The sequence below is a fragment of the Cryptomeria japonica genome, chromosome 3 (genome assembly GCF_030272615.1).
Source record: "Cryptomeria japonica chromosome 3, Sugi_1.0, whole genome shotgun sequence".
NCBI classification, from domain to species: Eukaryota; Viridiplantae; Streptophyta; class Pinopsida; order Cupressales; family Cupressaceae; genus Cryptomeria; species Cryptomeria japonica.
The window spans coordinates 309,908,606-309,980,694 of record NC_081407.1 but is presented as its reverse complement, the minus strand read 5'-3'; the positions used below and the strand labels follow the sequence as shown (position 1 = coordinate 309,980,694).

Below are 72,089 nucleotides of genomic sequence, written 5' to 3'. Positions count from 1 at the left end.
TATGTCGTGGTCCTAGATGCACCTGTCCCTGTCTGAGGCCCTAGTGGAGGCAGAACATCAGATTTCCTCCTTTGAGTGAGTTGCCTACCACCATTTGCATCACCCTCCATCCCTCCCACAACAGCTAACACTGCACCTATCCCTACACCCCCACCCACACCAAGCATGAGACCACCTTTGCCACCTCCACCTTTGTCGCCTCCACCATCCCCTCCACCACCTCCTCCATCCCCCCCCTCTCCCTCATCCTCATCTCTCTGCCTCTACACACCTCGCCTATGTGGCCGCTCCTCCTCCTCATCATCGAACGTCGGTAATGACTCTACTAGATCCGATATCTATGCCACCACATGTACCACGAAGTACAACGAGAACTCCTCTGTCATACCAACATCTACTACCCTGACCCCATAATCCCATATCTGCCCTACCAGGCTCACATACTCTGCTATTGTTGCTGCACTATCTAGGGTCGTTCCCCACTTCGACACATCCTACCACCGACGAGCATACAAACAGGCTCCCTATGGCATCCCCTGCTATCTCTCGTACTGTCTATGGACATGACTATGCCAGAACCTCTCAATAATAAAGGGCGTCCACCCAATCAGATACTTGGTCATGTACACAGGGCATCTCTAACCCATCCTCAACCCACACCTTGCAATCTTTGTACAGTCTCCAGACGACCGTATTGATATCATCCAAAACCTTACGCCATTGCTCTAGTTTGTATATCTTACGCTGGACAACTACACTTGTGTAACCATATGCATATGCTCAACCCACTGGTCCATCCCTATCTATGAGCGGTCGTGTCACTGGTAGGTGCTCCCAGGCCCACACCTATAATAATGTAACCCCGGCTGATAGACTAGTGTATCCCAGATACACTACCTGGTGGAGCTCCCTATATAGGTGGGCCAACATGCATGACCCCTATGCAAACATGTGTCCTTGTGTCACCATGTCCTCTAGGACCAATCCCCATCCAATAGCTAGTCCCTTTGACCTACGGTCGGGATAAAGGAAACCACTGATAAAACCTGCTAGTATCGAAGGCAGAGGAGCGTAACCCAAATCCAAAAACTCTTGCCATGGGATCTCATAACCACTAATGTGATCATCCTAGAATACATGTCAGAGAGCCTCTATGCCGCCCTCCTCAGTCTTCTCATACGGTAGGAAATCCCTGACCACGGGAATCTGCAAGATCTGGTAACAGTCCTCTGGAGTCACTGTCATCTCCCCAGATGCCAAATGAAAGGTGTTCGTATCACTGCACTACCTCTCTATTAATACTGTCAACAACCCCCGGTTAATGGTATACCGAGGCATGTCTAGTAAAGATGATAACCCACATCCCTCAATCACATCTCGGTCATCCTGTGACAAGCGTGGGATAAGTATCCATGGCTTCGAGAATCTCTCTCAAAACTATAACACACAAAGATCTACCTAAAAATCACAAACATATCCACCATCAGCTCTCAATTAAATCACATTTATCAAAACAAAATCAACTCAAATACAAATCACATCCGCAGTATCATATCAATGCAACAAATCAGTGAACCATATTAGTGCATCATATCAGGACTCATCTCACAAATCAAGTACCATATCAAATGACCATGTTCTATATCGAAGATCCATAAGGCTAATATCGCAAATCAATCAATCAAGATTCATATCAACAAGAACTATATTGAAACAAAGCATCATATCGACGAAATCAATCAGAGTACCCTATCGAAGAATTCCATATCAACATCATATCAGTGCAACAAAATCAGTGACCCATATCGAAAAACAGACAACTTGACATATATCGAAAAGTGAATCATATTGACAACTTGACCCATATCAAAAAGTGAATCATATCGACAACTTGACCCATATCGAAAAACAGAAAAAAAGACCCATATCGAAAAGTGACTCCTATTGCAAATTGACCCATATCGAACAGAACCCCATATCAAAATCAAGCATGATAATGCACACATGACCCGTATCGAAAGCAGACCCATATCAAATCACGACCCATATCAGATAACTGACTCCAACAGACCTATATCGACATCTACATGAGCTATCCAATCCATCAGAATTATAACTCATTTCCAAAAAGAAATTTTTTTCTGACTTTTCTACCCCACGTGCTACACCAGAGCTTCAATGCGCTACAGTACTACCCATGCACTCCTCTTTACACTGAATGCACTATCAAATGCTCCCTTTGCGCTAAAACATTGCTACACGCTATTCTACCAACCCATTGTGCTACCCTATTTCCCCTAAACGCTGACCTACGACATGTGCTAACTGTCAAACCCTATGCGCTAGCTTCCAGTTCGTATGCACTAAAACGAGGCTACGCGCTATTCTACAGATCACATGCGCTAACATTTTGCACTGACACACTAAGCCTAAACTAGGGTTCCTACGTGCTAAACTTTGTTTCGTATGCGCTAAGTGATTGACCCCACACGCTAAAACATGAAAAAACTGACTCAAAACATAAAAAACGTGACAAAAATCAACAAAAAAAATAAAAAAAGACAGGGATTCGAGCCACTTACTAGTGGGCCATACACGACGGGTCTCCGGTATTGCCTAACGTGCTCAAAACGGTGAGATTCATATGAAATTGACATCCTGGTCAGAGCTCCAAATGTTACATTCAAAAAAGAAGTGTAAAATGACTTTTCAAAATCACTTTTTACCTTTTAATAGGGTAAAAAAAACCAAAAAAAACTAGAGTTAATAAATGGGGCATATATTTTTTTCCCCTTCTTTTTCATTTATTAACCTTATCAACATCTTTTTCGAGAGATGAATCAAATTGCGCATCCAACAACATCGACATTATCATATCGCAATTAGCTCGAATAATCGTAAATTTGATAAATTTTATAAATCTTTCACACATACCCTTGATTCATCTCCCAAGGGGGCATCATCAATATCATTTATCAAATCTACATCTGGGGCATCATATCGAACATTTTGGCACACGACATCATATCGATCAAATTTTGGCAAGCATATCTAGCGATTTCTTTGAATCAACATGTGCACACACGTCACTTCAAAGAGGGGCAAAATGTAGACGTAAAAATCTAACCACCTTCTTAAATAAATATTTAATATTTATTTAAACCACATCCGCTTATTAATTAAATATTATTTAATTAATTTCTTCATTTTCATCTATTTGATTAAATAAATTATTCAATTTATTTAATTAAATTCACCTAAACCTTTTCTAGCCTTTAATTAAATAAATCACTTTATTTAATTAATTCCCCTTTCTTCCTTTTAATTAAATTTATATTTAATTGAGTTGACCCTTGCATACCCCCCCCGCCACCCCCCCCACTTGTATTTATGCAAGTTACATCTATTTTAGTTGAAATAAAGCATTTTATTTTAATTAAAATCCTATTTCTCCCACTTGCATTTTCCTACATCTCCCACTTGCTTCCTAATCATTCTTCTAGAGCCCATTTAATCCTAATCGATTAGCCTAATCAACTCCTAATCATGTTCTTTCCCTAAATTTGAGGAGGTCACTTCTCAAATTTGGAGGAAAGTCTTCTAAATGCATTTAAAGTTTTATTTCTTCAACAAGTTAACTTGTTGAGTTCCCCAAATTTGGAAGGACTCTTACAAATTTTTCCCCCAAAGTCCTATCAATCATTAATGGTTAATTCAACCCTCCCTCATGGTTAAATAATTTCTCTCTAACTTAACCCTCATCTAACTCAAGGGTCTCATCAAGCACTCATGGCTTTGACCCTAGTTATCCCATCTAACTCTTGCACAAGAGCTTACCCCTTGGGTAAAATCTTTATCCAATGGACGAACTTAACCTAACCTTCACTCAACATCCTAAGGTAGCCTTCATGTCTCCTCATGCATCTAATGCCTCTTTCATCTCCTCTCAAGCCACCTCTTGTTGACAATTGTCACCATTTCATTGGTGAAAATTGTAAACATGGATTGAGTAACTTTCAATCCTAGCCATTGTTAAGATTATTCAATCTCAACCATCCATTGCCCTATTTTCTCTATAAATAGAGCTCACATTATTCATTTCTTAATAAAAGATCCATGTTTTTATGCATCTACATTATAGTCTAATTGTATTAAGCATTTTAGCCTCTCTTGGTTAGAATATCATCATAGCATTTAGAAGCATTTCATATCATAGTATATCCATGCTAGTATATCATGTTAGGATAATTTGTCAACATCTTTATCATATCATTATCTTCATATTAGCTTAATCATCATAGTTTTTAACATATCATATAGATCTTAGAATACATTCATGCATATAGATCATAATATCACTCATTCTTGGAGTTGTCATTCCTAAGTCATTTGCTCAATGATTTGAGAGTAAAAAATTGGCTTTAGGGATCTTGTGAGATAGAGAACAATGGGATACCCCTTGGGAAGTTAAACTAGTCTAATTTAGTTTATACTTGCACCAAGACTCTCATTGGTATGTAGGTCATTTGAGCTCAATTGTTTTGTTTTGATCACCACATTTTCCTGCGTACGCTATTTATGTAGTGTTATTAGTTTCATTTTTCTTTTCTTTTCTTTTCACATGTCATTAAATAATTCTTTATCAAATTTAGTCATTAGATGTAAGAATAATTAGAGGCTTTTTTTAATATGAGTTACGAATAAACAAATATTTGAGTAAGAAAATCAACTACCACCAAATATTTTTAATTAAAATTTTAATTATAGTTTGATAAAAAAGAAATATATAATAAGATTAAATGTGCATTATTGATTTAGGAAAAACTTTATATGAAATGAAATATGTACTTGCAAAGATAGATGGTTCAAAATGCTCCCTCGGTGTTGCAAGATGATTGCAATTACATCAGTCGTTCATTTTTTTCTACCATCATCTGTCATCCACTATCATCTCTTCCTCTATCTATATCTCATCATCTTTCCATCTTTCTACCCATGTAACTGTCCATCTCTCTACTTCTCCCTATATAACTTATCTTTATCTTTCTATGTGCCCCTCTCTCCTTCTCTCCCTCTCTCCATATATATCTCTTCTATATCTACATACCCCTCTCTACCCTCTTACTTTTTCTCTATCACCTCTCTTACTTTTTATCTACCTCTCCTCTCCATATCCATCATTTTATCCATCTCTCTCTAACTATCTATCTCTCAATATCTTCCTCCCTACCTATTAGAAACAAAAAATGAGCCTATTAGTTATGGAGCCTAATTATCTTTTTGATTGAGAGGTTTTGTTTCAATCACATCTTTATAGAGATGTTTGTGGTGCAAACATCATTTTCACACCAAAATAGACCAAAATTTTCCCTAATTGACATTCCAAACCTCTTCGGCGTACCTATTGCACACCAATGTGCAATTGCTAGTTTATTTAACTGTTAAATATTAGGACCTTGTGTCAAAATTTAGAAATCTGTGCACATTTCCCAAGCCCTTATCTTCTACCTGTTTACTAGCAAGACACACAATTCTAAAGCTATACAATAAATTAAGCTTTTAGTGGGATTGAAATAGACTATACTCTAGGAATAAAGGTTTTCTTGGCACGTTTGTGTAAAGAAAATTAGCAATCTTCCCTTGAAACTAGACGTAAAATTTAGATTTGATTTAATAAAAGATCTAAAGTAGAAGCCTTTGCAATAATAAGAAAAATATCTTATTTCATGAGGGTTCTTACTCTTCTGGAGTGTTAAATTCCAGTGGGCACATATCATAACCCCCTGCTCTTCTCCAACTTTCTCGCTCTACTGACTTTTGAATTCCCGTAATGGCTATCGTTTCTACTCGGGAGGGCCCATCCTCGGGCTCGTCCTCCCTAGATCCTGACCCCCCTGCTCTTCTGCAAGTGTGTCTGGATATGGATCTTGTTCTGCGTTCCCAGAGTGTTGGGTGGGCTCCCTCGGTTGGTGTCATTGACACTGGTAATGCAGAGCTGTACAAGGCCTCCTCCTTTGAGAAGATTCATATTGCGACCTCCAACTTGGATTCTCCTCACATGGTTCCCAAGTCTGATGATGTGGGGCCTTTTTCTGGGGATGCTCAAGTGAGTACCTGGAAAGGTGCCCTTGTTATAAATTCTAAGTTAGGGTCATCGACATTGCTTCCTAAGGTAATTGCTAGAGAGGATGGCCCCGAGATTTGTCTCCCCGACAGTATTATGGATAATATCGCTTCCTCCCTACACCTCTGCTTGGTGGGGAGATTCTTAGCCTTCAGACCCACTATAGATATGGTCAAAAGTTGGGATGGCTCCAGATGGAAACTAAAAGGTAGTGTCTTTGTCTCTGCTATGCCAGGGGGACTCTTTCTTTTTAGATTCACTGTTGAAGAAGACTTCATTTACATTATGTTCGGTTCATGGTCTTATGACAAACACTGCCTAACTCTCTCTAAGTGAAAACCGGGATTTGACCCTAGCGCAGACCTCCTTAGACTGGTGCCAATTTGGATCAAACACCCTGGCCTCCCTCTAGAGTTCTGGGATGAAACCATTCTTAGATGGATTCGTAACTCGTTTGGTTAGTTCATTGCTGTTGATAATGTGACAATGCAGAAGTCTAGACGTGTTTACGCTTGCCTTTGTGTGAATGTGGCTATTAACAACCTCCTCACTAATTTCATAGCTCTGAAATCCAAATGGGGTAAATGGACATAGGCTATTGTATACGAGAATGCTTCCCTTTATTATCAAAGATGTGGAAAACATGGTCATGTTATTGTTGACTGCTCGACCTCTCAACCTTAGGAGGAAACATTGAAGGAGAAGATGTCATCCCTGGGTATTGTCAATGTGGAGGAAGCTCAGATTGTTACCCCCCCCAACCCCCCGGTTATTGACAACTTTGTGGGTCAAACCATTGACTTGAAGGATAAAGAGGGTCCTCAAGATACTATTGAGGAGGGCTACCATTTCCTGGAAGGTATTCTTAATATGATGCAAACCCTTGACCCCAAGATGACACCTCCCTCCTCAGGACGATGTTTGGGCTTGGACCTAGAAGATGGAGAGATATCCCAAACGAAGGTAGAACAAGAAGGTCTGAATGCAAAAGTGTGTCTTAGAGAGAAGAAAGGACACAACGAGACCACTCAGCCTGTGTGCATGCTTATGAATCCCAACACTATGGGAAATAGTGGGGGAAATATTTGGTGCACTAGGGTTGGGCCCACGCCTTCCAAAGGGATCGCTCTGGATCCGACATCCTCCTCCACTACTACTAGATCTGTTGGGGAGATCACTTTTCTCTCTCATGGAAGTTGTTATGCCCCATCTTCGCCTTTGGATAAAGAGAAAGGGGAATGACAGGAACTGAAAAGAAAAACTAGAGGAAATAAGAAGGCGGATGTGGGAAATGACTCTAAGCCAGGCAGACCCTTTGAGAGGACCCTCAGAACTAAGGTAATGGCCAGTAAAATTGCCAGTGGAAGGCAATTAACTCTGGAGACATCTTAGAAAGGCAAGAAATGAAGTTCCTTTCATGGAACTTAAGGGGTTTAAAAAAACCCCAGAAGCAGTATGCTCTTAAGCAAAGCATAGTTACCAATAATGTTGATATCATTATCATCCAAGAGGTGAAAATGACTTATCAAAATTTTGCTACGCTCCTGGACAGTATATGGCCAGGTGCTTCAGGAGGAATTGCTACTCTATGGAATAAGAACAAATTGGAAGGGGACACAATTGACACTTCTCATGGATTTCTTACTACCAGGTTCACTTTGAACAACTTCTCTTGGTATTTTTTCAACATTTATGCTCCTAATACTAGACATGGTCGGGCTCGGGTCTAGGAAGAAATCACTACCTTCATGACTAATAATAAGGGGGCTATGTTCATGCTAGCTGGTGACTTTAACACCCCCCTTTATCCGTCAGAGAAGCTTGGAGGGCTAATTGACTATAGTGATAGTATGCTTGACTTTGTTGACTTCATTATAAATAACGAGTTACTTGATCTTGACCTCCAAGGGAATCCTTTCACTTGGTCTAACAACAGAAAAGGCTCCAACCTGATTCAGGTCAGGTTGGATAGGTTTCTAATCTCGGCCAAGTGGAACCTTGGCAACAATTCCTCGCCCTTGTCTCTCCCGCACACTATCTTTGACCATTCATCGATCCTCCTTTCATGGATAGACAAGCCAACCTCGGGCCCCATACCCTTTAGATATGAGATTATGTGGCACTCTCACCCGGATTTTAAACATTGTATCCAAAGTTGGTGGAACTCCTCTGTTTAAGGTTCAACTGTGTTTAGAATAGCTAAAAAGATGGTGATAATCAAAAGGGAGGTCAAATCCTGGAGCAAATCTTCCTTTGGGGATATCTTCAAGAGAAAGAAGGAGGTTGAAACCAATTTGGACCGCCTCCAGAAAACCATTGCGGAGGGGAACACCTCTACAAATATCCACAAAGAGGAGGAAGGATGGAGACAAAAATGGAAAGAAATCATGAACCTTGAATAAATCTAATGGAAGCAAAGATCTAGAGTCCAATGGTTAATTGAGGGGGATAGGAACACCTCCTTCTTTTATAGATCTTCTTCTAAGCACAAGAGGCGGAACACTATTCGATCCATATTCAATAACAGGAATGAGGAATTGGAGAAGAATAGTGATATTGGCCAATGTGCTTCCCTACATTTTGCTAATGCCTACATGAATGACAGGGCCAATGAACCTATTGAGGTTAGTGATAAGCTTCTCAGTCTTATCTCTCAAGCCCTGAATGATGTTTGATAATGAGTTGTTGATAAGCCGCATGTCTGAAGAAGAAGTTAAAGAGGTGGTTTCTGCAATGAAAGCCTTTAAGGCCCCTGGACTGGACGACTTCCCCCCAGATTTCTTTCAGATGTTCTAGGAAACTGTAAAGTATGATCTAACCAAAGCTACCAGGGACTTCATTTGTACTGGGAACCTCCTGAAGAAGTTGAATAACACTTTCATTGTTTTGGTGCCCAAAGTTCTTGACCCAAAGTTTATGTCTAATTACTGCCCAATCAACCTATGTAACTCAGTCTATAAGATCTTCTCTAAAGTTATTGTCAACAGAATTAAACCCCTTCTTGAAAGATGCATTAGCCCCTCCCATAGGGGTTTTGTTCTTGGCAGGCATATTCTCGGTGCAATCATTACTACCCATGAGGTCATCCACTCTATGGAGAAAAGTCGCAACCCAGGTATGACTCTTAATTAAACTTGACATCTCTAAGGCTTATGATAAAGTTAACTGGAAGTTCCTCCATGTTGTTCTTTCCAAGATGGGTTTCCAGGAAAGATTCATCAATATTATCAAGGTGCCAGCAGAAAGTGTCCACTACTCGGTGACTGTCAATGGCACCCCTTGGGGTTTCTGTAAGGCTGGGAAGGGTCTAAGACAGGGTGACCCTCTCTCACCTTATTTGTTTATTATGGTGGTTGAAGTTTTGAATAGGAACTTCTCACTAGTACATTTGGGCTTAATTTCTGATGGCTAATTGTCGGATTTGCGACGACACGTCGGACTTCGGACCAACTTTGCCATCGAAAACTCATCGTTGGGCTTCCCAACGATGCCATTTGCATCGATAGTCTGACTATGTTATGAACTCCTTCGACGACGGCTATATTTGCACCCCTGGCCACAAATTTTGACGGATTTCCATCGAATTTCTGATGGATGCTATGTTTTCTCATCGACTACTGTCCGACATGGAAGTGACGTCGGATATACAACATCCTTGTCGGATGTTTCACTAGTTGTCATCGGAATTTTGACGACGAGAGATGATGTGGGTCAAATGGCTTTGTCATTGATGAATGAAAGCATTGAACGAGTTCTACTTTTAAAAATTGCATAAAACATTTATTATTTATTTGATTCAGTGTTATTTGCAAAAAATGAGTATCAATGATGTTTCCTTTCTCCAAGAATTGTCTAGGATATTTCCGTCAGATAATATGTAACATTGAATGACTAAATCTTTTCTTTACAAATGCTTATTTTATTTCGATAGGTTGCAAGTCAGGTCGATAGGTGGCAGGTTAGGTCAATGCAAAGACACCTCTTCTCCACCAATACCAGATAGAAGAGAAAGTACTTTAATTTAATGTCATCAGGATAAAAGGCTTTAATCAAGACAGATAAATGGTGTGCAACTATATCTATTTGGAATGCATTACCCAAACACCGCAATCGATCAGTCGCACACGAAGTTCCACGAGTGTGATTTTTATCAAATATTAATATGATTTCTATCTCGTCAACCTCTAGAGGAGCCACCTGACTTGGCCCCACCCAAACCAAGATCCATTCTTCCCACTTTTCAAGATTGTATTTCTCTTCACTATCTTGCAGTTTCCCTCATGAATTTTCAATTATAGTCTAGAGTTCTTCACGAAGGACACCACCACATCGTCTAGAGTCTATGCTTCAATTTTTTTCTTTGATCCCATGGAGGCCAATAGTCCTTTGTCTGAGGAAGTGCTTCCTAAATAGTCATGGGGGGGAGAGGTGATGCTTGAAATCGCCCTTCTATTGGGAGATTGTGTACATAACCTCTTGGTCTTCTGAAAGCTGAAAATTACTTCGAGTTTGCCAACTCTGGTTCCACACTATAGAATTTTTTGGATATTGACTTCCAAATATCCTTCGGTGCAAAAGCATCATTCTCATAATAGAAACAAGGTTCTCCTTGCATGAACACATTGATTTCCTCCAAGTGTGGCCCAATAGGTTTCACAGGAACTCCAAAACCAGTTAGTCCCTATGGACATAAATTAGAGACATCACATCACACACTCCAGACATTGTTTGTTTGTATTGCATACTCTATCTATTTATCACCCTTTAACATTTTCCTCTGCTTTTCTCCAATTGCTCTCTTCTAGGCAGCTGATGAGCTTGTTTCCATGTCATTCAAGATAATGTCTGCTTGCTTTCTTTTACGAAATTTGCTTGCACATGACTCTTCAGCTTGTATGTTTTGCTTTCGTATAGATATAAATTTTAATTCACTCTCAGATAATAATTAAATAAAATAAGCATTTGTAAAGAAAATATTTAGTTATTCGATGTTACATATTATCTGACGGAAAGATCCTAGACAATTCTTGGAGAAAGGAAACACCATTGATAATCATTTTTTGCAAATAACACTGAATCAAATAAATTAAAAATGTTCCATGTAATTTTTAAAAGTAGAACTCGTTCAATGCTTTCATGCACCGATGGCAAATCCATCTGACCCACACCATTATCCATAATAGAACAAATCAATATAATAGGCTATTATAAAGAATATATACAAAAATATGAAAGAACATTAAATTACCATTACAAACCCATAAACTATTCAATAGTGAAAATAAATATAAATTTGTAAATGTCTCCCTACAAACACCACAACCATAACCAAAACAAAAAAAATTCTTACCCGCAAAAACTAAGTAGCTGGTGAGTTGCAAGTCTACAACATCTCTCAGATGATCAAACCGTTTCTTAATTTTGTTCTTCTGACTAGTCAATGGATTTAGTTGCATTTACAAGTTTTCTATTTGAAGCCTTTCGTTTCCCTATATTTGAGACTTAATAAAATTCTTGTGACTAGGAAATTGATTCAGGAGTTACGTGTGAAGAATTTGGCAAAGTAAATGATGACAATCAAACTCAAATTTTATCTGTCTTGAAAACCTTTTATCCTAATGGCACTAAATTAAAGTTCTTTCTCTATTTTCTGGTGATCTTTGGAGCAGAGGTTGCTTTGCATCAACCTAGGATACATTTAACTTGTGTTGTATCTGTAGAAATATGTATCATAGGTCGATGCAGTGCAACCTCTGCTCCACCAATACCAGATAGAAGAAAAAGTACTTTAATTTAATGCCATCAGGATAAAATGATTTCAAGACATATATTAGGTATAAAAGGAAGCCTACCCTGTCATTTGAAGGGGTTTACCTACAATTCAAGTGATCTCTTAATTATAAAATCAATTCAATTCCAAGCGAACATGCAATCAAGCATTCATCAAGAATTGAAGGAGAAATCACGTTAGTAAAGATATTTAATAGAGGAGATATTTAATAAAGATATCATCTTTTAAATTAAGAAATGGGTAGGAGATTAAGAATACAAACCTTCCATATTGCACACTTCAAGGTATATTCAAATTACAAGTTACATTTATAGGGTCTGTCCTATTCGAACTAGCTACTATTTCAACACATTCTTAGAACACATGTATCTATTTCTATGCAATAATTAGTAGTAGCTACACATAGACTAGCATGGTACATAAGTTCTTTTCTAATAGCGCCCTTCATATGCAATTCTTTCAAGATTATTTACCCTGATGGCATTAAATTAAAGTTCTTTCTCTATTTCCTGGTGATCTCTGGAGTAGAGGTTGCTTTGCATTGACCTGGGATACATTTAACTTGTGTTGTATCTACAAAAATATGTATCATAGGTCGATGCAATGCAACCTATGCTCTACCAATTCCAGATAGAAGAAAAAGTACTTTAATTTAATGCCATCACGATAAAATTCTTTCAAGACATATATTAGGTATAAAAGGAAGCCTACCCTGTCATTTGAAGGGGTCTACCTACAATTCAAGTGATCTCTTAATTATAAAATTAATTCAATTCCAAGTGAACAAGAAATCAAGCATTGAAGGAGACTTCAAGTTGGTGCAGGTGCATTTGGACGACCAAAGGACTCAATGAAGCCATTAAAGACTTTTGAAGGTCTTAGGAGTGAAGAGCCAATCAATTATGATGTCTTAAGGTCCATTATGACAAATGTAAGAGTGGAGAAATTGCTTGCTAAGGAGCAACAGTAGCAAATCCGCCTTAAGGAGGGGCACATTTTATGATTGACAGTGTTTAGACATTTCAAATGAAAGGTGAATCCATCATCATTTGGATGGTATAGTGTTTGGAAGAGGGGTATATGAGAAACCCTACTTTTAAGGGTTTATGAGAGGCTAAATAAGGGATTTTGCATCTAAGAAGGTTAAAACTTGTAAATAATTGCATTTCCTTAGTTTTGAATCATATACTTTCCAAAGCAATCTTTTGATAGTAGATTTTGTGTACCATCCTAATCCAAAAAGCATTCATTTTGTCTACATCTGATAGTCATTGCTAAAATTAGTTTAAAGTGTATTCATTTAGGGACCTTTCATAAAATATTGTCAACTTACACATCATAAAAGGATCTTAAAATATTCAATGTTTATAATGATAAGAATTTGGTTGTTCCATACACCTTCTTTTACTATTTTAAAAATATCATCGACCAAAATATTGTGCAGCAGTAGTATGGAGTGCATTTCATCTATTTTATGCCTAAATATTTCATCATACCACTTTCTTTTCAAAGGCGACTGATCGATTGCCATGTTTGGGTAATGCATTCCGAATAGATATAGTTGCATACCATTTATCTATCTTGATTAAAGACTTTTATCCTGATGGCATTAAATTAAAGTTCTTTCTCTATTTTCTGGTGATCTCTGGAGCAAAGGTTGCTTTGCATCAACCTGGGATACATTTAACTTGTGTTGTATCTGTGGAAATATGTATCCTAGGACGATGCAATGCAACCTCTGCTCCTCCAATACTAGATAGAAGATAAAGTATTTTAATTTAAATTCATCAAGATAAAATGCTTTCAAGACATATATTAGGTATAAAAGGAAGTCTACCCTATCATTTGAAGGGGTTTACCTACAATTCAAGTGATCTCTTAATTATAAAATCAATTCAATTCCAAGTGAACATGCAATCAAGCATTCATCAAGAATTGAAGGAGAAATCAAGTTAATAAAGATATTTAATAGAGGAGATATTTAATAAAGATATCATCTTTTAAATTAAGAAATAGGTAGGAGATTAAGAATACAAACCTTCCATATTGCACACTTCAAGGTATATTCAAATTACAAGTTACATTTATAGGGTTTGTCCTATTCGAGCTAGCTACTATTTCAACACATTCTAACTCATGTATCTATTTCTATGCAATAATTAGTAGTAGCTACATATAGACTAGCATGGTCCATAAGTTCTTTTCTAATAGTGTGCTTCATATGCAATTCTTTCAAGATTATTTAGTTGTATCGACCTTCGTAGGTTATCCAAATGGAGATTAGATTAGGTTATGTATCTACTTTCTTTCTCTATAATTCTCATTGTGTTTAATAAATTTTTATCCCTTTGGTGAAAAAAAAGGAGGTTGATGATAAATATCTATGTTGTCTATTAGTTGATTCCCATGACAATAAGTGGTTAATGCTGATACAAAGTAACACTAACAGGAAACTTTGATGACAATTTAATACACATCACTATTGAACATACCCCTGTCTCATATAACCCTATGTTGGCTAGGCCCCACAATAATTAGAAGATCCTAATTACTACTGTCCTAAACCTTGCATTGACCGTCACAATTTCAAAATGAGTTGAGTTAATTAGTCCATTAGCGAGATTGGGAAAGAATTTGGTATTGAGTTAGGTGTTGGTGGAAGGTTTAAGGAGGTACACTATCATCATAATTAATGTCAAAGAGTGTTGTGCGAAGAAGAATGGCCACTAAAGGAGTGACTATCCCAAGTGCTTGAGACTATGACAAAAAGTGAGTGTTGCAGCAGTGAATGTTCCTTTGACCTTTGTGTGATTGGGAGAGTAAAGACCCATGGTGGAATATGTTGAGTGGTTGGAAGGGTAACGACCCACTTATCAACTATCTACTTTGACATCCTAGGATGGTGTACACCTACTCTAAAACCTTGTGGGCACTCTCAGTTTGATACTAACATATACATAACTTGTGCCTCTCATATAACCCTATGTTGGCTAGGCCCCATCATAATTAGAAGATCCTAATTACTAAAAACACTAGATTCTCCCCTTAAAGTTTCTTGAGTCATAGAAGGCCTAGCTTGATAGCCCTATAGTCTCTCATACCTAAAATATCCTTGTGTCGATGATGGTCAAATGTGACTACCCTATGGCCCCTACTATGCTCTAGTAGACCTTTGTCCCTAATATTGATACTATTGGGTTTTTCTTTGTAAATCATATAGTAAGTCTAAATTATCCTTTGAAGGATGGGGAGACCTATGGACCCTTTAGTCCCTTCATCAAGGTTACAAACTTCTCTCATGCCTCTTGTGTCCTCCCATGTACCTCCTTTTTCATAAGAGACTTTGCCATAGCAACCCTAAAGTCATTTGGATTGGCCATGTGTAGGAAAACTGAAATTTTGAGCTTTCCACCCCTAATGAAATAACTGACAAGTAACTTGTCTTGAATGTAATCTACAAACTACAAGAACTCCAAAAACTAACTCTCATGTTGAGCCACTATGAAACCTTATTATGTAAATTGTGAAACTCATCTATGCATCTTTGTCAAACATATTTTGAAATAGAACATACTTTGAAGCACTCCAAAATGGTATCTAGAGAGGGTTTCCAATGTGAGTTGGTGCATTTTATCCTCCCAGTACCACAAGGTGGAAGCAAGTCCTCTCAAAAATTGCATTGAAAATTATGCCTTTAGGTTGCTCACATATAGATGCAACCCAAAGCATAAGTCCAAGCTAAGTATCCAAGACTTATCCTCAACCCCATTTGTGGATCTTAAAAATGTAGAGGATTGGAGATGAAGCAACTCTCGAATATGATCCTTTGGCTCATGATATGTGCTTGCTATAGTCTATACCTCTTGTATTTATGCATGATGAGGCTAGGTAATGTGCATTGATCAATATTCTATCTCCTCTATGTGTATTTCCCAAATTCAAGGCAAACTCCTAATAAGCTCCCAAGATGCAAGTATATGCTCCTCTACTACAAGTGGATCCTCATGGCTTGTAAGATTTGAGGTCCATACTCGGGCTACTCATCTCAGTGAAAAATCTCAAAGTGATATGACCCTTCCTTCCATTTCCTACACCCTATTTTCTAACCCACACCTCATAACCTTTACCTCACTTCCTATCATTATTACCTTCCATCTACCTTTCATATCCCCTATCTTAACCTCCTCCACTTTCCTACATCCTATCCTACACCTTAACCTCATACACACTTACTTTTACTTCACCTACCTAACCCCATTCCATCCTTCACATCCTTTTATCTCCCCCCATTCACTTTCCTACCTTCCAAACCCCTAACATATCCTAACTTACTCTTTCACCATTACATCCTTCATCACTTACCTCCCTATCTTATCCTAACCCACACCTCATAACCTTATACCTCTCAGCTTCCATTTTACACCACCTTCCTAACGGTACACTTATGCTCCCTTCCAAAACACTGACAAAAAATAGCACTCGATCACTACACTTTGCTCTCACGGTTCTGCAGCAGGGATTTTCTGTCACAACCATATATACCAGCATCTATAATTATGATATATTTTACACTCGATCATGCAGGTTTAGGTCATCCCTCTCCTTAATTAGGATATATTTTAAATATGGAAAGTAGTGTTAATATGTTTCAGGCTAACTATATTGTTCATTATTTAAAATGCAGTGTTTAATTAATACATGATTGTAGGATTGTTCAACGGTTTAGGTCTTGTAAGAAATTATTCTTTTAAATCGATCATATCATATTATAGAAACCTCTCACCATCTCTGTTATTGGCAATTAATCTGGTAAATATATAATAAACTTTGAATCTAAATATTTGAATATGTATAACAATGAAATTTCTGATCATACCCTACCTTTTTCCTATAGCGATTAAACCCACAGGGAACTATGTCTGCCTCCCTCCTTTGTGTTCATCGGGGGATGGCCCCTACCTGCATGTTCCCTATTGTGATCCCCATTATGATCCCCCAATATGCCCCCAGACAATGCGAACTAAGATACCTTGGGAGGGCCTTTAGGTAGGCACTCGTTTGCTCAACCGGGAAGGGACGCTTACGTGAATAGTTGTGGTTGAAGCCAGTGAAGATGGATGGAGATTTGATAGTGAGTGTCCAGGAATTTGGGTTGTTTCCAGTGTGGCTCTGCTTGCTTCTTTAGGTCAATAATTCCCATTCGTTGGGAAGGCACAGAACTGAATCGTACTCCCTCCACTTCCAACCTGAGCTGCAGAACCGGTTGGTTTCACACCAATGATCTTCCCCGCCACGATTAATCCCATAGGTTCACTGTAGAGGTGGGATTTTGTAATGGCAGAGGTGGGACGAAGAGGCAGGATTTTGTAAAGAGGCGGGATTTATGAAATGACTTGGTCTTTTTTTTTTTTTAAAGTAATGCATGCGGTCGTCAGAATTTCGACTAACACGGGCACTTTTTCTAAAAAAACCCAAATGTCATTGCCAATTCCTTCTCCGCGAAACTAAATGTTGTATTATCGTCGGAATTCCGATGAAATCGACATTTTTTCAAAAAAAATTCAAATTTGATCACAATACACCTTCTTCGTCGGAAACCTTTGTTGGAATTTTAGGCCAAATATATTAGTGTCTCGCATTTAATCAGGACCGAAAAAATCTCGGGGGTGAAAGCTGCTTCTACCCTTCCCACAGTGGTTATGCAACAATTTGTTGATGACACCTTCCTATTTGGCCAGTAGTCTGTTATAGAACCTAAAGAATGGAAACACCTGCTGGAGGAGTACGCTCTTGCCTCGAGACAACTAATCAACTACAACAAGAGCAAAATATATTTTTTCAACACAGATAGAAATCTCCAAGGTAAGATTATGCATATCCTTGGATGTTGTGCTACTGATCTCCCCGATTCCTACTTGGGACTTCCCCTCACAATTAAGGAGGTCACCTCCCATTTTTGGGAGTCAATCTTAGAAAGAATGTAGAAAAAACTTGCTAGCTGGACTGGAAAACCCCCGAGGAGTGCAGGTAAACTCCAGCTTCTATCGGTCTCTCTTCAAGGTGTCCCGATCTATTTTTTATCTCTGTTCAAGATATCCATTGCTATGGATGAGAAACTTGAGAAAATCCAAAGAATTTTTCTGTGGACGGGGATGGAGGAAAAGTCTAGAATCAGCTTAGTCAATTGGGAGGTGGTGTGAAAACCTAAGTACATGGGAGGCCTTGGGATCAAAAAAATTTCAGACTTGAACAAGGCTTTGCTGACTAAAATCGGTTGGAATCTTACGAAGGGCAAAGTTGACTAGTGCAAGATCACGAGGGATAAGTATTTCAATCACACCTCCTTCTCGTCCATTCTTTCTTCTAATGAGCTTCCACCTAGGTCTAAGATATGGAACAACATTGTCAAAAATAGGAAGCTTCTTAAATAGGGTCTAAAATGGCAGGTGGGCAATGGTGAGAAGATTAGATTCTGGGAAGACAATTGGATTGGTGATAGACCCCTAGCCTCTTCCTGCTTCAATTGCCTCATGGGAACTCTCAAGGATTCATTGGGTCCTCTTGTGATAAACTACATTTCTTCCTCTCGTTGTTGGTTAAAGCTTGTTGATGGTTTGGGAAATAATACTCTTTGGGATCATTTGGTTGGTGAGTTACATTCCCTTCTTGAGAAGGTCAGGATCCCCCGTTCCACTCATTCTGATAAGTTTGTTTGGGATATGAATCCCTCAGGGTATTTCAGTGTTAAGTCGGCCTACAATCTCCTGTTTGCACCTGTGAATGATTGCCACAGCTGGAGAGAAGTTTGGAACTCTTAGCTTATCCCTAAAATCAACTTCTTCTGGTGGACAGCTCTGCATGGGAAGATCCTTACTATTGATAACCTTAAAAGGCAAGGCTTCCTGCTTTCCAACCAGTGTGTCATGTGCAACTGTGCTGAGGAAAGCTTAAATCATCTTTTTATCCACTGCCCCTTCGCTTCTACAGTCTGGCACAAAGTTTTACAGAAATTTGATATTGCATGGACCTTCCTTGAGGACTTGCAGCAGTTTATCAGCAACTGGAAGTACCCCTCCGCCCACCAGACGATTAGACAGTTTTGGAAACTCATCCCTCCCCTCATGGCTCAAACTTAACTTTGATGGCGCCGCTCATAGTGGTGTTGTGGCAGGAGGAGGAATTATTAGAGATAGCTTGGGCAACCTGATTTCGACCTATGCGGAGAATTTTGACTTTGTCTCAAGTAACATGGTTGAAGCCCTTGCTCTCTTTTGGGGGCTTAAATTGGCCCTCGACATCAATGCTAAAAGGTTGATCATTGAAGGGGACTCTAAGCTTATTATTGAGGCGGCTAAAGGAGTTGCAGGGATTAGCTGGAGGATCAGTAACATTATCAAGGACATTTGGTCCATGATTGTCTGGCTCGAGGAATTTCAAATTCAACAAATTTACAGAGAGGGTAACTCGGTGGCTGACTCTCTTGTTGTGACGAGCCTTGAGTTAACTGGTATGAGGTGCTGGAGACACCTTGATTCTCTTTTTGACAGACAAAAGTCTCTAATTGGGAGAGATCAGAATTTCTCTACTTGCCAATGATGTGCTATGTCTTTTTTTACGGGGGGTCATTTTGGCTCGTCTGCGTTGCCAAGATTCAGGAGGGAAATTCAAATTCAATTTGGGCGGGCTACGCCAAGGTGGCTTTTGGTGGTCCCCACCTTCTCCAGCGCATCGGTTCGGTGATGACGTAGCCAACCACTGATAATTGTATTACGGAAGGATTGTCCAAGCGCCAACTTTTAATCATGAACTTGACTAACCACAACAAGTATATCATTTATTACTATAACCGGAACTTAAGATTTCTTAATAATGAAGATCTTTGCAAGTTGGCGGATGAATTAAGAGGTGTCCCTTCGCATGCTTACTAGAGCTGGTGGATGCATGCCTTGAGAAACACCACTAAAGATAATGATTGTAACTCTCACCTCAATTTAGCTAATTATCGATCGAGTTTTCTTATCTTCTGCTTTGGTTTTTCCCTCTGCATAACCATTTTTTGGTCCACGCTGCATCCCAACATCACTTTGGAGGAAGATATTATGGGGGGAGATTTAGTCTGGGTTGAGCCGGACACTATTAACAGCTGCTTTCGCAATGACCCTTACATTTGGATGTACGCCAAGGAAGGGGGCATTGTCTCGTTCATGGAAGCCATGACTGGGTTTGACGAGAACCTCTCAATGCAGTTTGTGAGTAGCCGGAATGACAAGAGAGTTGTTATGGGGGATATATCGTTTGAAATCAGTGAGGACGTAATTGCCCAGGCCACGGGTCTTTCAACTGAGGGAAGGAAGTGGAAGAAAACCAACAGGGTCGCGGATGAGACCAGTATGAACCGCTGCTACAAAAAAGATGAGGAACCTGTCAAGATGCGATGGGGTTTCAATAGGGAATGCCTTCCATGCCCGTGGGAGCAGGTGTGCAAAATCATTATGAAATACTTTACCCTAGAGGGAAGGTATGGTGTTTTCTATTATTACCATTTCCCATTGCTCAATCACTTTCGCAACCATGATTCTATTTCTTTCTCGTTCTTTTTACTGCACGCCTTAGAGTCTACTGTTAAAGATGTCCGCCATTGCATGACTCAAGATAGCAATTACACTATCCTCCACCAGGGTCTAATGTTTCAGCTTTACAACTTCCATAGGGCCCTGTGTCCCTCTAAACCCATCTATGTTCAACCTGCTCCCTCCATCCAGGGCCCCCCCGCTGGTTCTAAAAAACATCTCAAAAAGACCTCGAAAAAACCTATTACGCCTTGTCAATCCCCTAACCATGCCCCTCTCATTTCCCCCAAAATTGGGGAGAAGAACAAAGGCAACCCTTTTGCTGCTAAACCCTCCTCCAAAAACCCAAGAAAGATCCTAAAATTATGTTAGTCGAGTCTGACGCGGAGGATGGTTTGACCCCAAAAAGATCCCACAGGTTTGCTGGCAAACCCCGGATGAAACAAATTATTGTTAGAAAGAACTATGTTAATGAGGAGGAAGATTCTAAGAAGGCTAAAAGTGATAAGGTTGAGGATGAGATGGAGGCTACGAAAGGCTCAGATTCCTCTAAGCTGGGTACTAAGGCCCCTGACTCTGAGATAAACACGGATGATAATAAAACCGCCTCCCCTTATTCTAACACTTGCCCCCTGCATATCTCTGAGGAGGATGGAAGAAAGTTTGAGGGGGGGCAAACTGCAACTGAAGGTGGGGAGAAGGAGGAGGTGGTGCAGTGTGCGAGTTGTAATGCCATCTTCGAGGACCTGAATGGAGTGAAGAAGAAGCTGGAGAATCTCAAGTCCCATGTCGACAAAATTGGGAAATTCGCCATAAAGGTCATGCACTCCTCGGCTACTTCAATGTGCCTATTGCATCAGGAGAAATTGGAACAGGATGGGTTGGAAGGCGACACCACGAAGGAACTGTTTGAGTTCCTTACTGAAGATTGGACTGGGCTCATGCTCTCACAACACTTGGGAGCTGGAAAACATGTTTAATGGTGGAAGTTGTTCCTTTTTGTTATAGTTTAATTTTTTGGATCGACTGGATCTTTATTAAGTTTAAGACTCTTGCTACTTTCCTCAGTTATTATACTATGAACAATATGTTGTGTATCGACTGTTTAAGGGGCTATTTGGATGAGATTGGTTTCAATCTTGGGTTATCCAATAACTATAGGTGGTTTTTGTTTTTGATGTTTAAGGTAGGGATTGGTTGACTGCTGTGTGTCTGCTGGTTTAGCTCTCTTTTGAGGCTTGTTGTTCTTCCGGGTCAGCCCCCCTATTTTGGCTGCTTTATTATCAAAAACAAGATTGGCCAAGTGGTTTACATCAGAATAATTAGGTCTATTAAATTGTTGATGTGAGAATAATGATGGCTATCAAACCGACATGCTTTCTAAAAAAAATATTTGTGTGTCCTATCCAACACATATTGTATATTTTTCTATAGTAAAGAAATAATTCACCCCTCTACATGAGATAAGTGCTTGCCAACTAATAAGTTTGCGTGTAGTACATTTTTGTGGCCTGGGATGAGAGCACATGGTTGTATGCCTAGCAAATGTACATTTTACTATTTCTGATTTTGACAACTCAAGAAAGGGAGGGACTGTTCATTGGACCAGCTCCGAAGGATGATTTTGACAGGTCAAGAGTGAGAGGGGTCTTCCAATTCCTTAACTTATTAGGGATGTCTCTGGTTCGTATTGCAAGTGTGGATTATTCTTGCAGCCCTCAAGTCATGCTTTAGAGCTCACGGCTGCTTGCCGAAGGTTTTTCAGGTGCTTCTATTTCTGTTTTTGAGATTTCCTTTGTCGGACTTTTACTAATTTTTTGTTCATAAATCTTAGCACATGTAAGATGAGTAAAATAATGAAATCCCCTATTATGCATAAATGCAGGGAATGTGAAGGAGTGATCCCCCACACAGAGAGGGCGTTGAGCTGTGGGAGTCTGAATTGGTTGAATTGCTGGGCTTTAGGTTTTTATCCAGTAGTATTGACTGATGGCTGCAGCTGCTAATAATGACTCGGAGTGGTTAATACATGTAAAAGATAACCTGGAGAAAGATGACATGGGAGCTGAAGAAACAGAGTCTGATGTGTGCATATTCGGCATAGCTTACCCTCTTTTGAGGCTAAAACCGGAATCATACATTCCGTAAGTGATTTCCATCGGACCATACCACTACAATAAGTTACAGCAGTACGAAGAGACGGACACATACAAACTGAAAATGGCGCGCGCGCTGGAAAGGGAATCTAGTCCATTCAAGTTCACCATGCTCGTCAAGCGTATAGGGTCATTAGAAGGCCGAATAAAGGCCTGCTATCATAAGCATATTCCATACGACATCGAGACGTTGTCTTGGATGCTTGCTCTTGATACCTCTTTTCTTGTCCAGTTTTTGAAGTCCACTTACAGGCCTTATGGAGAGAGCTATTCCCGTCTCATGCGAAAACACACTGTTTTACACTCCAAAAGAAAGACCCCACTTTGGTATGCTATTAAGAATGACATACTCATGCTTGAAAATCAGGTGCCACTGTTTCTGCTCCTCGAGGTGCTCTGTGAGACAGCTAATTGTATTCAGTCAGACACAGGAGTGGGGAGCAGAAGTGAAAGAGAGGTAAATCAGCATAACGGAAGATTTGAACAATTGAGGAGCCAAAGTCAAAAAGAGATATCTCAGGATGTAAGATTTCAAGAAAAGTTGCATCTGGCTAGTATACTACAGGCAAGCGCTTCCCCTTTCTATACACCCATAAAAAATTTCAAAATAGAAAATGAAAAACCCTGAACATATTTATACGCCCCAAAACTTTCGTTTTTATTCTTTTTAGTTAGATAAACTGTATAATGATTTTTACTTCGATTCTTCTCCTCCTTCAAGGCACGTTTTTAAAATTTGCATGGTTAGCTTGAAAACCTCAAATCCTTACTATTTCAATTTATAAAGATAAATTGTTTTTTCACTCTTATAAAAGTTGAACCCTTGATTATGTAGGCTGCCTGTTTCCATTTCAATCCTTTTGTCTGTCATACGAAATTTCCGAGGGAATTAGACGTGGGTACCAAAAGTCATGTTCTCGACTATCTCTATGATTATGTTACTGCAGCTTCTCCTGAACCGGTGCGACGTAATTCTGAACCTCAGAATAAAGCATCTCGAATTGTGTTTTCCGCTTTCGATAAGTATCTTTTCAGTAATCTTTTCAATAAGTTGCTTATACGTCAGAGGATGATATATGCTACAACAGCTGGAAACCTTCCATCCGTATCAGAATTGAGTGAAGCAGGGATAAAATTTGCACCGTATGATTCAGGAGACCTGAAGGAAATAAGATTTGACAGAACAACCTCCACTTTGCTCTTACCCAAAATCAAAATCGATGATTCTACAGAGGTGGTCTTGAGAAACTTGGTTGCATTGGAACTCAATCTAGAGAGTAAACAAAAACCCCTCACGCGCTACACATATTTAATGGACCGTCTGATTGATACGGAGAGCGATGTCGCTGTGCTCAAGAAACGTGGGATTCTTATTAGTAAAATGGGTAGCGATGCAGAGGTGGCCCAGATGTGGAATTCTATGAGTAAATCAATGTGGGAGAATACATTTGACCCGGTAGAGAAAGCCATACAAGACGCAAACAAGTATTACAGCAGCAAATGGAGAGTTCTTTTGGCTCAGTTTCAGAGAGCGCACTGTTCGAAACCGTGGTTGGTTATTTCAATTTTATCTGCAGTAATACTATTGTCGTTAACAGCCGTCCAGGTTTTCTGCCTGTTCTATACCTGCAACAAATAGTCAGCATCAAACTAATTCGTGCTAATGCCAGCTACTTAAAAGCACTTCAGTTATAGTCATTTAAGTTATAGTTATTAAATTGTATTTTCTGTTGTATTAACTTGTAGATAGCAAGAAACCATTGCACCTTCTTTCAGTGGAAATGCTAGCTTTAGTTTTATCTGAAATCAAACTGGATTGTTTGGCCTTGGAACAGAGCGCAGCAGATCATTTGTATGTTTTTTTTAATAAAGTTCTGGAGCCTTGCAAAGTTACCAATCATCAGCCAAATTCATGCCATACTTTTAAAAAGTCTGATCTGACATGTCGATTGGCTTCAAACTTATCATGAATATCAGCGAGGAATTAAATTCCACTGTAATCGGGTCATTATATTCCACAGAGTTCTTTTTTCTATTTAGATGCATCTTTTCTGCAGAGTTGATGTGACTCTGTTGTTTTAAATTCAATAAAGCTGTTTTGCAGTAAAAAGACCTGCACACAAGGCCGACGGTAAGTTGATATCTTAAAAGAGTCTCTAGGATTACTGTTTTTATTTATAACACGAGGCAAAGTTGAAAATTTAGAGATCTCGGCTGTGTTCATCAGAATTAGCTGTCTTTCATTAAGCCGATAGGCTTTTTGTATGGGGGTTTCCTTGCCGGGAAAGTGTCAGCCATCCGGAAAAGGCATCGGGAAAAAAGGCGGCTTATAGTTCACTTGTCGGAAAGTTGCCACTTGCTTGTTAAGCCGATATTTATTTGACCGGACACACATTCATAATTACCATTTATTACTGGCAGTTGGAAACATTACTTCGCATGTTGCAAACTCGAAGGGTTTATTTCGCCGGGCATCAACTGGGCAATGGCATTTATTTCACGTGTTGTCTTCGTAACACCTGTACACTGCAGGTGCAGGCCAGTTCATCATTTGCTGATGTAACAATTAAGAAGCACGGAGTAGGGATTTACCTCGTATTGTTTTTTGTTTAGCTCAATTTGAAGCAAGCCCTTGCATGGTGTTCTCACAGCATACATTTCTTCGAAAAGCTCAAACAGATTGAAGAAGGTACATACAGGTAACTTAAAAATTTTATTCTCCCTTCATACCCAATTGAGTGGAATTCTGTATTTGTTTATTTTATTATTCAAACTTGTAATTAGATTTTTAGTTTCTTCAACCTTTCATGGATGGAGCCCTAGTTCTGTTACAAAATTCATTTTGTGGTCTATCAATAATTATGGGATTCAAGTGGTAATGTTCCCTTCATTCGCAAGTAAGTTTTTGTTTGTCTTCCTGCATTTCATCAACGAAACCCTGTAGTTACGGTTTTTACTTTCCATGATTAAAGGCGCAGTGTTGTCTCAGAATTCGTTTTGTAGATTTATAACAATTAGGAAAATAAATTGTAATGTTTCCCCTCATACGCAGGTAACTAGAATCTGTTTTTTTAATGCATTTTGTCTGCGAAACCCTGCAACTAGAATCAGGATAAAACATTGAGCACATTAGATGTTGTTGTATTGTCTTAACTTTCTTCTTCTGTTTGTGTTTGCTGGCGTCAGTAGGCTCAAGCCCTTTACCAGACTCTATACGTCGCCGGCTTCATCGACAACTACCGACAGGAGCTCGCTAGATACCCTGCTTTGACTACAGGTTAGGTTCATTGTTTGTCTGATATCATTGCCAGAGCTTAATTTCCTGCAAATCTACAAGTTTGATTATAATATGTGTGCATTTATATTCAACTTTGAGTCCGAATTCTGAGTTATGTTGAATCTATAATCCGCCCAATTCGTTCATGTTAGACTTTGTTGTGCAGAAATCTTTCTAGTCCAAGATTTAGAAACAGAGTATATATATTGTGATCCTTGTCTTCTACAATTTCGGCATTTGGATCCTTGGTTTGAAAATTTGTTTAAAGCATGAAATCTTTAGAGGGTGACTTATTTTTAATTGAGGTTTGAGTGGATTCAAAGAGCCGGAGAATTCTTTCCTCGCCACATAAAGTTGGAATAGTTCTATGATTTACAGCAGATTCTGTGGCTCTTCCAGTACATAACATGTCTTATGGAGATCTGAATATGGGGTTTTGCCATAGTTTTAGGTTTATGTTTATTCCATTCAATTAGATTTTAATACCAGACAAGTTTTCTGTGGATTTGAATTTTGGGTTTTACCGTAACTTATGTTTATTGTTTGCCTGATATCATTGCCAGAGCTTAATTTCCTGCAAATCTACAAGTTTGATTATAATATATGTGCATTTATATTCAATTTTGAGTCCGAATTCTGAGTTATGTTGAATCTATAATCCGCCCAATTCGTTCATGTTAGACTTTGTTGTGCAGAAATCTTTCTAGTCCAAGATTTAGAAACAGAGTATATATATTGTGATCCTTGTCTTCTACAATTTCGGCATTTGGATCCTTAGTTTGAAAATTTGTTTAAAGCACGAAATCTTTAGAGGGTGACTTATTTTTAATTGAGGTTTGAGTGGATTCAAAGAGACGGAGAATTCTTTCCTCGCCACATAAAGTTGGAATAGTTCTATGATTTACAGCAGATTCTGTGGCTCTTCCAGTACATAACATGTCTTATGGAGATCTGAATATGGGGTTTTGCCATAGTTTTAGGTTTATGTTTATTCCATTCAATTAGCTTTTAATACCAGACAAGTTTTCTGTGGATTTGAATTTTGGGTTTTACCGTAACTTATGTTTTATTTTTTTATATCATACCATTCAAGTAGGCTTTCAATGCTAAACATCTGTTATGATAATTTGAATTTGGGGCTTTGCTACAATTTTGCATTTAGTTTTCATCAGCTCAAGTATCAATATCTAACATGCCTTTAGGATTTGAATTTTGGGCTTTGCTATACTTTTGCATTCAGCTTCATTCCAGTCAATTGAGCTTTACAATATCACACATGTCTTCCACAGATTTGAATTTTGGGGTTTTCTATAATTTTTCATTTAAGTTAATTCCATTCAACTAGGTTTTCTGTAACCACTATAGATAGACTTTCAACATAACCGACAAGTGATCTCCCACCAAGGATCTCATATGCACAACAATAGAAGAATTTAATCAAGAATACTATATTTCTTCTATATATAAAGATTCTATTTTAATTCATCAATGCAATACTGTGCTTATCAGCAGTGTTGTTTGATAAAGCAAGCTAATGTAGTTGTGAAGTACAACAGATGTAATGCAATTGATTTTGAATTGTGATTATCAACAGTATTGTTTGTAGAAGCAAGCTAATGTCTACATTTTAGCATTATTTCATATTGTAAACAAATCACAAGTTGTTTGGATAGTAGAATAGTGACAATGTAGAGTTTGAACTATAGATCATGGAAGAGCCAAATGAAGAAATTCATAAAACTAAAAATAGTCATAGAGCTAAACTTATGAAATCAAAGGACTGATCTAATAGAGCTAGAAAAAGAAATAGAAACAAGAAAATCGGTCACCATACCTACCAATGTCATACAAAATGTGTTAGCAGAGACGAGGCACATGAACTATTTGTTGAATGCCATAAGATTTTCTCATCGATTTTTAACAATAAAAAAAAAAAAAAAACTAGCATTTACTGTTTATTCATTATATTTTTGCTGGCATTCTATAAATTTATTGTTAAAAATTAGCTGATAAATCCTTCCAAAAAATTAAAAGAATTTCTTTGTGTTTTATTCATTACACAACATTCAAAAAACAAATGGTGTGCCTTGTCTCTACTAACACAGTTTGTATAATGTGTGTAGGTACACAACAAGTACAAGCAATATACAATATTACTAGGATTCATGCTTGAGGAAATACTTTTTGAACACATATCTTTGGCTATAGGTATGGTCGCTGCTTTTCTTTTTCCTATTCCTTCATTAACCTCTAGAACAATGCAAAAAACAATTTTAAGCACCCATTGAGGTGCACTTTCTATTCTTATCTCCAATTTTCACTAACTAGAGAGACGTCAAAGCTATAAACAGTTGGTGCTTTTATTTCTACATAATCCGAATGTTGGTTATCCCATTCTTCATTATAGACTCTTAAAGATTCTAGCTGCACATGGAAAGCTGGTTGTCCCAACATCTGCATAACTAGTTTGTATTTAGTAGCCAGAACGGATAAACAAGTAGACTTAAGAAGTCCACTGGAAACCAATCTCCCTGAGAACATTTCAATCTATATACAAAAAATCAACCTTAGAAAATGTATTTTCTATGTTCAAGGTTGAAATCATTCCAATTTTCCAAAGTAGTCTCTTTCCAGTTTCTGATATATTTTTAATTTGAAAATTGCAAATACACATTGAAAATTGCCATACCCATGTTGTATTGCTCGCCCAAGTTTCTAACTCAATATAATTGAACAGTTTTTGCAATGGATCTTATCATAAATTAACATGGACTTGATTTCACTATGATTTATTCAAGTCCAAAACTTTTAATTACTCAACCATTGAGTTTTCCTATATCAGTAAATGATATAGTACACAGTGCAAGACTGGCAAGCCGAAGTCATAAAGTTTACTGATGTAGTGCACAGTGCAAGACTGGCAAACCAAAGCCATAAAGTTAAAAACAAGATCTGGACTCTTAGAAACTTGGACCTAATACCATGCACCTCTGACAGTCAATCAATTTAGTTAAGGTGTGGAAACATAAATTTATATTTCATTTCTTTGCCATATAGATGACTCAAATAATTTTATGGGAATTATGTGCAACCACCTTCCTTCTCTTGTTGAAAGATTTGCCTGGGAGGTGCAGCATGAGAATCTCCAAACACAACTCCACAAGTCATGACAGATCCAGATATTGATTCAAGAACAACTTTTCAATCAACTCCATCCTCTTCTTCGAATATGAAAATTACTACCACCAAGAAGGTAATTTAATTCACTCAAATAAGAAAATGGCATCCAAGCATCATCTATTGCCGCCTCGCTTGTAAAATCTAATACTGCAACCCAAGAAAATAAGAAGAGTAAATGACAGATTTTTAATTGTTAGTCAAGAACTTTTGTTTACAACTTCGAATAATATAATGCAACGATTACTATATAAATTGACCTCAGAAGCTACTCTCAGCTTAAATGAATAAAATTTACAATTATGAATGTGTATGTGTGAGCATACCTTAAATAGCTACACATTTTAAGTTTTGGGATTTATTTTTCATGAGTACCATGAAAAATATAACAAGCCAATTAAAAGGCAAAAAATTTACCTTCAATTTGCACAAACTAATAGGGAAGAGCTGAACCAAAAACATAATAATATCAATCTATCAAGCTTTGAATTATACACAATGTTTCTAAATTAATTTATTCAACCTAAATGCATGGTACCTATTAGAATGCCTAGCTTTATAATTCCATATACTAAAGAATTTGTAAGCTGTTTTAAGAGTGGGGCAAACAATGAACAGTTTCAAGAATAAGTGATGCTACAGGTAAAGCTAAAAGTTTAGAAACCTAAAAATGGTATGGCGTCAAAACTACCCCTGAAAATAGCCAATGCTTAAAGATGAAGAGATCAATGCTTTTGGAGGGAAGAAAACATATCTGGTAATACAGATGATAGAACATAGTTAAATTTACAGATATTTGTCAAACTCAAAGACATCCAAATATAATTGTTTTCCCCACACATATTTACAGGATTCGCTGAATCAAAAGCACACTTAAGACATTGGTGTGGGGCTTAAATCGCTGAGTTCAAAGCTCCTTAGGACTAAAAAGAATTAGTAAACTTCAAGATTGGTATGGCAGTTGCACATGGCGGGCTACAGATTTCCAGATCTGGTGACTACAAACCCTAAAGTGCAATACGTCTGATAATTACTACTACATAATTTAAGTGTTTCAGATTCAGGAAAAAGCAAAATAAAAATGCAAACGAGCGAATTAAACCGATGTTTTTGGGTTTTCTTTAGGTTTGCTGCAATTTCACCCACTGATACGACATGGGTTTTAACCATAGCAAGCAAAATCGCATTGTGCAGTTATCTTCTCTTCTGTAAACTGCAACAAAATAACCAACAGGGATGTACCCCAATGTTATTAACAAGTTTTAATACAGGGTCTCCATGAAGGCAACAGACTTCCATGAACTATTCTATCACCCAAAAAATTAATATACTCTACTGTGATAATAAAATCTGTATGGTTCTGTTTAACATCACTGTATAAGAGGCAAATTTAAAACATGCATGTTTAGTAAGTTTTTGAAGTTGCATAGCTTGCAGATACCTTTGTTCTTACGATTTTATCGATGGCTAAATCCGCCACTATTGCCCTGTGGTTTAACTTCTATGCCAATTTTCTCATAGTTTGATTATTATTTTATTTTGTTTGACGATGGTTATCTTGATACTTATGACTGTTAAGCTCACTAAATTTTAGAGAAACACTCAGTACCACAGAACTTAAACATGATAATGGGTCACTAAGATGGTAAGATGACATCATATTTCAATTCTTCTACATTGTTTTGACATAAGCTTTTTAATGGTTATTCAAGTCGGTTACGCCCCTCTCAACTAAAAAAGTAAAGCTTGCGAGAAACCAATCTGATAAAACATCCAATGCAGAGTCAATTCATTGTTTGTGAAACCCAAAGCTCATACACAATCTTTTTTGAAATATTTGTGTACCTTTTTTTTGCAAATTCACAGTCTACATTGAGGTGGTGTATACATTTCTTACCTTACAATGTAACGGCTATTAGAAAGTGCCCTTAAGAGTGATATCTCCCTTAGTGTGCTGACAGAAACTCCCTCATCATTATTCTCGATCTTGAGCTTCTTAAGCGCAAAAAACTGACCTGTGTTAATGTCCTTCACTTTGTATACCTTACCATAAGTTCCTTCTCCAATTGCTCAATCTTCTCCAAGTTCTCGTAAACTTCCATTTTCTTTTCCTTCTTAGAAATGGCCATAACTCCGAAGATTGCAGGTTTTAAATTGTGAAAATCTGCTTAAGTTAAAGCATGAAGGAATATTTCTATAGAAGAAGAATGGACAAGGAATTAAGAGTTTTAGGATTTGCCACTTACACCTCTGTAGTGTTGAACCGTATGTCTTCCAGTGAAAAAAAAATACAGAATATCAAAAGACGCACTTATTGACCATTTAATTTTAAATTCGGACAGCATTGCATGTCTTAAGATTTGTGAATTAATTATACCCATCGATCGCTACGAAACTGGCCCTCCAACTAAATACTCTGAACATCGTACATTTAGGAAGCTATGAAATAAATTTAACTTTGTTCGCATTTAATGTACAGCCTTAAATAGCTCGCAACACCAAATACAAAATTCATTCTATTTCATTAATTTCATCTAATGTAGCTTATCACGTCGGAATATAATTGTTTTTTTCACGCATATTTAGAGAATTCATCGAATCAAAAAACACACTTGAGACAAATATGCTATACTAATGTGTCATAAATACATCACGAAATAACCAACACGGATGTAGTCAACTAAACCTAAATATTGAACATTTGTGCATATATAAGTAATTAGAAATTTACTGGAGTCTAAAAAGCATTTATTGTATCTATGCAGCACTTGTTTTATCACTGATTAGAGCGTTTTCTATTTTTCCTTTCACTAAAACTCTTTGAAAGCAGACAAACCTATTCCAAGTTTTCTTGATAAGTGCTTGTCTTCAAACTATACATATACATTGCTGATTGTAACTTTGAAATTTCATTGCGATCTCGTTGGATTGAAGATTTCCTCTTGATCCCAAGTACAATATGAGTTGTGCTTACCGTTAAAATATATTCGCTTGTTTTAATTGTTGTGACATAGACTCACTATTTCACCGTTCAAAACCCCATTCCTCATCTCTCAAACACAGTGGCCACCATGTCATCTCCGATGGCCTCTCCTGCTGCCTCGCAACAACCTTCTACAGAAACTTCGGTGAGCTTGTTTATACATTTGTTTTCTCTTATTCATCTTATTTACAAAGATTATATCTCTATTTGTTCTTTAGTTTTCCGTAGACTTCTCATCCATCAATGCAAGTGCATATACCAACATGTCTCGCTGCTTGAACTATTTTTTTGCATCTGTTTACGTATTTATATATATAAATAGATTGAAACAGATGTTCTCTACATTGTCCTTGTGCATTTGTATGCTCCAATACATCAATCTATAATCTGTCCATGCACACAAAAAAAAACCTGCAAACAAAAACACACATAGCTAGTAATACAAATTGGAAGCTTAAACAAAAAAAGGGCTGTCATGCCCATGCCAATGCGTATGAATGTACATGACCTTGTGTATCTATTTGGTTGTCTTCTATTATCCTTGTAGGAAGTGGAACAACATCTACAATTGACCCCACATGCACTGCTCTGCATCAACGCTGGGGATGATGTCCCCTCTCCACTGCTTCAGCTTTTGTCTTTTGAAAAATTGATAGACGATGAAAATGACAATGCCCGATATAAGGTTGTTTTGTCTGATGCCACACACATGCAATTGGCGATCCTCCCACCTAAGTATAGTGGTTTGGTGCTTTCAGAGACATTAAAGATTGGCACTATCCTATCATTGACAGCCTATGCTTGTAGAAATGTTTGGAACTCAAGGTATGGCCCTCTATATGTTATGTTGGTTTCTTCTTGCCTTTTCAAATCCCCCTTTCCACACTATCCAGATTATTCAACCTCTTATTTTGCTCATTTTACAGGACTATAATAATATTCAGCCTTGTTGTCAAATTTACCAATTCTCCATTGCTTGGGAAACCTAGATATCTGTTTAAAGAGCAAGAACAACAAATGTTGGGTCGAGACACACCTGCCACAACTAAACGATCCCTTAAATTTGGAATTCACCTCCCACCTGTGCAGCACGAATCTTCTGTTAATATCAGCCCGATTAAAGCCTTGAACCCCTTCCAAAATAAATGGACAATAAAGGGGCGTGTGACAAACAAGAGGAAGATGCATCAATACAGTACACCAAAGTCCACTGGCCAAGTATTTAGCTTTGACATGATAGATAGTGAAGGTACTGAAATTAGGATAACTTGCTTTGGCGATGTAGCAGAAATGCATTATCATAGGGTTGAACCAGGAACATATTATACTGTGTCAAAAGGTTGCGTTAAAGAAGCTAACACTAAATGGAATAAGCTTAACAGCCATCTTGAGATAACTTTGGACAACAATTCAATATTGAAGCGTTGTGATGATGTTGTTGAATGTGAAGCAAATAATTCTCAATTCACACCAATCAATGAAATTACATACTGCACCAACAACACTTTAGTTGATGTTATTGGTATTGTAGTTGCTGTTGGAGAACCCTCATTAATTCGCAGGAAGGATGGAAGCGAAGTAACAAAGAGAATTGTAAAAATAAATGATGCCTCAGCTTTTACTATCGATGTTAACTTATGGGGAGAAACATGGCAAGGGCTAGGTGAAGATTTGAAGAGCATGCACACAACCCAAACAGCTGTTGTCCTTGCAATCAGAAATGCTCGTGTTGGTTATTTCAATGGAAAGGTGGTCAACACAACCACAGCAACAACCCTAAATATAAACCCTTCTATACCTGAAACAGAGACACTTATGTCAAGAGGAAAGATTTCAGATGCCCTTTTACCGCTATCATGTGTTGCTGGCCAGCTTAACTCACAATACAGTAGGATGACAATCACAGCTGTTTTAGAGCGTACAAGTGTTCTCTCTGAAACAGTTGAAAGTACTATTAGGGCTGTTGTGAGAATCATTAAAACTGATTCTTTTTGCTATCCAGCCTGCCCTTTGAAATTTAATGGAAAAGAATGTAAAAAGAAATGCACCCAGCAAAGTGATAATCAATGGTTTTGTTCAAGATGTCAAACTGCTGTGCCAGAATGCAATTACAAATACTTATTGCAGATGAAGCTCCAAGATCATACAGGGGCTCTTTGGGCTATTGCCTTTGATGAGGTTGGCACAAATATACTGCAAATATCTGCCAAGGAGCTTTACATGCTGCAGTACGATTTGACTACACAAAAAACGCCTCAGTCCATTATCAAGCATGTCCTTTTGTCTTCCTTTGTTTTCACACTCTCTATTACAACAGACATGTACAATTCAGAACCCAGGCTCAAAGCAACGATAACCAAAGTTGCCAGAATTGATTACCAGGCTGAAAATGCTCTTTTGCTTGCAGAGATTGCTCAGATGACTACAACTGCATAGTTCCAAACCAATTGGATAGTGATGCTTTCCACGTGCCTTTTGATCTTCATACAATATATAGCTTGTTCCTAGTTTTTAGTGGTCATTGACAAACAGAACTAAATTATCAGTCGTTGTCTATATCGACACTATCTAAAGTGTTTTTTGGGCTGCCTAGGACTTTTGGTTTTTGACATTGCTTTTGTTCTGTCATGCTACCAATCATACAAAAAAAAATCAAATGCAGTTTCCCTTCTTTCCAGCTTATTATCTTAGATCCTTTTGTACCTTTTTATGTTATGTAATTATTGAACAACCATGTTTTCCAAAAACACTTATTTTTTATAACTATATTTATACTATGCTGTACAAATATGATAAGAAACAAACCATACAGATTACACATTGATGCAAACATTAAAACAAGAACCAATAGCTCCAACCTATGTTGTTTTAACACATTTCCTGATCTCAAAATCATGATTTCTATATTGTACTATTTCACCACGCTTTCCCTGCCCATTTCAAATTATAATCTGCAATGTCAATATCTTGTACAATGTTGTTTTATGTTTATTGTTATTATATATTCAAAGCATTTTGTTGACCTGTCTCTTTCTTTTATTGTAATATTTTGAATCCTTTTAGATACGTTTTGATACTTGGTCCAGACACACTTATGCTTCTCATTAATGTTGAACTGTAAATTACAATGCAAGTTTTGACCTTCCAACAGCTTTCATATTCTTCTTTGTATTCATTCAATTTATGTAAATGTTTGTTGCCTTATATGTTCTCTCCAATATTTACCGCCATGCATAAAGATAAATATCTCCATTTATGTATCACGATATACAAAGATACATATAGATTTCTATGTGCATTTACATATATTTCCATACACATACATGCATACATATGGTCCTCCACAGCTGCATACTCACATACATACAACCATATATGCATCTCTATACATGTACATACAAAGGAAGGCATTCACAACAGATATATATACACATGAACAATCTTATATATCTTGAAAGTTATGTGCCTGCATACATAAGTAAATCCATCTGCAACATCTTTTTTATGTGCATGTATGCACCACTGCATAAATGATTGTATGTATGTTCTTGTGCTTCTGTATAGAAATACGTACACATGTATGTGTATATCATGAAAATTGGTATATACATTTATAAACAAAAACCATACAAGCACATTGTGACATAGCTGCAAAGTACCACACACCTATAAACATGCTCACACAAAGGAAGCCACTCACGGTGAATAGATATGAACATACACAACATTGTGTCTCTTGAAAGTTATGTACCTACATATGTAAGTAACCTTGTCTCTAGCCATATTCTTTTATGTGCATACATGTCTCAATGCATGTATACTTATCTGTATGGTCATGTGCTTCAACTTTGTGCAAAAATATTTAACATGTACAATTAAAAGATTGCATCAAACAGAAGTTTCAAATGTAACTATATAGATTACAACATAGACACTATCTTTACCGGTTGTTTCTTGCACACTCAATATCTTGTACAATCTTCTTTTATGTTTATTGTTATTATATATTCAAAGCATTTTGTTGACTTGTCTCTTTCTTTTATTGTAATATTTTGAATCCTTTTAGATACGTTTTGATACTTGGTCCAGACACACTTATGCATCTCATTAATGTTGAACTGTAAATTAAAATGCAAGTTTTGAGCTTCCAACAGCTTTCGTATTCTTCTTTGTATTCATTCAATTTATGTAAATGTTTGTTGCCTTATATGTTCTCTCCAATATTTTACTGCCATCCATAAAGATAAATATCTCCATTTATGTATCACGATATACAAAGATACATATAGATTTCTATGTGCATTTACATATATTTCCATACACGTACATGCATACATATGGTCCTCCACAGCTGCATACTCACATACATACAACCATATATGCATCTCTGTACATGTACATACAAAGGAAGGCATTCAGAACAGATATATATACACATGAACAATCTTATATATCTTGACAGTTATGTGCCTGCATACATAAGTAAATCCATCTGCAACATCTTTTTTATGTGCATGTATGCACCACTGCATAAATGATTGTATGTATGTGCTTGTGCTTCTGTATAGAAATATGTACACATGTATGTGTATATCATGAAAATTGGTATATACATTTATAAAGAAAAACCATACAAACACATTTTGACATAGCTGCAAAGTACCACACACCTATAAACATGCTCACACAAAGGAAGCCACTCACGGTGCATAGATATCAACATACACAACATTGTGTCTCTTCAAAGTTATGTACCTACATATGTAAGGAACCTTGTCTCTAGGCATATTCTTTTATGTGCATACATGTCTCAATGCATGTACAGTTATCTGTATGGTCATGTGCTTAATCTTTGTGCAAAAGTATTTAACATGTGCAATTAAAAGATTGCATCAAACAGAAGTTTCAAATGTAACTATATAGATTACAACATAGACACTATCTTTACCGGTTGTTTCTTGCACACTCAACATCTTATATGCTGCGTTCATTTAAATTCTCTTAAATATTAATGCAGAACACACAACAAGGATGCAATCTTAGGAAAGCGAAAAAAAGAGAACAGAATTGTCGCTATTATGCACAACATAGAGAACAAATCTCTAAAAAGCGTCGCCTGGAGCGAATGAAACACAAAATGCTCTTGCCTACACCTCCACCATGCAACACCCCACAGATGATCAATTCAGATTCGCCTATTTTGAATCAAAGCCTTCCTTTCTCATCTGGCCAGACCAGTATTGTATCAGAGCAAATACAACAACCTTCATTGCATAGTAGCAAGCTACAACAGAAACATGTAACACAAAACAGGCAACCTCTATACCATCAGACAATATTGCAGCCTACAACAACACAACAATGCACAACAAATTGTTTCTCTTTTGTGCAGTACATTCAAGCATTGCAAGCCTTCCGCCATCGCATTGATTCGCTGCCCATGCTTCAAACATGTAGTATTTGTAAGGAAAGATATATTGGAATGCTGCTATGCGGGAACCAACAACCCATTATTTGTTCAAGATGCTTTTCTGAAAATGGTGTTCATCGTTTCTCCTTGGCAAATAACTTAGACCCAGGCGAGCAACCTGTTGTGTTAAAAAAACTTACACAAGTAGAAGAGATGCTTATAGCTAGGGTTGCTCCTGTTTTGCAAGTCAGACATGGAAAAGGTGGCCAATACAAATATTCTGGTCACACAATAAGTTTTCCCCAAGATATTTCAGAAATTGCAAAGCTTTTGCCACGAAGACTAAAAGACCTCGAAGTTCTTATTGTCCATCGAAGTAATATACAAGGCACAAAATATGATTGTTATGTGAATAAATTCCATGTTATGGATGCATTGAGCTATAAAATACAACATGACCAGTACTATAATGATGTTGTCATAGACTTTGATGCTGTCAACCTGCTTCCTAATACTACAACAGATATATCAAATATGCTACGCTCTTTAGAAGAGCATACTGATGTAACAGGTATTCCACCAACAGAAGACCTTCTGGACAATTGCAATGAATATGATGCAAATATGTCATCATCTTTTGTTCCAAAACTGCCTCCTCCACCCCGCGAACTAGATACAGTTAAGAGAACCTTGCAGTTAGATGTTGATACTAATAATAATATCCCTTGGCCTGAAATAAACTTGTCTCCGATAAATGAATATAATACAATAGGCTTGTTAAGCATGGCATTCCCAACCCTTTTCCCATCTGGAGTTGCACTTCCACTACAGCCACGTATCAAGCATGTTTATTTACATGAATATGCTCTCCACTTACTTAGATATGCTGATCAAAGATTTGGGCAGCATGTTAGATTCCGGTATTATATTTACAATCTAATTATGAGACATCGTTCGCAACAATCTGCAGCTATCTTCATTAAAACTAATTTGGGAGAGTCTATCCCAACCACTATCGAAGCACTCCATGGACGATTGCAAAACACTCCTGATGATCAGCTACCTAGCCAATTGTTGCGCTTTGGCGCAACTCTTCGAGGCACCCGTCCATATTGGCGTAAATCTAGAAAAGAGCTTACTGCAATGATATCCCAATTGGGGCCCCCAACACTGTTCTTTACATTAAGTTCAGCTGATACCAAATGGCCTGATTTGCATAGGCTTTTCTCTGAAAATGATGGCCAAACCACACAGTTTACAAGAAAACAACTTACAGACCATGTGATTTGCAATCCACATATAACAGCATTATACCTTCACAACAGATTTACAATATTTCGTGAAGAAATTATTCAAAAGTTGTTCCAAGCAAAGGATCATTGGTATAGGTATGAATGGCAACATCGAGGCTCAGGCCATATTCATGGCTTCTTATGGCTCCCTGGAGCACCAAATATGGAGACCATTAATTGGACAGATGATAATGAGGTGCAAATGGCAAAAACTTTCTTCGACCAATATGTTTCTGCTTGGAACCCTCGCATTGCAGCAGACCGCATGAATGCAATGCACTACACTGCAATGGATGACCCTTGCCTAGCTGATACAAAAAAAATCTTCACCATGGATGCTGCATTGGATTATGAAGCATTGCTTAATACTTTACAGAGACACACAAAATGTACAGAACAAACATGCCTCAAGAAAAAAGGTCCCACATTTGAATGTCGTTACAAAGCTCCATGGGTTCAACAAGAGATGTCTACATTGACAGTTGACAATGACAACAACCCATGCTATAAACCTGCAAGGAATGATGATCGTTTAAATATTCATAATCCTTGGATGCTTTCACTATGGAGAGCTAATATCGATTGTCAACCAGTCACTTCAAAAAAAGCTGTCCTCCAATACATTTCAAAGTATGCTTCAAAATCAGAAAACAAATAGCAATCCTATATTGAAATGCTGAAAACAATACTAAATACAAGTAAATCTGAAGATAGCATTTTATTAACATATCAGAAATTTATGATGGGCATAGTAGTAGACCGTGATATCAGTGCACAAGAAACTTGCCATATGTTACAGAAATTGCCTCTTCTAAGTTGTAGCCAACAATTTGTCTCTCTAAATGTTGGCAGAAAAATACTGCACCGTGTCATAAAATCAGATAATGGAGCTGACCTTTCCACAACTTATATCCATGCTTATATGCAGCGCCCTTTTGAATTAAATGCAACAAATTTGCTACAATCAGCACAAGGGTTTTCCTATAATTCTCAACGCAAAAAAACAAAATGGCACATCAGGGATAAAAAAGCAATTGTGACTGTATATCCTCAGTTTACAGAGCCTCCAAATGAAGATACCAATCAGTTTGAGATTTTTTGTTTGTCTGAATTGCTGCTATACAAACCATTTCGTGACATCCCAACTGAAATAGGAGCTTCAAAGGAACAAATTATAAAAAATTGGAAAAACTTTAAAAAGACAAATTACAACCGTTTGGGAAATCAACAAATTATAGATGATTGCACCCTTCCAAACGAAGATGACAGTGACAATAATGGTTCCCAACATCAAGATGATACAAATCTGTACGAGTGGGAGCAGCTCTCACAAATGGGAGCTTCAAATAACTTTGTCCAGAATGATCTGCAAATGCTAGGCCGTCGTGATTACGATATTAGCCACTTTTGGGGAGCAACTGTTGTGGTTGATCAACTAGACTCCACTGCCCTTCAGTTCATAGCTACAAGCAAGCTAAAATCCCAACACACTAGCATGCAAATCTCCAGCCAAGACACAAAAAAAAACCAGCTATCGCCTCAGCAAAAAGTTGCGCTCAACATCATTCTACAACATCATAATAATCAATCTGCAACAACACCTTTACGAATGATTGTTCAAGGCACTGCTGGCACTGGTAAATCATTTTTAATAGATTGTATTAGAAAAGAATTAAACATATCTCCACCTATGATGGCAAACCCATTGCTTGTTTTAGCACCAACAGGAGTTGCTGCATTTAATATACAAGCGACAACAATCCATGCAGGGTTGCGCATACCTATAAGAGAAATGCATCCTTTGACAGGGCAATCATTAATGACATTGCAAGAGCAATTGAAACATATCAAATATATTCTGATAGACGAAATGAGCTTTTTGGGCCCGAAACTACTACTTAAGATAGATAACCATTTACGCCAAGCATTCCCTAACAAACAACATGACAACTTTGGTGGCGTGTCCATGATTCTTGTTGGTGATCTTGCTCAGCTTCCCCCTGTTATGGATAAACCTATATATGCTTCACACTCTACAGCCCTCAGTTTATGGCATTCTTTTACTATTGTCATAACATTGGACACTATTTTCCGCCAGCAAGGTGCATCTATAAGACAACAACAATTCAGAGCACTTCTTCACAACTTAAGAAACGCTCAAGCACTCCAACATGATTGGCAGTTTCTAATATGCCAAACAAATGCAACATTAACTATTCAACAAAAGAAAGATTTCAACTCTTCAATCCACTTGTTTGCAACAAATGAATCTGCACGCTTGCATAACAGGAAAATGCTCAAAGAATTAAATTTGCCTGTTGCTCTAAGTTTAGCTAAAATTGCTAAGCAAACAAATACTGAATATGACACCAATGAACAGCTACCATTGGAAGTATTACTTTCTATTGATCAGCAAGTGATGTTAATAGCTAACTTGTGGATCAAAGTTGGCCTTGTTAATGGTGCTATTGGTCTCATAAAACAAATTGTATATGAAAACAATACAAAACCACCAGACTTGCCAAAATATGTGGTTGTCCAATTCAATGATTATAATGGACCTCCATGGGATATAGCACATCCAAAAGATATACCCATTTTGCCAATAACGCGAGGTAGGCGTACGCAAGTGCCTTTAACAATGTCTTGGGCCATCACTATTCACAAATCCCAAGGTCTTACATTAGATACAGCTACCATTGACATAGGTAATACTGAAAAGCAAGGCCTCACATTCACAGCTATTTCCAGAGTGAAGACAATTGATGGAATACGGATCGAACCACCATTCTCTTTTGAAAGGTTTTCCAAACTGCAAAATAATCCTTATACAACCATTAGAAAGAAAGAAGAAACTCGTTTGCAGCTACTCTCTGCGCAAACAGATATCTATTCACCTTAAAAACTTTTGCTCCAAAACCATCTTTCTTACATTCCACTACTTTAAACAAGGTAATTACAATTTTACATTGTCATACCTCTTCACAACATGCACTTTCTTAATCGTCCCTCATACTAACTCTTTTTCCCTCGCTGTTCATTTTAGATTGCATTCATTCTAAGACATCCTCCATGCTGCATTGAACACCACACACAAGTCTTCCTATCTATACACGCTTCAATAATTGTCTACAGATATATCAGGTATAATACAGCTGCAATGCATTGCGCATTCACATTGCTCACTCCTCCAACATATACAGCTATCTCAGGTATGATATGTCACTTTTATTGCTTAGAATGTACTCTGTTAACAAACTTTTATACTAATCAATGTCAATTATACAAAGTTATACACAATAAAAACAATGCTATGCTTAGTATGTTCTTTTTGACTGCAAAACATCTGTTCCTCACCCCATAATTAAATTTCTAAGTATTTTAACACTAAAATGAATATATTTCTAATCAGTTTAAAACTTTATACAACTCGAACATTTGTAACAACTTTTATCAATCTCATTGTTAGAGGAACTATATATTATACCTCTAATAAGTTTTGTTACAAAAGTGTCTCTTCAATTCAAAAGTTACTGCAACAACACAAGCAACTCTCCCAGGTATGATATTTACATTTTTTTGGCTTCAAGCATACTTTATTGACACCTTTTACTGCTCTAACATTGCTCTCTATCACTTTTAACTAACTTCCCTCCTTGTACGCCAGCTACAGTACATTGCCTCTCCAGTGCAAACCTTCTCAATCAACCATTCAGTCTAGATTTCCTACTGCAAATTGAAGGTATGCATACCTACCCAACACATATAGTTTACATTCTCTTCTTTTTATGTGGCCATGTAATTCTTTCAAGGCATATTCTAACAAATCTTCAAATAAAATCAATTAATAAACAAACTTCTCTTTACCATGCCACTTCAGTTGTTTTGGCACATAAATTGTATATATGTTAAATTTAAGAAACTAATTCTATTGCTTCTTTTTGTTGTAGAGATACATATTAACAAAGAACCACATACCCATGCTTGGACACTTCTCACTTTTCAAGTTAGCACTGGTTGTAGCTAAAAAGTCTTCTCAATGTCAATTATACAAAGTTATACACAAAAAAAACAATGCTATGCTTACTCTGTTCTTTTTCCCTACAAAACATCAACTTTCTAACTCTTTTAAAACTAAAATGAATATATTTCTAATCAGTTTTAAACTTTACACTACTCAAACATTTCTAGCAGCTTTTATTAATCTCGTTCTTAGAGCATCTATGTATTATCCTCTGATAGCTTTTGTTACAAAAATGTTTCTTCCATTCAAAATTGACTGCTGCAACATAAACAACTCACCCAGGTATGACATAACAATGCTATGCTTAGTCTGTTTTTTTCCTTTTTTTTTTTTATATGCAAAGATAGAAGAGAGAGAAATAATAGTATCTAAGTTTCTATATATGCTATGAAACATTTGTTTCAATCTATACCACTATTAAGCTCCATCTCACAATATCAGAAATATGTATCTGTACAATTTCACAGTTAAATAGAAGACGACATAAAACTTGTGGATGACTGCATCTTTCCCTCTCATCTGAAACTTTTGTTTTACAAATACTTTCCACATGTGATTTCAAAGGAAGGATGCAAGGCCCGCAACACACCAGGCAACCTGAGCCAATCTCAAAGCCTCCAATTTCCATATACCAGTTTTCAGGATTAGACCATAGCAGGTAACGCCTTATAATAGAAAACCATAGCCCAATTTTCTATTTACAATGCAAATGCATTATTGTAACTTCTTAATTATTAAAACCTTCTCATACGTTATTTGATTAGAATTTATGTTTCATAATGTACATTTCTACTTTTTGAATGATAAAAGATTCTTTTCCTGCTAATGCATATCAACATACAAAGTTATTATTACAAGATTCACATATGTTATTTTATTACAAATTATGTTTCATACTGTACATTGGCACTTTTTGAGTAACTAAATATTCTTTCCCTGCCAGAGCATGTCAACATATGAAGGTGACTTGGTGGCAAAATGCTACTTTACAAAGCACAAGTTAGTACCGGATGCATTCCATGCAACCCTAAAGAGAAAGATACAGATACAATTACCTTTCTAACTCTTTTAACACTAAAATGAATATATTTCTAATCAGTTTTAAACTTTACACTGCTTAAACATTTCTAACAGCTTTTATTATTCTCATTCTTACAGCACCTGTGTATTATCCTCTAGTGACTTTAGTTACAAAACTCTCTATTCCATTCAAAAGTCACTACTGCAACATTAACAACTCACCCAGGTATGACATTAACTTCCCTTTGTCACGCCACTTCAGTTCTTTTAGCACATGAATTGTATATATGTTGAATTTAAGAAACTAACCATATTTCTTCTTTTTGTTGTAGAGATACATATTAACAGACAACAACATACCCATGATTGCACTCCATGTCGATTACAACCAAACATTTTCTGGTCATATCTAAATTTATACTTTATATCTGCTTTCCAACTTTACCAAATTAAACCTTCTGACATGCCTTTCTTCAATGCAGGCAAAACCTTTGACCGACCACACTAAATCACCTTTCCTATTTCACCAATATCCATTCATTTTGTTCCCCATATTTCAGGTCATATTCCTTTTGGTTTCTTAAAATAATTCACATTTGACCATTATAGCTATTGACCACTTCTCCCATTCTTTATTCTAATGTTTTATCTCCTCATTGCAAACAGATTTAAATATCTCAAATCTATCACTGTGTTGCCCTTGCAAAAATTGCAGACAACAAACAAAAAAATTTAGGGTGTTTTCAAACTTCACTGCATTCCAGATTTATGACACTAATCAGGTCAGTTACAAAGTTATACACACACAAAAAAATGCTATACTTACTCTGTACTTTTTCTTTGCAAAACATCAACTTTCTAACTCTTTTAACACTAAAATAAATATATTTCTAATCAGTTTTAAACTTTACACTGTTCAAATATTTCTAACAACTTTTATTGATCTCACTGTTAGAGCATCTGTGTATTATCCTCTGATAACTTTTGTTACAAAACTATTTGTTCCATTCAAAACTCGCTACTGCAACATAAACAACTCACCCAGGTATGACATAACAATGCTATGCTTAGTCTGTTCTTTTTCTTTGTTTTTCTTAATATGCATAGATAGAAAAGAAAGAAATAATACTATCTAAGTTTCTGTATATGCTACAAAAAATTTCTTTCAATGTACACCAATATTAAGCTCCATCTCACAGTATCAGAAATATTTAACTGTACAATTTCACAGTTAAATAGAAGACAACATAAAACCTGTGGATCACTGCATCTTTCCCTCTCATATGAAACTTCTGTTTTACAAATACTTTCCAGCTGTGATTTCAACGGAAGGATCCAAGGCCTGCAACACACCAGGCAACTTGAGCCAATCTCAAAGCCTCCAATTTCCATATGCCAGTTTTGAGGATTGCAGCATGGCAGGTAACGGCTTATAATATAAAACCATAGCCCAATTTTCTATTTGCAATGAAAATGCATTATTGTAACTTGTTAATTATTAAAAGCTTCTCATACGTTATTTCATTAGAATTTATGTTTCATAGTGTACATTGCTACTTTTTGAATGATAAAAGATTCTTTTCCCGCTGACGCATATCAAGATATGAAGTAATTATTAAAAGATTCTCATACGTTGTTTTATTTGATTGTACGTTACATAGTGTACATTGGTACTTTTTGAATAATAAAAGATTCTTTTCCTGCCCAGCATAAAAAGATATGAAGGTGACTTCATACCAAAATGCTACTTTGCAAAGCACAAGTTAGTATAGGATACATTCGATTGAACCCTAAAGAGAAAGATAGACATACAATTAACTTTCTACCACTTTTAACACTAACATGAAAATATTTCTAATCAGTTTTAAACTTTACACAACTCAAACATTTCTAACAGCTTTTATTATTCTCATTGTTATAGCACTTGTGTATTGTCCTCTGGTGACTTTCATTACAAAAGTGTCTGTACCATTCAAAAGTCACTGCTCCAACATAAACAGCTCACCCAAGTATGACAATTACTTCCCTTTGCCACGCCCCTTCAGTTCTTTTGGCACATGAATTGTATATATGTTGAATTTCAGAAACTAACCATATTTCTTCTTTTTGATGTAGAGATACATATTACCAGACAACAACATACCCATGATTGCACTCCATGCCGATTACAAACAAACATTTTCAGGTCATTTCCCAATTTATACTTTATAGCTGCTTTCCAACTTTAGCAAATTAATCATTCTAACGTCGCTTCCTTCAATGCAAGCAAAACCTTTGACCAACCAAACTAAATCAGCGTTCTTATTTCACCAATATCTGTTCATTTTGTTCCCCATATTTCAAGTTATATTCCTTTTGTATAAGACTTGCAAAGGTTGGATAATTAGTGAGATGTTACTTTATAGATAATGGTAAAGGCACTTTTTGGGTTGTGGTCAACAGACATTCTTTAGTTATATGAGGCTGCCTTTATGTAAGCATTTCACAATAGAATTGTTTTTCTGTTTAATCAACAGTACAACATTTCAATCGTGTTTATATTTCCACTTTATACATGATTTCTAATGAATGTTTTGACACACAATTGTAGGTGGATGTCACAAGTTCTGCACATCTCATACAACAGATTCCCGAGATTGATGCTTAACACCCTCTCCGAGACCAAAATCAACTGGTATGCCGTTCTCCCTTGCATTAATAAGATTCTTTGCATTCTTCTTTCTCATTTTTAACTATTCTGCTCTGCTAATGATGTTCCCTATTTCAATTCACTACTTCCTTTCTCACTTTATTAGTAGTATAACTAATTATTGTCATTTTGTTTCACAAATAACATTACTCTCAACCTTTCTCTTTTGTGAATGACCACCACCACATACTCTTCTCGGTTTTCAAATCTTTGCCTCTTCTCGATTCTATTATATTCGAATTTTCTATTTTACGACGCTTTGCTTATGTCAAGATATTATCGTACTCTGCAAACCTAAGTCCCATGTGTTAACTTTAGTGTTCTCTTTTTTTAGTGGAGTTCATCATTTAGTGGATTCCAACTCCCATATAAGTTTTACTTGTAATTTTTTAATAAGATGTTATTTGTTTCAAGAATTATTTGTTCAACAATCTCCATTGTAATTATTTAAATATTCTCAGAATGCTCCATCTCTGGCTATATAAATTCACATTAAAAATGTGATGTACCTACCTATCATTTAAAATGGTAACGAACATACCTCCATCTTTAGAGATGATTTTAGGACAGCATACTGTATGGTTAGATAGAATCCTTAAGATATAAATAAACAAGAGATCCTATCATTGATTAGCAATTAAAACTTGGTTGGCACTTAGAATTATATGTTTCATAAATTCAATAGTTCATTATTTTATAAATCGGTATGCTTGGAAAAATGATTTCTATTACCACATTAGAGTCTAACAAACTACTTGAGATGGTGAGCACCGAGAGTATTTAATTATATTTTGTTCATAGATAACCTCTTTTTCAAATACACAATGGGTGCTTATCTTCACTTCAGGAAATTGCTTCTGGTTTTGGTCATGATGTAGCTGTGCCTAGGCATACAAGTAGAATGTTACTGTATTTAATAAAAGTCGCTTTTAAATGAATATACTTTTTATTCCAGTAACTTATAATCTTCACTGGAACTTCTTTTTTGAAACTGCTCCGGGGATTTGGAAAACCACTCTCTGGGAAATAAATAGACTATTATGAGATAAATGAAGCATTCTCTGTAAGTTTGATTTCTATAAATGCATACTTTGCTACAATGCATCATTGCCAATCTTAATGATATTTAATTTTGGACATACTACTTTGTGCTACACATTTTTTTAAATGGCATCCACACAACACTCCACAGGTCGAACTTATATTTTCAATGATTTAGACCAACTCTCATATTTGAATTTTTATTCACTTGTTTAGACTTCGTCATACAATGTCCACTTCCCACTGTTCCATTTTATTGCAAGAAAATTGCTTTTCTATATTAAAATATTTCAAAATGCTTGATTAACAATCTCCTTTTATACTCTTCTCGGTTTTCAAATCTTTGCCTCTTCTTGATTCTATTATATTCGAATTCCCTATTTTACGACATTTTACTTACGTCAAAATGTTTTGCAGCGTTTTGCATAGTTTGTTATAATGTCTCATTGAGAATTTTAATGATATTTAATTTTAGCCATTCTACTTTGTGCTACTCATTTCTTTAAATGACATCAACACAACACTCGTAGTTCCAGCTTGTATGCTCAATGATTCAGAACAATCCTCATCTTAGAATTTTTATTCACTTGTTTAGACTTCATCATACAAGGCCCACTTCCCATTGTTCTAATTTAGTGATTCAGAAAATAGAATTTTTTCACATTAAATCATTGTTTTCTGCCTAATTATGAATATGAGACACTTTGCCTAATTTTTTCACATACTTCTCTCTACAGGATTGCACTTCATTCAAGTTGCAATAGTTACAAATTGCCTCTTACAAAACTATGAAGGTTGACTTGCTTGATATACATGACCTTCCTCACCATGATAAGCAAAATATATATTGCCAGTTCCTCTTTCTTGTCAGGTATTACTTGTTACTCTCATTTTCACATGCCAAATTTTTTTTGTATTTATTAAATTATTTTATAAATTGTAGCATTGTACTATTCAATAAAAGTAACACTTGAAAAATTCCAAAGTTACAAGCTTTAAAACTCTTTCTATACTGCAATTTTAATGTATATTTATTCTACTTTACCAAGTCATTTCCTCACTCCATACTACTAAACATGACATAAATAATATATTTAACTCTTCATTCATTGAAACACAAAATTCACTTTTAAATGTGCCCAACACTTTGATACACAACTTTAAAATTTACCGTTTTCCACAATTTGCAGGCTTTAAAACTCAGCAGGCGTTGTAATTTAAAACAAGTTGATCGCATTGGCTTTATGTTGTTGCTCATCAAGAAGTAAGTTGTTCTCATTTAGGTTTAAACCTTGCATATTTCGTTCTCTGTAACACTTTCTATTGCTGACAAATGTACTTACTTGATTTCCATGCACTGCAGGTCAATCCGTCATCAGCCATTACACATCTTGCAGCTTTCAACAGCTTTCAAATTATTTGATTCTTTCAAACCTGCTATTTTACATCTCACAGCCCTATCTTCTCAAATATTAACATGTTCAAGATGACGACACCGTTACCGTATCATGTTTTAAAGAGTCGTTAAGATCTAGCCTCCCACAGTGACTGCTTACACTTATTGACATTGTAACATTCACGGTTTCTTACTTATGTTACTCTCTTCCATCATTGCTACATTTCATTCAATGTTCCCCTTTGCTGAAATCCACTATGTTTAACAACTGAATTCAATGAATGAGCATAACTTGCTGCTTTCTCTTCACCCTTGTGCAAATTTGTCACTCAAATATTAATATTTTCTATACAAAGTTTCATTTCTGCTATGATGCATTTTTTTGGCGGTGATTTGGTAAAACATAGATAAAAGAAATTTGGAAAACTCATGCTTTTAAAAAAAAAAATTGCACATATTTCTGCTTCATTAACAAAACCAGTTCCCCAAACCATTTTACCTATCGGCTTCCCGTTGCACGCACACTAGCGTGCAACTGCTAGTTATCTTGGCTGTGTGTATAACATAAAGATTAGTCAGCAGTTTTGAAACCAGATTAACTGCATCCTTATTAATTCCTGTCAACATTTAGTATCATTTTTTAATTAATTTAACTCATTGAAAATTAAAAAATTTGAACAAAAATTTATAATATAAGTTTAATTTTTTATTTTATATAATATATTTTTGTTTGCACAGTCTTCATAATGTAATTAAAGTTTTAATAGAAAGTTTTTAATTTTTTTAAAGAGATTATCTATTATTTTGTGAAGTATGTTTGTGTTTGATTTATTAAAGAAAGTTTACAAGTTAAAATTTTGTAAGAGAGGATATGTATGTCGTGCATTAAAAGCATAGTTAATATTAGGAATATGGGTAGTGTGATATGGAGTAGACAATAAAAGGATTCCATTTATACTATTAATCATAATTTTTTTTAATTTAATTTGTTGGATTTATTATCAAAATATAAATATATAATAGAGAAAATTATATAACTAGCAGTCACACCTTGGTGTCCAATGGGTACGTCAAAGAGGCGTGAAATGTCAATTAGGGAAAAAATAGTATATTTTTTGCATGCATTTGTGTAGTCCATGAGATGAATTGATAGGCCATTTAGAAAATGATGTTTTTTGTGCAAAAGGTCCTAATAGAGAAGTGATAGTTTCTACTCAACTATGAATATGAATCCAAACATGACTAAATTAAAGCTTCTAAATTAGGAAGATAATCAAGCTCCATTACCGATAGTTTCATGTTATTAGCAATAGGGTGGGAAGGAGAGAAAGGGAGGTATATGGATAGAAAAGAGAGATTGAGGGGGGGTAAGGAGATATAAACAAGGGATAGAGATAGAGAGGAAGATAGAGTTGGAGATAGAGATGGAGATGGAGTGAGGTAAAGGAGAGGGATGCAAGGAGAGAGGAGAAAGGGATATAGAGTGACAAAAGAGAAATATATATATATATATATATATATATATATATATATAGAGAGAGAGAGAGAGAGAGAGAGAGAGAGAGAGAGAGAGAGAGATGTCCGTATATCAAGATAGAGATAGAGGATTTATTGAAGAAAATATATGGAGAGATTATGATAGAAAAGAAAAGAGATATAAGTATAGGGGTCTAGGAAGATGGACAAGGGGAGAGAGAGAGAGAGAGAGAGAGAGAGAGAGAGAGAGAGAGAGAGAGGTAGTAAAGAGTGATTAAGTGAAAGAGAGATGTATAGAGGGAGAAATAAGGAGTGTATGTGTAAGATATATATATATATATACTTTGATGAGGTCTTAATAAGATAATAAGATAACTATTATAAATAAAATAGAATTATGATGAAAAACGATAAGAGATTTAAATCATGCCTATAATTCCACTCTTTCTAGATCTTAGTTGTGTTTCTTTCTACTTGTTAGAGATTGTAATCTTGACTTGCACTTCTTACATGCAAAACTTATTAGGTTAATAACATCTCACATACAAATGAGCACTCTTCTCTTAGTTTAGTTGGCATCTTGTACTCTTTATAGGGTCATGACATGTTAGTAAGACAAATCTCATTAAACATTGATATGTAAGGTTAATATCATATCATATTGGTATATATATCTTGACTAAGTTAGTCAATCCTCTTTTCATGTGTAAGAGTAGTGATAAATAGAGATCTTTTTCTAACCATTTCATTCATTCCTTCTTGATTTCATCATTTCACTACTTAAAGTACCTCTAATACTTATAAAAATTAGGGGTTTGCCTCCAAAATCTTTTCATACATGCAATTTTTTTCCCATAGGCCATCACCATATCTATTCATGCTCTTTTCTTTATTTGGAGATTTCTGCTTCCACAATTTAAGTTAAGGAGGTACTAAGGGGCACAGTTTCGGGACACGTTTACATGGTGAAAGAAATTGGAACCGACCTAATTTCATGACTGATCCAGCTTCAACCCCATATTTTTTGATGGTTATCAAATTCTTATGGTACTATAATCATTATTTCTAGCAGGAGAGATATGTAAGATTTGAGAAACCCCAAATAAAGTTGGATTGTAGGCCACACTTATCACCACAATGATCATTTTGTAAGGAGTTTGCAGAGTGGATCCTTTATCATTAGTGCCAATTCTCACAAAAAGACAAATTAATAAGATTCTCACAAAAAGATTGAGTATAAACACACAATTCTGCCATGTTAAAGAAGAAGATAAGGAGTTTGCATAGTGGATCCTTTATCATCAGTGCCAATTCTCACAAAAAGATAAATTAATAAGATTCTCACAAAATTTATCGATTTCACCTTATCTTATTTGCACACATAAAGATTGAGTATAAACACACAATTCTAAACCAATTAGAGAAGAATTATATTTATAGCTCATCAATGAAACATAAAATCCAATAACCTTGGGAAATATATTTCAAACCTAAGCATTGATGTAATTAATTTATTTAATTTTCACATTCAATTGAACATTTAACTTAATGAATCTAAACTCATTTAATCTAGATCAATCACTCCTATTTCATTGTAGTTTTTACATTAGTCTAGATCATTTTATGTAGCAACATGTCTTTAAATCTAAATTTTAGTGAACTTGGCATTTATAACCCTAGGATTTAAATCCTTAATCCTCATTAAGGATATTTAAAGATTCAATTTTTCTACTTACATGTTATCCATATCATATTAGGGTTTAGATCTACCCCTATTCATGCCCCTCTATCATTTCCTAACTAGGGGTTGAACATACATAATGGTATATTTCATCTATTCCACCCACCCTTGGATTGTCCATCATCATGGGTTCTCATTGGTCATTTTCCCTAGTTGATTTAAATTTATATATCTATGATGTTGACATTTTTATATATTTTATGTCTTCTATTCTTTCCATCCTAAATGCACTCATGATATTTTATGTTAAAATAAGGATAAATTTTCTATGGAGGTATTGTCTTATCTTGTAATTATTCTCACCTTGTTTATTGAGTTGGTTAGTGCATATCTTTTCCTTTTAGATTCACTTATCTGACTTATCCACGACCTTCATATTCATGTTGTTTCTCCAATGACTTGCAATAATGATGAGCATATGGGTAAGTGCACAAAGATGGGGGAGGGGTCTTTTTATTTATTTTTTAATTTTTATATTATTATTTCTGAAATCGGGAAAGTCTAAACTTCGACAAGAAAATGAAGATAGTTACACTCAAAATATGAGGATGCAATAAGAACAAGAGTTGTAGTTCTCTGAGTCTATTTTCTAAACTACTATTTTTTTTTTAAATGGTGGAGATTAAGGGTTTCAATAAGGGGGATCACACAAAGTGGTTCTTTTTTTAAGAAAAAAATAATATAGCACCTGGTGTGCTCCCCCTAAAATGTCAACTTTTTTTTGGAAATTTTAAAATCTCTCCACTGAGAAATTAGCTAACACCATGTAGTTTATGCCAAATTTTTTGGCTAATTTTTTAATGAACATATGATTTTTTACCAATTTTCAAAGTGGACATTAATTTTTTAATGAAATTTGAGCGTGCTCCCCCTAAAAAATTGTGAAAACTTATCAAAAATCATTTTTTATTTTTTTTAAAATTATGTAGAATGGAGTCTAGTTTCTGATTGTGTATTTCTTTTTCAAAATTGGATAAACGAGTAAAAATCTATGGCTGAAATATGACATGTTGGTTTTTGCAGAAAAAACGAACACACTAACAAAAGAAATTATGGATGAAGACTTTAACATTATCAAAATTTAAAAAGAATTATATGGTTGGATAGCTAAGAGAGAGCTTGACGATTGTGCAGTTTTTTTTATTTCATTGAAATGCGTGCAAACTTGACGGAGAGCACGAACAAAAAAGTAAGAAAGTTTTCAATACTTGCTGGAAAACACATCTCAGGCCTGAGAAGGGTGTCGGATTGGATGCCCAAGGCAAATCCAAGCCTTTGGCTTGGTGTTTACCAAGGCACCAAATTTGGTGCTCGCCAAATTTGGCACGTGCCAAATAAGGCACACACCAAATGAATTTCATAGCAATTTTTCATGCTAGGAAGCACAAAGTGTTCTTTCTCTTGGAATATATACATAAAATATAACATCCTTTCTTATACTTTAAGTTATATTTTATGTATATATTGTCAGGATGTTTGAGACTGGTTCCAGATCTCTAGGAGTTATAATGTAGATTCCAGTTTTATGAGTATTCATATTGATGCTCTGCAAAAAGGAGATTGTTAGGATAACAAACACAAGGAACAAGTAAGAAAACAATTGTTAGTGTTAGAAATCACAATTTAAACAATAGCCTAATCAAGCATATCAAGAGAGATACTAAATAAGAAATGGAAAGCATGCAAAGACAAAATAGGTAAACTAAACTCCTCCAAATGCTGACCAAAACATTCACAGTGGCTCCTCCCTTGTTCCTCTCCTCTCCAAGTTCCCAAATGAGTGTAGCTCTTAGTAGCTTTTTGCACTATTTTGATGTCTTATGGAGGTTCAAGATTGTAAATGCTTTTAAACTATGCAAATGCAAGTGCAAAACAAACTAAATACGAGATATTATGTAATTAAATGCTCTCTAAAATTCACTATAAGTTAGATGCATACAAGTTTTCAAGATCTGGATTTATGAAGAAATGAGCTCTATTTATAGGTAAAATGGAGCAATGGAGGGTTGAGATTGAGCAATCTCAACAAGGGTCAAGATTGAAGGGCTTAAGATCCATGTGAGGACTTTCAACCCAATCCTAGGATGACAAATGTCAACAAGAGATGGGTTGAGAGGATAGGGAATAAACATTAAATGTTTGACATGACTTAAAGGTTAACTTGGGAGGTAAGGTTAATGTTGAGCTGAGTGAATAAATTCATTATTCAAAGAATACTGTCTTTATCCAATGGATAAACTCTTGTGCAAGAGTTAGTGAGGATAACCATGGCCAAAGCAATAAATGCTTGAAAAAAGCCATGGGTTAAATGAGGGTTGAGTTAGAGGTAAAGTCTCTAACCATGGGAGCAAGTGGATTTAACCATAAATGGTTATGTAAGAGCCATTAATGGTCATGTAAGAGCCATTAGTGGTTTGGAAGACTTTAGAAGTTAGCTTGTTGAACACATAAAGTATTAAATGTTTTTCAAAGACGTTGGAGGCTTTGAGAAGTGACTTCAAGTTGCTTAGGAATGTGACAATAATTAGGGGATGGATTAGGCTAATTAGGAATGATTAGAAAGTGGTTAGAAGAGTCTAGAAGGGGATTTAGGATTGCAAGTGGGTTTGATGGGTGAGGGAAAATAGGACTTAAATTAAAATAAAATTAATTTATTTCAACTTGTGGTTGCAACTTGTATTTGTAGGAGAATGCAAGTGGGGGGGAGTTTAACGATTTAAATAAATGTTTTATTTATTTATTTAAAAGAGGAAAGAGGATTAAATCAAATAAATAGGATTTATTTATTTAATTGATTGTGAATTTGGTTTAATGAATTAATTAAAATAAATCGAATAATTTATTTAATTAATGGGAGAATGTTTAAGGATGAATTAATTAAATGTTAATTTAATTAATTGTTGGCTAGTAGGTTTATTAATCAAATAAATAGTAAATATTCATTTAATTAAATGGACATATTTATGTGACTACATTTGCCCCTCTTTGAGACGGTGCGGTTTATCGCGTTGTTTCAAAGAAAGAAAAATAGGTGTGAAGGTATATGCCCCATAAATGTTAATTTAGTGGGTGGTATGCCCCCTCGAGAGATGGGCCAAATTTTTTAGAAAAATCGAGCGATCTCTCGAAAAAGAACGAGAATTGGTGGGGAGGTAGAAGAGAAGAATTTAGCAATAACAGTGAAAGAATGGAAGAAAACAGAGAAACGACAAGCCAATGAGTACCCTTAGGTCATGCAGGAGATATGATGCAAATGTGGTCTGTGCTTTTGATTGATGCTTTGCAATTGATTAAAATTGGTTGAACAATCTGGTATAATTGGTTTAATTACCCCGGTCAAGTCAAAACATGACAGTTGATGTCAGTTGTTTGCTTGAACAAGATAAAGTCTAAGTAAGTGAATCAAAGTGACCTGTTGGCGACTTAGACAATTGATGTAATTGTCCGATGAAGTCAAGGTACATGAAGCAAAATACTCGTTGAGACTTAGACAATTGATGTAATTATCCGTTTGGATTGTGTTTGATTGGTTGACCAATTGATAGTGTTTGCATTGTGATGGATGGTTGTGGTGAATCATAGCAGCCCCGTTGAGACTAGGTCATTATGATAAATGTCTATTGTAGTCTAAGTTTGCCATGATCGATTACTTGTTGAGACCCGAAGATACTTGATCAAAGTATTTGTTGATAGTCTAGGTGTATGTGAGTCCATGTGCCTATGTAGACAGAGTAACTGGCTTGACTGAGAGGATGACTAAGGATGGGAAACGCAATCCCTCCTATTAGAGATGGATGGTGATGAATGTGGCTTGATTGGGTGGATGGGACACAATGTAGGGTATGTGATGTTGATTATCGGGAGGGGGAGGGCGAAGGGGGAGTTGATGTTAGATAGAAGATATGGAGGACCTATGACTCATTCCTATGGAAGAAGAGAAAAATAGAGTATCCATTGTCATTACTATGTATGATTGATATGCAGCTATTATGAATGTATGGATGGATGGAATGCAACAGAATGCAATATATACAAATGAGATGAAATGACGATCCACAGTGCTTTATTTTCATCATCGAGCATGGTAGTATCAATCTTGGACGAGGTAGTAGGAACCAAGTTTGGAGCATTGTACCTGTAAGCAAGCAGCATAGATAAAGAATATGGACCCTCTATAATGGTTCATGCTCATATGGACACCATTATTACATGCCCCACTTCATTGGAATAATTCGCAGACAATAAACAAAACGATACCCAAAAACCATCTCGGCTATTCTAATCACTTGTGGATATCCGAGAGTAGCGTAAGAACCTGATATAAATGAATAAATAACTTATCAAACGAACCAAGTACTTGATAGCTCAAACAAAATTTTCTTGTCAAAAAAAATGTTATCTTGTCCTCATTTTGGTAAGGAAGGATGCATCCTTGTTAAGACAGTTAGGTGTACCTATGTTGATTGTTTAGCTGATTTGAAAAAGTGATCATTGTGTGAGTATCTCAAAATATATGTTTGATGTCTGTGGCAATGTGTATGTACAAAGGTTATCATGCATTGCCACATTTTTGGTTGATTTTTTATGTTTTATGATGTTTTTGGATTTTGTGAGTCAATTTTGGATGTTTTTGAATTTTGTGAGACAATTTTTTGAATGTTTTTGAATTTTGTGAGATAGTTTTGAATGAAAAACTTAATGAATCACACGTAATGTAGAATTCGCTTCCATCAATAGGTTAAGGGCATTGCCCCCAGTTTAGACATGACTATGAAAAGGCGGGATGCAAGATGCATGAAGTATTATCCTTGAGTGCAGATCAATAACAAGCCATGGTTTGACTGATGGATGAGTGGATATAATGAATGCAATCGCAACAAGTCTGAAAGACAATGGAACCATATCCTTTTACGAGTGACACTTGTTTGCCAGGTTTTCACCATCATACTTACCCAAGGTGCCACCAGAGTGGTTGTTCACCGTTTGGATGCATGATTTTTTTTAACTATTTTGATTTTATTTGAATGTTTTTGGTGTTCTTTCTTATATGTTTTGGAGCCTGATGCTTGGTACAGCTTATGTATGAAACCGTTTGAGGTGCATGTTGTTGATTCGATCTGCTAGCGGTTCACCTTCTGAAGTAGCCAACTGATATGCCCCAGACCCAAATACAGCAGTGATAACATATCGACCTAGCCAGTTTGATTCAAACTTTCCCTAATGTTCTCTGTTTGGTTGGTTACGAGGATTCTCTCTAAGAACAAGATTACCTACCTCAAATGCACAAGGTCTAACCCGGTGATTATAGCTTATGCTCATGCGCAGCTGATAGGCTTTGAGGTGGTTGTATGCAGCTTGTTGCCTTTCATCAAGTAGTTCCAAGTCTTGAAGACGGGAGACTTGGTATGCTTCGTCATCTATCAGATTATGCAAGGAAACTTGTAGAGATGGTATCTCGACCTCAATAGGAAGGATAACTTATGCGCCATAGACTAGTGAGTAGGGAGTTGCATCTATAGGGGTTCGAATGCTAGTTTGATACACCCATAGTGCTTGATTTAATTGAATGTGCCAATCACAACCGACATCATTCACTGTCTTCTTTAGAATTCTCAATATGTTCTTGTTTGATGCTTCGACCTGGCCATTTCTTTGTGGGTAATAAGGAGTGGAAAAGTGGTGTTGGATGTGAAACTTATCACAGAGCTCACAAACATCCTAATTTTTGAAAGGAAGTTTGTTATTTGTGATGATGGACATGGGTACACCATACTGGAAGATGATGTAATTAAGGATGAATGAGGCGATCTGCTTGTCAGTGACTTGGGTAAGTGGAACAACTTCGATCCACTTTGTGAATTATTTGGTGGCAGTAACGATAAATTTGTGGCCGTTGGATGAAGATGGATGAATTTTACCCACAAAGTCAAGTCCCCATTGACAAAAGGGCCATGGTGTCGTGATTGGTTGTAATTCTTGTGCTGGTGCATGTATCAAGTCTCCATGAACTTGACATTTCTTACATTTTCTGACAAAATAGTAGGAGTCTTTTTTTATGGATGGCCAGTAGTATCCAACGTGCATGATCTTCTTTGCTAAGGAAGGACCACTTGAGTGAATCCCACAAATTCCTTCATGTACCTCTTCCAAGGCCTTTGTTGTCTCATCCTGTTCTAAACATCAAAGGAGAGTACCATCAAGACTGCGTCAGTATAGGTTTTCAACAATGATGGTGTATCAAGAGGTTTGGTGAATGAAGGTTTTGCGTTGGTTAGGAGGAAGTGTCTGATCGCGAAGATAGGTGTAGAACTCACCGTACCATAGGAATTTGGAACTAACAAGGTGAGATATCATTTCGGATTCGAGGATATCATAAGCGGGAATCCAAAGCAGTTCTACTAAGAACTCGTAGCGTGTTGAATTATGTGGAAGATCTAGGAGAGATGCAATGGTAGTCATGGTGTCGGCAACTCAATTATGATCTTAGCATATCTGCTCCAAGGTGATAGTCGTAAATGATGCTTTTAAACTATCCACCATTTTCTTGTACGATATGAGTTTATCATCTTTAGTCTGATATTCATTAGTGGCTTGTCGAATGACCAATTGGGAGTTGCCATATACTTGTAGTTCTTGTAAATTCCATTGTATGGCTAGCCTGAGTCCTGTGATCAAGGCCTCATATTCAGCTATGTTGTTTGTGCATGGAAATGTGAGCCTGTAAGACTTTGGGATGGTGTCACCTTCAGGTGTGATAAACAGAATGCCTTCCCCCAAGCCATGCCTAGTATATGAACCATCAAAGTAGAGCTTCCATGGTTGCGTTATTGTGATCATGAATATCTCTTCATCTAGAAAATTAGAAATAAGAGGATGATCACCTATGAGGGGTGCATCGGCCAACTGATCTGCAATAACTTGCCCCTTGATAGCCATACGATCCACATACTCAATGTCGAACTCACTCAGAATCATCACCCATTTGGCCAAGCGGCCCGCCAATGCTGCTTTCCTGAGTAAGTACTTTAGTGGATCGATCTTTGCAATGAGTTTTACTTTATGTGTTAATAGGTAGTGCCTCAATCTAGTGGCTGCCAAGATTACTGTTAGGCAAGCTCGCTCAGTAGGTGTGTAATTGAGTTCATAGCCGACCAGTGTGCGAGAGATATAGTACACATCACACTCTTTCCCTTTTGCATTATGTTGTGCCAGTAGTACTCCCAATGATGTATTAGTTGCTGAAATATAGAGCAATAGAGGTCTACTTGGGTCTGGTGGGATCAACAATGGTGTATTCATGAGATAGTCCTTGAGCATCTGGAATTCTTGTCGACATCTGACATCCTATTGAAAGCAGATGTTTTTGTGTAACGGATGTGTAAAGGGATGACACTTATCCGCTAGTTGTGCAATGAATCTTCAGATGGATTGTAGCCTCCCTTGTAATATCCTTAGCTGACTGATGTTCCTTGGAGGTGGCATGTTCATGATTTCTTTGACCTTTGTTGGGTCGACCTCAATGCCTTTGCTTGAGACAATGTATCCTAGAAGCTTCCCTGAGGTTACTCCAAAGACACATTTCTTTGGGTTGAGTCGAACATGATATTGTTCCTGTCTGTCAAATATTTTCTCTAATATTTCTAGATGACCTTCTCTTGTTAATGATTTTGCTAGTAAGTCGTCAACATAATCCTCCATTATGGTATGCATCATATCATGAAAGATGGTTGTCATGGCTCTTTGATAAGTCGCCCCGACATTCTTTAGACCAAAAGGTATTACATTCCAACAGTATGTTCCCCATGGACATGTGACAGTTGTCTTATGTTGATCCTTTGGTGCGATCTTTATCTGATTGTACCCTAAAAAGCCATCCATGAGAGAAAGCATGGCATGTCCTGCTGTTAGGTCCACGATCATGTCAATGTTTGGTAGGGGGAAGTCATCTTTAGGACATGCCTTGTTTACATCTCTGAAGTCAGTACAGATACAGATGCCCCCATTTGGTTTACCGATAGGTACAATGTTGGATATCCAATCTACATAGTCAATTGGTCTAATAAAACCAACATCCAGGAGTTTCTTAAGTTCTGCTTTGACTAGTACCGCAATCTGGGGGTGCATCTTGTGAAGCTTCTATTTGACAGACTTAGCTCCTTCTGCCATGGTGAGGTGATGCATGACCAAATCAAGATCTAGACAAGGCATGTCTGCATATGACCATGCGAAGTTGATCTGACGCTTCTGGAAGAATTCAATAAACTTAGGTTGCTCTTTTGGAGTTAAAAGAGATGCCAGATGTATGTGGTGAGGAGTCTTAGGAGTCCTCACATTGAATTCTTTTATTTCCTCAATAAGGATTATTGATCGTTCCTGATTTGCAGTGGAGGGGAGAATGTCAAACCTTTCATCCGTAGGTGCCTCAGAGAGGTTTTCACCATTGGATACGCTCTTTCTTTTTACTTTTTTGGGATCAAACAATGCCACAGTGTGGTTTTCACTGGAAGATCCATGTTTTATTGTAATATTTTTGCAGTTGAAAGGTTTGGCATCCACCCCAAAGTATGCTACGCTATTAAGTTCAATGCTGAATCTAGCTTTGTGATCACCGCTTGGTATATTATCCCATAGTTCCAAAAAGTCAATGATCGCCTCATCATTTTGGAATTGGTCAAGGCATGGGGGATTACGTTGGTTCCATTCGATGAGTTCGGGATGGATAATGGCCATTACCCCATTGATCATGTTAAGTTGATAAGATATGTTAGTGAGGGTTACGACGTTGTGGTGAAGGTCGTTGATGATACTCTCCCTGTCAGAATCAGGCGTAGGATGTGACGTAGGGTCTGTGGAAGGTGTTTCCAGTTCAGGAACCCAAGAGGTTTTAATATGTGCTTCTTCGTAAACATGGATTTCTTTGTGAGGTGGAGGTGCTGATGCGTCTTCCTCATCTGAAGTATTGAGATGTATTGAATCAAATTCTCACTCATGGGAGTCGGTCTCTAAGTCGCTTTCCAGCATCTGATTACTATACCAAACTGGGATATCCTTTGAGTTAAACACTGCAGGTGTGATCGGTCGATGTACCTTTGGAGATGGAATGGTTGGTGTAGTGAGGAGGATTATTGGGCTCAGTGAATCCGATACTACCAGTAACGAAGTGTTGCTTCTAATGGAATTATTAGTGTTGTCGATACTGTTGGGGGTTCTGATACTGCTAATGGTGTTGTTGATGTGGTTGCTGCTATAGATGGGGTTGTTGGTTTGATTGGTGGGATGATTAGTGTTGTGGATGGTATTGCTGGGATTCTCAACCTCATTGGGGCAGTTGGTGCAGTTCTTGGTGCTGCCGAGATAATCAAGGGTGGCCTCTTTAGAGTATTAGGTTGGTATAGAGGTTTGTTGGGTTTCCCTTTGAATCTGAGCTTAGGAAGAGTCTCTTTTTGAAAGCCTAATCCAGTGTTATCTTTAGGCTTTAATTCAGGCTGCAACAGCTCATGTTGTCATTGCTTGTGCGGTCCCAAAGCACTCTGACCATCATAGCCCATTCGTTGCATAATGGTAAGGCCTTTGCCATATTGATCTGTGGTAAGCTTAGCTTATGGTATTTCTATGGTGATAGGGTCCTTATAGATCCATTTTGCTAAGTCCTCATCTTTGGTCTCCTCTTCCTAACTCTTTCCAAGGATAAAAGGCACCAAAGTGCATGTTGGCTTGACCAGTGGTGCTTGAAGTAACCTTTGAGGCTTACCATGAGTTCTAGGGGAAGTGGGTAGTTGCCAAACACCAAAGAGGTTGATTAGATTGTATTCCCCAGGACCTTCCTCTGCCATTTTCATTTTTAGCTTCTCTTGCTTGAGTATAGTGGTGTTTGAATTGGAAAGAGAGGTTGGACTTACATATGATGTGGATGGGATAGCTTCTCTGTTGTTGGGAACAATAATCTCTGGTTGATGGTTGATATTGTTACAATATGCAAATGGATTTGCATCGCCCAAGATTGTAATTTCTACACCGTTATGAGGAAACTTGATACACTGGTGATAGGTGGATGCATCAACTTGCATGGTGTGTATCTAGGGTCTTCCTAACAACAAATTATATGGCAGAGGAAGGTCCAAAACTTGACATATGACGTGCTTCACCACTGGGCCCACTCGGATTGGTAACACAACTGCTCCTTTGGATGAACGCTTCCCATCATCATAGGCTTTTATGGTTATCTTTTTGTGGGGGTCCACTGATTCAACTGCATATCCTAGTGTTGTGACCAATTGTAATGTACAGATATTTAAGCCTGCTCCATTGTCGATCAAGACTCGCTTGATCCTATGTTGGTTGATACCTCCTTCAATATGGAGTGAGGCGTTATGAGGTTGTTGGAAAGATGTATTTTTGCTTTCAGAGAAAGTGAGACATGGTGATGACCTCAGATTACCAACCATAGCTTGAAATTGATCTGTATTTAGATTGGCGGGGACTGACGCTTCTTGGAGAGCTTGATCCAAGATTGTTTTATGAGATAGGGATAGGCACAAAAGCTCTAAGATGGATATAAGTGCGGGCGTCTTATCTAACTATTCCACAAGGTTATACTGTTTTGGGATGGAGGTTGTGCCTTGTGGAGCTGCTTTAATGGTGATCTTGCTACGACGCGTAACAACATTTCAGGTAGGGCTTGGATCTTTGATGGTAATGGTTGCGATTTGTTCATTGGCATCATATAGGTGATTCACAGTGTAATTATAGGCGGCTCACGTATAATCATTGGTATCTGTGTTTCTCCTTGAAGTGGAAGGACCCCTTTGATCTCGTGATGGAAGCAGATTCTTAAACATGAGATGATCATTATTTGAGGTTTTTGGGTTGTGTCCTTCAATTTCAATCTCTCCTCGGTCAATAAGATCCTGAACAAGATCTTTCAATCTATGACAGTTACTTGTTTTATGCCCTTTCCCTTGATGGAATTCACAATGTTCATTATCCCTCCATCATGGAGGTTTGACCTGAGGTTTGTAATTTGATGTCTTTGGTAAGGTCACCACATTTGAAGAAACCAATTTTCATAACACTGTTTCAATAGGTTCTCCTAAGGGAGTGTATGTACTTTTTGGTTTATAATTTTGTTGTCGTTGTCTCGGTTCCTCTTACGGTGCATTGTATCCTTGATTTTGTGGAGGAGAAACTGTGTTATTCTTAGGAGGGGGATTTTCCCCCGCAAATCAGACCACAAGTTGTGCACTCTTTATATTCCTTGCGTCTACAACCCCATCATTGACGATGTTTTTGTTTTTATTTCAGAAGTTGTGTTTATCACTGTTAAAGCGTGGGCGAGGGCCATCTTTTGGTTCATTGTTTATCTTGATAAGCCCATTTTTAATGAGGGCTCGTTCACATTTTAACCCTTGGGTGATCATGTCAACAAAGGATTTTTTGCCCTTCATGTCTAGGTGGAATTCCATTTCATCGTTCAAGTTGGAAATAAATATTTCCACTAGCTCTTGTTCAAGTAGATGAAGAGAATGCCTACTAGATAGTTGTCTCCACCATTGTAGGAAAGCTGAAAATAGTTCCCCTGGTTTTTGCTTGGTGTTACACAGATCTTCCATGGTGACATCACATTCTATGTTGTGTGAATAATGTGCAATGAATTTCTGGACTAGTTCTTCGAATGTCCTAATACCGCCTATTAGTCGGGAGAACCATTGTGTGGTTGTCCCTCCCAAACTCTGAGGAAAGAGGCACATTAGATATGTGTCTTCATATGCCACTTCCAGGCAAGCTGAGTGAAATTCTCTAACATGATCTTGAGGGTCTCCTTTTACCTGATACTTTTCAAACTTAGGTGTTCCAAACCCTCGTGGAAAAGGTGGCATATGTAGATTCCTATCAAAGGGATAGGGACAAATATCATGAAGTGAAAACTGGGTAGTTTTCACACCACTATGAATTTGTTGGGCCAAATTCTCAACTTGTTGCCTCAACCTGTCAATATCATTAGGAGGAGGAGGAGGAAGGAGATTTCCTTGATGAAGGTCATAACTTAAGTTATCTCGACCCCTTCTACCTTCATTACGACTATGGTGTTTCGATGCTTTCCATTATTGTGCAGTATCAAAATCGAAGGGTAGTTTGGCTCCCTCTTGAGCAAGTCTCAAATAGTGAGCATCATTGTTGTTTTTCAGGATTTCATCGAAAAATCGATTGAAGAGGGAGTTGTGTCGTGCCCTTTCTATTGCTTCAAGAGTGGGAGTACTAGGATTTTCATCATTTGTGTTTCCTCCGAGGGCTTCTTGGAATTCATTGAGATTGTCCCCCTCTTCCTCCTCGATCTCTAGTTGTTTAGTCTTTGATCTGGTTTGAGCCATTTTGTTTGAAATTTGATGTTGAAGTTTGGTGAAAATGATTATGAGTTGGTGATGGAATAAGAGATAAATGTTTGGTGAAGTGTTTTGCATATGGATCTCTAGCACTAAAGGTTTGATGTTACCAAAGTCCTTCTATGAATTGCTTGTTGTGTTTGTTGACAATGTTTGATATGATAAGGTATAGAGAGGTCTGAGATGTGTTACAGACCAAGCTATATAGTAATGAGAGGATGCACTCATAGACTAGTTTTAACCTACGTAGAAATGCCTCTTAGGATGAGTTTATCCTAGATGTAGAGACACTCTAAAAAGTGATGCATTGTTTTGATTCAAGAAATTACTAAAAAGAACTTAGGACAAAGACCTCTTTATGTTTTGAGAGTTGGAATAGATTGATGATTTGTGAATGTGAGAATGGATGGAATGTTAACTTTAATAAACTTTGTGTTACAAATGGGAGAAATTGTTCCTCTTCTCTTTCAGGGGTTGGTGGTTCTTCCCGAGCTATGTTATATGCTATGCAAGTGTCTAGAAAGAAGGCAAGGTTGATTTTGCCTCCCTTGTTTTTATGATAACTCAAAGCTCTATATTGAGTAAAAACTCTGTTGTTCAAAGATTCTTGATCAAACTCGTTGGATTTTCCTTGAAGATATAGACACATATGACGCAAGAAGGCTCTGTTTGAGACAAAAATTTGTCTATTGAGATAGAAAAAGTTCCTTCTTTTGATGAAAGCCTTTGAACTTAATTGTCTTTTCTTCAAATCGATATGTTGATGAAGATTCTTCCTTCTCAAAATGTGAAGGATGGTCATATAGTTCGATATCTTGTTTGCACTTTGTTTTGATTGTTGCCAAATGCTTGGTTTTAAAAATTTGTGTTGGATGAATACTTGTTTTTGAATTGGTTTTGATTTTCTTTGACAAGAAATCAAAGCAAGCACAGAAACACATAATGTTGCCTCAAAAGGCACCAATAAGTGTGGGTCTAAATCAACCCAATCTTTGAACTTTTTGACCCCTTTTCAAATGTTTTTGATTATGTTTTTCCAAAAAGTCTGAAGTCGGCTCAATTTATCACTGGTCTGACACAAAATGAAGACACTTCAAACACATTTTATCCCTAAGGTGAAATGGCCAGTTGCGATAATTTCAACCCACATCTTGATATTTCTTCAACTTTGGTACTACATACCTTATGAATCCCATCGTAGCAGGTAAGGATGTGATATACTAAGTTTTGCATGAGCATAACAAATAGATGATCCCTATGATGGGGGAGTCACCACTTTTATCAAGCTACAAGTAGCCTTTCAAAAAGTTATGTTTCTACTCAAGGAAATATGTATGGTGAGTATCTTGGGAGCAAAACCATCTATGCTCTTGCACTGAATTTATCACAAATATTCTCAATCAATAGAACGGGTGGGCTTCTATATAAAAAGGTTTCTAGTAATTTGTGGTGGGGCCCATATGTCCTTTCGGCAAGTTACACTGTAGAAACAACTATACCCAAGGCTATAGTTTTTTCTCACACCTGATTTCTATAGCGGCTTGAAGGATTTACCACGCGAGGTCGTTCCTAAGAGTGATGTGTCTCTTGGCAAACCTCTCTTAAAAAGATAAAATTTTGAGTGTTACTAACACTTTTCTCTTGCACCTAGGACCACGAAAGTCAAAGGAGAGGATAGTGTGTGTTAGAAGTTGGACCACTCAACAAACTTTGGCACAAGTGTGCTAATCACCAAAAACACTTGTTCTTTTTAACTGATTTTCATTGCAATGTGATTTAACTATTTGGAGATGTTGCTCCAATAATCATGGTGTTATTTTTAACTTCAAAGACAAAATGTTTTGTAAACTAGGAACTTTGAAATCCTAGTCAACTGAATTGAAAACACGTTCTTGTTTTGAAGTAAACCGCTTTGAGAACAACTTTGACAAATTGGGGGTTTTTTTTACCTTGCACAAATGAAGTGTTGATTGTGATTTCTTTAAGTTGATGCAAGAAATGAAATTTGTGTTGTCTTGTTTTAAAGCCCAAAATAAAATGAATCCTAACTCGCAAAAAATCAAATTTTGTTGGGTTTGAATTTGTGGTTCTTTTTAGTTTGTCAAGTGAGATTCCTTTTAAACCCAAATTGAAAAGATGGGATTCATTTTATGACCCAAAATGAAAATGTCAAGTTAATTCTTTTAAGCTAAAAATAGGAAGTGAATTCATTTTAAACCCAACCTTGAAAGACAAAGTTAGTAAAAATAATTTAACCTCCTAATCTAACTCTTAAAATCTTGCAAAAAAAAGGGGTTAGTCTAAACCTGCACAAATAATCAACTGGTTAGTAAAATCCAAATTTGTGGTGGGCTTCCACAAGCCTAATTTTTTTTGGTTTTTTGGTTACAAGCGATTTTTTTACAATTGTCTGTTACAATAGCGCTACTCTGTGTGAAAACAGAAGCGCTATTTAACGCAAAAGTGCTAAATAACTAGCGCAAGCGCTAAAACAAATGCAAACACGCTAAAAAAATAGACAAAAGCACTAAAAGAACTCTGTTAGACAGAATTAATTATGTCAAACAGAGAGCCAAAAGCGTTAAAAGAAGATGTGATAGTGCTATTTAAGGGCCAATAGCGCTAAAAGATGGACAATAGTGCCAGTTTAGAAACAATAGTGCTATTATTAGGAACAATAGCGCTAAAGTGCCCAATTTTGAAGGCGCTAAAGCATGAACGAGAGCACTAAAGCACGACCTATGTGTCAATTAAAACATGCAAAAAAGTTAGTCATTTTTGAGAAAATGATATCAGAAGGTTGCGTGTTCGATTCACGTCGGGTTTACCAAATGATGCTCTGCAAAAAGGAGATTGTTAGGATAACAAACACAAGCAATAAGCAAGAAACAAATTGTTAGTGTTAGAAATCACAATTTAAACAATAGCCTAATCAAGCATATCAAGAGAGATACTAAATAAGAAATGGAAAGCATGCAAAGACAAAATAGGTAAACTAAACTCCTCCAAATGCTGACCAAAACATTCATAGTGGCTCCTTCCTTGTTCCTCTCCTCTCCAAGTTCCCAAATGAGTGTAGCTCTCAGTAGCTTTTTGCACTATTTTGGATGTCTTATGGAGGTTCAAGATTGTAAATGCTTTTAAACTATGCAAATGCAAGTGTAAAACAAACTAAATATGAGATATTATGTAATTAAATAAGATTAATTTTAGCCCAAAATGACAATGTGAGATGATTATGTTAAATGCTCTCTAAAATTCACTATAAGTTAGATGCATACAAGTTTTTTGGATCTGGATTATGAAGAAATGAGCTCTATTTATAGGTAAAATGGAGCAATGGAGGGATGAGATTGAGCAATCTCAACAAGGGTCGGGATTGAAGGGCTTAAGATCCATGTGAAGACTTTCAACCCAATCCTAGGATGACAAATGTCAACAAGAGATGGGTTGAGAGGAGAGGGAATAAGCATTAAATGCTTGACATGACTTGAGGGTTAGCTTGGGAGGTAAGGTTAATATTGAGTTGAGTGAATAAATTCATTATTCAAAGAATATTGCCTTTATCCAATGGATAAACTCTTGTGCAAGAGTTAGTGAGGATAATCATGGTCAAAGCAATAAATGCTTGAAAAGACCCATGGGTTAAATGAGAGTTGAGTTAGATGTAAAGTCTCTAACCATGGGAGCAAGTGGATTTAACCATAAATGGTTATGTAAGAGCTATTAATGATCATGTAAGAGCAGTTAATGGTTTGGAAGACTTTAGAGGTTAGCTTGTTGAACAAATAAAGTATTAAATGATTTTCAAAGACTTTGGAGGCTTTGAGAAGTGACTTCAAGTTTCTTAGGAATGTGAAAATAATTAGGGGGTGGATTAGGCTAATTAGGAATGATAAGAAAGTGGTTAGAAGAGTCTAGAAGGGGATTTAGGATTGCAAGTGGGTTTGGTGGGTGATGGAAAATAGGATTTAAATTAAAATAAAATTAATTTATTTCAACTTGTGGTTGCAACTTGCATTTGTAGGGGGGGGAGTTTAATGATTTAAATAAATGTTTTATTTATTTATTTGAAAGAGGAAAGGGGATTAAATCAAATAAATAGGATTTATTTATTTAATTGATTGTGAATTTGGTTTAATGAATGAATTAAAATAAATTGAATAATTTATTTAATTAATGGGAGAATGTTTGAGGATGTTTAATTAATTGTTGGCTAGTGGGTTTATTAATCAAATAAATAGTAAATATTCATTTAATTAAATGGATAGATTTATGTGACTACACATATAAATTTCAGACTAAGTCAAATTTCAGTTATCAACATGCTCGTATTAGCATTATCTCTCTGGTCTATTCCCTGCATTCCCCCCTCTCTTCCTTAACCCCTACCTCTCTCACTCTCTACTTCTTTCCTTCTCTTGGGTCTCTTTCCCTCTCTTTCTCATCTCCCTCATCCCCTGTCTCTTTCGTCTAAATTTTAGACACTTAAATTTGAGTAATCAGCATGCTCATTTTAATATTATCTCAGTTCTCTTCCCTGCATTCCCCCTCTCTCTTCCTTAACCCCCCCCTCTCTCTCTCTCTCAGGTCTCTCCCTCTCTACTTTCCTCCCTCTATTAGGTATATCTCCCTCTCTTTCCCATCTCCCTCACCCTCTCTCTCTCTTTCGTCTATCCCTTTCTTTCCCTCTTTTAGTTGGGCTCTCTCTTTCTCTCCCTCTCAAGTATCTCTATCTCTCGCTCTCTCCCATTATCTCCCTCTTCCTCCCCCTCCCTTTCTCTTCCTCTCCCTCTGCCTCCCTTTCTCTTCTTCTCTCGAGTCTTTATTTTCCTTTATCTCTGTTTCTCTTTCTCTCCCTCTTGCTACCTTTCTCTTTCTCTCAAGTCTCTCTCCTCTCTATCAAGTCTCTTGCTCTCAACCTTTATCTATCTATATCTCTCTCCTAACTCAGGTGTCTCTCTCTCCCATTCTTTCTCTCTCTTTCCCTTTTAACTCTTTTTCCCTTTCTTCGTCTCATTCCCTCGCTCCCTCTTTCTCTATCTCTCTAACTCTCTTTCCATCTCTTTCTCTCCCATTGTTTCTCTCTTAAGTCTCTCTCCCTCTCTACCTCTATCTCTCTATCTCACTCTCCTCCTCTCTCAAGTGTATCTCTCTCCCATTCTCTCCCCCTCCCCCCCTCTCTCTCCCATTATTTATCTTTTAAGTCTCTTTCTCTCAACCTATATCCCTCTATCTCACTCTTCTCCTCTCTCAAGTGTATCTCTCTCCCATTCTTTCCCTCTCTCCTCCCCCTCCCTCTCTCCTTTTCTCATTATATCATGTTCTCTCTCTCTCTCTCTCTCTCTCTCTCTCTCTCTCTCTCCCTCTCTTCACTACTCTCTCTCTCTAGTCTCTTGTAATATCCTTCCATCCCTTCCTCTCACTCAGGCTTTCCTTATCTCTCACTCTCACTCTCTCTCTCTCTCTCACCATCCCTCCCTCCACCTCTCTCTCTCTCTCACCATCCCTCTCTCTCTCTCTCTCTCTCTCTCTCTCTCTCTCTCTCTCTCTCTCTCTCTCTCCTAAACAAGGTATCAGATATCAGATATAATCCAATACCTGGTACCTTTGAGAAAGGGTGCCAAATAAATTGTTGGCGCCCATATGAAAATATATTATATGTCAGACAATCTCTCTCACTCTCTCCCTCCCTGATCCTATCTCTTACCTCTTCATCTCTCCCTCTCATTGTTTCCATCCCCCCTCTCCATTTCTCCCTCCTCCATCCTATCTCTTACCTCTCCCTCTCTCTCTCTCTCCCTCCCCCATCCTATCTCTTCCCTCTCCCTCTCTCCCTCCCTTGTTTCCCTCCTCCCTCTCTCTTTCTCCCTCCCCTATCCTATCTCTTCCTTCTTCCTCTCTCTCTCACCCTATCTTGCTCTCTCTCCCTCCCCCATCCTATCTCTTCCCTCTCCCTTTCTCCTTCCCATTGTTTCCCTCCTCCCTCTCTCTTTCTCCCTCCCACATCCTATCTCTTCCCTCTCCCTCTCTCTCACCCTCTCTCACTCTCTCTCTCCCTCTCTTTCTCTTTCTCCATCTCTCTCTCTCCCACTCTCCCTTCTACTCTCTCTCTCTCTGTGAAGTCTCTCTCCCTCTCTCCCTCTCTTTTTCTATCTCCCTCCCCCATCCTATCTCTTCCCTCTCCCTCTCTCCCTCCCTTGTTTCCCTCCTCCCTCTCTCTTTCTCCCTCCCCTATCCTATCTCTTCCTTCTTCCTCTCTCTCTCACCCTATCTTGCTCTCTCTCCCTCCCCCATCCTATCTCTTCCCTCTCCCTTTCTCCTTCCCATTGTTTCCCTCCTCCCTCTCTCTTTCTCCCTCCCACATCCTATCTCTTCCCTCTCCCTCTCTCTCACCCTCTCTCACTCTCTCTCTCCCTCTCTTTCTCTTTCTCCATCTCTCTCTCTCCCACTCTCCCTTCTACTCTCTCTCTCTCTGTGAAGTCTCTCTCCCTCTCTCCCTCTCTTTTTCTATCTCCCTCCCCCATCATATCTCTTCCCTCTCCCTCTCTCCCTCGCATTGTTTCCTTCCCCCATCTCTCTCTCCCTCCCCCATCCTATCTCTTCCCTCTCCCCTCTCCCTCCCATTGTTTCCCTCCCCCGTCTCTCTTTCTCCCTCCCCCATCCTATCTCTTCCCTCTCTCTGTCACCCTCTGTTGCTCTCTCTCCCTCCCCCATCCTATCTCTTCCCTCTCCCTCTCTCCCTCCCATTGTTCCCCCCCCCCTCTCTCTCTCACACACACACACACACACACACACACACACACACATTGTTTCCCTTACCCATCCTATCTCTTCCCTCTCCCTTGCGTTCTTTTCCTCCCCCCCTCCCTCTCTATCAGATCTCTCCCTCTTTTCATCAACCCCTACCTCCCTCCCTCCATCTCTCTCGCTTGGGTTCTCTCTTTTCCAAAACCCCTGCCTCCCTCTTTCACTTAATCTCTCTCCCTCTTTTTTCATCCCTTCCTCCATATCTCCCTAATATAATCCTCTCTTTCCATCAACCCCTCCCTTCCTCCATCTTTTTCCTCTCTCTCTCTCTCTCTCAAGTGTCTTTGTCCCATTATGTCCATTCTCTCCACCTCTCTATCTCTCTCATAATCCCACATCCATCTCTCAGGTCTCTCTTTATATCTCCCCCACTCCCTCTGTCTTTCTCTCCCCCTCACTTAGGTGTCTCTATCCCATTGTTTCCTTCTCTCCCTTCCCATCCCTTTTTCTTTTTCTCTTAGGTCTCTCTCTCTTTCCCTTCCCATTTTTCTCTCCCTCTCTTTCCCTCTTTCCCTCTCTCCCTCTCTCCTTTCTCCTCACCCTCCCTTTCCCCCCCCTCTCTCTCTTTCCCTCTAACTCTTTTTCTCTCCCTTTCTCCCTATCTCAAGTGTCTCTTTCCAATTCTATCCATTCTCTCCCTCTCCCTCTCCCTCTCCCTCTATTTCTCTCCATCTCTCAAGTCTCTCTCTCTTACAATCCCTCCATCCACCTCTCAATTCTCTCTAGATATCT

The 72,089-nt window shown here is 37.2% G+C and overlaps 2 protein-coding genes across 11 annotated transcripts; both read left to right on the top strand.

Annotated features, from left to right (window-relative positions):
- Positions 1–24,283: 24,283 nt before the first annotated feature.
- On the top strand, positions 24,284–39,438 carry LOC131874615 (uncharacterized). Its single transcript, XM_059218262.1, has 4 exons — positions 24,284–25,340; positions 25,831–25,918; positions 28,042–28,126; positions 32,110–39,438. The coding sequence occupies exon 4, from the start codon at positions 37,090–37,092 to the stop codon at positions 39,436–39,438; it is 2,349 nt and encodes a 782-aa protein (XP_059074245.1). The 5' UTR covers positions 24,284–25,340; positions 25,831–25,918; positions 28,042–28,126; positions 32,110–37,089.
- Positions 39,439–39,453: 15 nt separating this feature from the next.
- LOC131055890 (ATP-dependent DNA helicase PIF1-like) lies at positions 39,454–49,259 on the top strand. 10 transcript variants are annotated; one of them, XM_059218268.1, is made up of 16 exons: positions 39,454–42,340; positions 42,454–42,522; positions 43,369–43,462; positions 43,748–43,803; positions 43,963–44,050; positions 44,157–44,226; positions 44,307–44,384; positions 44,491–44,606; positions 44,780–44,869; positions 45,139–45,246; positions 45,746–45,833; positions 45,940–46,009; positions 46,415–46,498; positions 48,292–48,425; positions 48,745–48,818; positions 48,918–49,259. In XM_059218268.1, exon 1 carries the CDS (start codon positions 39,454–39,456, stop codon positions 41,680–41,682), a length of 2,229 nt encoding a protein of 742 aa, XP_059074251.1. In that variant the 3' UTR covers positions 41,683–42,340; positions 42,454–42,522; positions 43,369–43,462; positions 43,748–43,803; positions 43,963–44,050; positions 44,157–44,226; positions 44,307–44,384; positions 44,491–44,606; positions 44,780–44,869; positions 45,139–45,246; positions 45,746–45,833; positions 45,940–46,009; positions 46,415–46,498; positions 48,292–48,425; positions 48,745–48,818; positions 48,918–49,259. The 10 variants fall into 10 exon arrangements, with proteins under 10 accessions (XP_059074251.1, XP_059074250.1, XP_059074249.1 ...); XM_059218267.1 differs by having other exon boundaries at positions 42,454–43,086; XM_059218266.1 differs by having other exon boundaries at positions 42,448–43,086.
- Positions 49,260–72,089: the final 22,830 nt, after the last annotated feature.

What these genes read in the sequence shown, in the direction of transcription:
- LOC131874615 (XM_059218262.1), top strand. Translation starts at nt 37,090, where the DNA reads ATGCAGAACACACAACAAGGATGCAATCTTAGGAAAGCGAAAAAAAGA.
- LOC131055890 (XM_059218268.1), top strand. Translation starts at nt 39,454, where the DNA reads ATGCTGAAAACAATACTAAATACAAGTAAATCTGAAGATAGCATTTTA.